Source organism: Raphanus sativus, chromosome 9 (assembly GCF_000801105.2).
Source record: "Raphanus sativus cultivar WK10039 chromosome 9, ASM80110v3, whole genome shotgun sequence".
Taxonomy (NCBI): Eukaryota; Viridiplantae; Streptophyta; class Magnoliopsida; order Brassicales; family Brassicaceae; genus Raphanus; species Raphanus sativus.
The window spans coordinates 13727749-13796902 of NC_079519.1; the positions used below are offsets into that span (position 1 = coordinate 13727749).

Below are 69154 nucleotides of genomic sequence, written 5' to 3' on the forward strand. Positions count from 1 at the left end.
TAATATGTTATTTTCCACCTCCATTTCTTTCAGAGCTAATTTTTTGGCTTCAATTTGTATACGTATTTGAGCCACCCTATAACCCTGTTCACTGGTCGCTGCACTTTCTTTTAAGAAACAAACGAGTAGCTCATATGAGTTATTACCTTCATCAAGTTTTCTTTTGAGTTTTGCTTTAGGCTTACGAATAGGAGTTAGTGATGAGTTTTGCTGTGCTTGTTTTTCCATTTTTTTGGTTGAGTAATATATAGGTAAGAAACTGTGATTTTTTCTTTCGGCTAAACCTATTAATTTATACATTTATGACTGGGTAAGAATCCAGATGATCGGCCTTAATGTGGTTCAACCTATTATCAACCGCTAGATTTAGAAAAAATCGATGGACCAGATCTCTTGACTTTCTTCGGCTCTCTGATTGGGTGTTACATTTATCACGCGGATCACGATCTTGGCTATTGGTCAGAATAAACGGACCATATATTTCGGTTTTCTTCCTCTACATGTCTTCTATTCTTCCACATTGTGTACGCCTTCCTTCATTCCAAACCCTAAACTATACCCCAAAAATGGCAAAATTTAAATTTTATAAGAACCCATTTTATAAAACTTACTCAGATATTCTAATAAAACTTGGATCTCGTATTTTATATGTATAGTTATCATTGAGGTAGCAATACTCTGTTTTGTCTGTATTAAACTGACCATAATTTGATTAATTTTCATATATTTACATATGATATAAACTACAGCAATACTCTGTAGATATTCGGGTGATGTTAACTAAAATTGAATTTTGTAAAATACAGCAAAACTCGGTATGCGAATATAATCTTGTTTTTAAGCTCTAGAATTTGTTTACTTGTACATAAATTTTCCCTTGCACTTAAAGATGATGAATCGTGACTATTTCAAGACCCAATTGAAGTTGCAATTATTGTCAACCGCTAGATTAGAAAAAAATCAATAGACCAGCTCTCTAGGCTTTCTTCGGCTCTCTCATTGGCTGATACATTTGTCACGCGGATCACGATCTTGGCTAATCGGCAGAATAAACGGACCAGATATTTCGGTTTTCTTCGGCTACATCCCTCTTCTCCAAACCGTGTACGCGTCCGTTCATTCCAAACCCTAAACTATACCCCATACCCTAAATTCATTTTTCTAAAATAAGAATTAGCTTATTTCTTAAAAATTTACTCAAAAACATCAAACATTTAAATTTTATAGGGAAAATCTTTCAAATAGCACTTTTAAAAAGTTTTTGTCATAAAAATTGCACTAAAAAAATAAAAGGGTAATGACCAAAATGACACTTTTTGAACACATGCCTAAAACCCCACCCCTTAATTCAAAAAAATTTGAACACATGCCTAAAACCCCACCCCTTAATTCTAAACCCTAAGTCTCGGATTAATTAACCCAAAGGTTATAAATGCATATTTACCCTTCAATAAAATTTCTTTTGGTCATTTTCTTCCTTGTAATGCTATTTTTGTGACAAAAACTTGGTTTGGTTCTATCTTGGAGATGTTTGATTTTCTCCTATAGAATTAGTTTGCTTCTACGAAAAACTTCCATTGCACCTGCATGATGACTAGTGACGAGGTCGAGACAAGTTGCAATTAATATCAACCGCTAGATTTAGAAAAAATCGATGGACCAGATCTCTTGACTTTTTCGGCTCTCTGATTGGGTGTTACATTTATCACGCGGATCACGATCTTGGCTATTGGTCAGAATAAACGGACAAGATATTTCGGTTTTCTTCCTCTACATACCTTCTATTCTTCCACATTGTGTATGCCTTCCTTCAATCCAAACCCTAAACTATATCCCAAAAATGGCAAAATTTAAATTTTATAAGAACCCATTTCATAAAACTTACTCAACTATTCTAATAAAACTTGGTTCTCGTATTTTATATGTATAGTTATCATGGAGGTAGCAATACTCTGTTTTGTCTGTATTAAACTGACCATTATTTAATTAATTTCCTTATATTTACATATGATATAAACTACAGCAATACTCTGTAGATATTCGGGTGATGTTAACTAAAATTGAATTTTGTAAACTACAGCAAAACTCGGTATGCGAATATAATCTTGTTTTTAAGCTCTAGAATTTGTTTATTTGTACATAAATCTTCCCTTGCACTTATGGATGATGAATCGTGACTATTTCAAGACCCCATTGAAGTTGCAATTAATGTCAACCGCTAGATTAGAAAAAATCAATGGACCAGCTCTCTAGGCTTTCTTCGGCTCTCTGATTGGCTGATACATTTGTCACGCGGATCACAATCTTGGCTAATCGGCAAAATAAACGGACCAGATATTTCGGTTTTCTTCGGCTACATCCCTCTTCTCCAAACCGTGTACGCGTCCGTTCATTCCAAACCCTAAACGATACCCCATACCCTAAACCCATTTTCTAAAATAAAAATTAACTTATTTCTTAAAATTTTACTCAAAAACATCAAACATTTAAATTTTATAGGGCAAATCTTTTAAATAGCACTTTTAAACAGTTTTTGTCATAAATATTGCACTAAAAAAATAAAAGGGTAATGACCAAAATGGCACCTTTTGAACACATGCCTAAAACCCCACCCCTTAATTCAAAAAAAATTTGAACACATGCCTAAAACCCCACCCCTTAATTCTAAACCCTAAGTCTCAGATTAATTAACCCAAGGGTTATAAATGCATATTTACCCTTCAATAAAATTTCTTTTGGTCATTTTCTTCCTTGTAATGCTATTTTTGTGACAAAAAACTTGGTTTGGTTCTATCTTGGAGATGTTTGATTTTCTCCTATAGAATTAGTTTGCTTCTACGAAAAACTTCCATTGCACCTGGATGATGACTCGTGACGAGGTCGAGACAAGTTGCAAAATCGATGGACCAGATCTCTTGACTTTCTTCGGCTCTCTGATTGGGTGTTACATTTATCACGCGGATCACGATCTTGGCAATTGGTCAGGATAAACGGTCCAGATATTTCGGTTTTCTTCCTCTACATGCCTTCTATTCTTCCTCATTGTGTAAGCCTTCCTTCAATCCAAACCCTAAACTATACCCCAAAAATGGCAAAATTTAATTTTATAATAGTTACTCAACTATTCTAATAAAATTTGGATCTCGTATTTTATATGTATAGTTATCAATACTCTGTTTTGATAAGAATTAGCTTATTCTTCCTCTTGACTTTCTTCGGCTCTCTGATTGGGTGTTACATTTATCACGCGGATCACGATCTTGGCTATTGTTTACGTGTACTAGTTCCTTCATTCCAAACCCTAAACTATACCCCAAAAATGGCAAAATTTAAATTTTATAATACTTACTCAACTATTCTAATAAAACTTGGATCTCGTATTTTATATGTATAGTTATCAATACTCTGTTTTGTCTTCATTAACTAAAACTGAATTTTGTAAACTACATGTTGTAGTTTACAATACTTACTCAACTACTCTAATAAAACTTGGATCTCGTATTTTATATGCTAACCTAACACCTTTGTCAGAGAGTTAATGCAGCAATCTATACTATTAATATCTGATACATCTTATATTTTGTGCTTATATATAAGTCGAGTATAGTTGCAAACTTTTGGGCTTACTGGGCTTATACATTTTATATATTGCGCTTATACAACAACATCCTTAAACAATAGATAAATCTATTATAATTATTCATATCTATGTATATAGCCACTTAATTTTCATACAATTATCATCATAATACTTTCTGAAATAATTATACATGTTTATACTCCCTCCGTTTCTTAATATAAGTCGTTTTAGAGAAGTTCATTTGTTCCAAATTATAAGTCGTTTTCGGTTTTCTATGTAAAATTTATTTACACTTAATGCAGTCATAATACTTTCTGAAATAATTATACATGTAAAAATCTTTTACGTACACGTTTCTACAAGCTTCTACAAGCTTCTTTTCTATATAAACTCTCCATATTCACTTCTCATAAACAATCCTAACAACATCTCGCCTTTCTGTATTCTCTCTCTAAGATCAAGATCAAGGTGTGTCTCTCTGTTTACTTTGTTACAATTAGTATTATTTTAGATTTTTTAGTTGTGATACATATAATAAGATGGATCAAGTTGTGTTTTTGATGCATTATTATTCACTTCTCATAAACAACCCTAACAACATCTCGCCTTTCTGTATTCTCTCTCTAAGATCAAGATCAAGATCATTTTTGTATAGTTTTATATGTTTGACGAACATGTACTAATTTCTTATACCATTTTATTGACCATTTTATATATTAATTGTTTTCAATGTGTTTTGCTTACTTCTATCTGCTTTGAACTCGCTCAAGGTACTCTCCATGGCAAACAAACAAGAACTCAAACTCAAAAGTCCAATGGAAGCATACATGGATGGCAAGATGGAGACTAAGCTCCGTTACAAGGCTATTCTTGCACTGGTGAAGGAGCAAAAGGAGGCTATCCAGGAGAAGCATAAAGAGGAGCTCAATGTCGTGGAGATTCAATCAAAGCTCTCTATTCTTGACCAACTCGAACCCATCTTTGGCTTTATTATGGATGAGAGGGAGAAACTTGTATCCGATCTTCAGCTTGCTCAAGCCAGGATGAATGATGTGAGTGTTCCTACTATTGATTGGTACAAGTTGGATGAACCTCAAATGTATGATTAATCTCGGTGATAATGAAGCTCGGTGAAGGTCTTTTGGTGGTTGTTTCTCAGATCTCTAATGTTGTTATCTTTTATTTTGTAATGTTTAATTTAAGAACTTATTTTACGGTTGTTAACAACCGTTTATTGTATAATTATGGTGGATGATGAACTTATAATTATGTTTTTAATTAATTTTCCTAATATCGTTTCATCTATCCTTTTACATCTATCATTTTATATGTTTATTCTTACAGTTGATCGCATATTTTAGGTTTGTTAGATTTTGGTTATTAATTTATTTTTAGGTTTCTGAAAGTTAGAATTTTATTGAAATTGTCGCATATTTAATATTTTTAGTGTGCACAAATTTGTTAGATTTTGTGATGCCTTATATACTATTTTGTTACTAAGATATTATTGGTTTAGCAATTTATATATCAAATTTTTTTATATATAAATCGCGTTTGAAAATTCAATCTATGTAACTAATGATGTTTTTTTACCACATACTACTCTTCTTCTGACATGATTGTGATATATTAGTTCACAAATTAATTTTTCTAAAATCGATTGAATCAATGTAGCTACTAATGCTCTTTTCAATTGACAATACTTAGTCTCTGACGTGATTTAACAAGCAAGACATGTTCCAAAACGAATTTTAAGCATCTATTACATCATCAAAGCGAATGGTAGGTTATATGGAAGGGAACAGCAACACTTGCCGATGTTTAAGGTGATTATTCCCTTGCCGATTGCTGGATGTGTCTAGATTAGACAAAATCATGATGATCATAAAAGGAATAATTGTAATTATTCTAGAAATTATTTCGTTTGTTGCATAATTTAAAAAATGTAATAGAAGACATAAGGCTTAATCTGGGAAATGCCAAGGGTTTGCTTGCCAAGGGTTTGAGATGATTTCTTGCTTTCTTTTGCTGTTAACATTTGCCACACTAACAATCAGGTGACTAAGGCCCATTAGAGAAACAAAAGTCTATTCAAACAATCATGCGGCAATATAGAGATTTCAGCCCATCTGATGAGTAGATAAATGAAATCTATCTTATCTTTTTCTTGGTCAACCTATCTATCTTATATATTTACCTCTAATAACACAGGAGGACTCAATTCTTCCTCAAAACATCTTTGTTTAAGGGGTTTTTTATATTTATGTCTCTAATAACCCAATAATTTTTTTATCATTTTGAACCAAGAATAATTATTATATGTTCCTGCTCACACAATAACCAAGAATAGACAACATTAGAGACCAAGATTTCCAAAATAACACATGATGATCATAAAAGGATTTGCACACGACATATAAAATGTTTATAAGATCAACAAAGGAGCAAATGCTGATCAATCAGAAGAACAAATTCCTTGTCATTAAACGAAAACCTTCTTATCATTGCCATTATCTTGCCGTGAAGCTGTGCCATTAACCTGCCATTGCGTATCATTGCCATTAGCTTGCCAAGGGTTTGCTTGCCAACGGTTTGCCATTAGCTTGCCAATTATGAAGGGTAGCGCTGGTATTTTGAAAAAAGGGGACCTCGTTATACAATTTTCTTTCCATGGGATACTGACTTCACATTGTTCCCTAAAAATGTGGCACATTAGACAATTCTTTCTTGAAAATTTTGCTTCTAAGGATAATTTTAACATATCAGAAAGAAAGAAAGAAGTCATAGTAAGAGAGAAAATGATTTTGATTGGTTCATCCAAATGTGTAATATAAACTTTGTCCATGTTTTTAAATCTATACTATATAAAAGTTGAGGCTTTAAACCATATAGAACGTCCACATAGGATTTTAGATGACCAATTAAAATATGACTCATCATCATTTTAATTTATTACTTTTAAAAATGTTAATATTTCAAAACAAAAAAATATTTTTAAAAATTAAATTAATATTATATATATAACTTCAACTAACAAAATAAATATTAACATTTGACAGCTTATTTAAATAAATGGTAACTGTTATAGTAAAATGGAAAATCAAAATCAAAATAGTTAAAGTAACAAAAAATTACTTCTTCTTAGATATAATAAATCTAAAATACATTTTATACCAAAATAAAATAGATATTAATGTTAAAATAGTCAAAGTAAAAAAAATACATTATTTTGTTATTTTTTAAAATGTTAATATCTCCAATAAATAAATAAAAAGAAATTAATACTATATATATATAACTTGAAATGAAAAAATAAATATTAATATTTGACAACTTGCTTAAAATGGTATTTATTATATTAAAATGGAAAATGAAAATCAGAATTGTAATATTAACAAAAAAATTACTTCTTATTATAATATGTTGAGGATATAAGCTATTAAACATATGATTTTAAACCACCAATTATAATATGCTAAATCATTATTTTATTTTACTATTTTTAATATGTAAAAGTTTCCAAATATATAATTTTCTAAAATAAAATAGAGATCTATAAAAATACAGTTACTAATAAAACAAAATTCAATATAGATCAATTAATATATATATGACTTTTCAGAAACTGAAAATATGTTCTTAAAATAAAAGAAAATTAAACCTATAGTCATTTAAATCACTTATAATTTTTAATTACATATAAATAACATAAACCAACGATTTTTTAAATATAAAAAAAATTATTATTTTGGAAAATTAACATTTTAAAATAAAATACAATTTTTTAATCGAAGTTATAAGAATTGAAAACGCATATAATTTATAACCCAAATCAAAATATGAAAAATATCATTTTAGTTATCTATTTTCAAAAATAAACATTTCCAAAAAAAATCTATATTGGGTTGATCGATACCATGAGTTAGTTAAATCCCTATTCAAAAACGTTTATTTTTCATTTTCAACATGTTCAATAAAATTAACATTTTGAGGAAATTGAATGACTAAAAATACATTGTAGTGAAGACTTTTAGCAATGTAAAACTAAATGATAAAAATGGAAAACTAGGCTAAAAAGTAATATTAGAGGTTTCAACTAAATTTCCAATTAATTAACTTCAATGGCATGTTGTCAAGTTATATATATGAAGATTATCTATTTTAATAGATTACTCTTATTATAATTCAAACAAGAGAGAAAAGAAACAAAGAAATAATGTGTGTCTAGAACAAAAATTGAAACGGAGATAGTACAATAAATCCAAATATTGATTACTATATTTGAGCTTTACAACGAATAAGCCGAAAAGCTGAAGAGAAAGCTGTCACAAGAAGCCTATAAGTAGTTAAACCTCGACTTAGTGTGCCAATTAAAGGTAATGGATGTGAGAACAGATGAGTGGTGAATCTTGACACTTCTTGAGAAATTATAAGATCGGTTGATCTTCGACTGGATCCATTGCACCTAGGGGCGGATTTAGCAAATTTCACAACGTGGATACACTTAATAAAATAAAAAAGTTATAACCAAAGGTGTATGAGGGCATTGAAGATTATAAACTATTTAAGATACTTGATTTTCAATGCAACTAATGGAAAAAAAAAATTCTGCATGTGGCACTTGCTCCATCTAGAACTTGCCTAGGTCTACCCCTGTTGAACCGGCTGTGAGGTTAAAAAGACAATTGACTTTGATTTCAGTAATAGTTTTTTTGAAAGATGATGACTACATCGGATGTGATAGAACATTTATTTTAGAAAACCACATGTAAGAATAATCCCTTTGTGTGAAACACATATTGTTAAAAACTATTATTTAAGAATTTTAAACTGATTCTTTTCAATCAAAATAAATTAACAATTTTATTTACTCATTAAAATTTTGAAATTGTAGTCAACACTATTATCTTATATAGATAATGTCATTAACAATAAAATAAACCACATGATGACTTCTTATAAATATATATATATATATATATATATCAGCGATAAAATTCAAGGTTCCATATAATACATAAAATTAAATTCTCATACAAAATTGGTTTAAAAATATATTAGATAATATATATAAAGATGAAAAAAATGAAGAATCTAAAGTATTACGTCTAATAAATTAGTTGTATTTATAATTAGTTTAAAAACAAGAAAACCAAATTACACACACAACTTTTTTAGGATAGAGGCTATCTGTTATTAAAAAATATTCACATATACAGAATATCAAAATATGTTAAATTAGCATCAGACTTTATTAATTTTGGTCCTTTTTAATGGATCCAATTCATGTTTTTTTACTTATAATAATAAGTACAAAGTTTTATGAAAAATAAATGATGGTGAAAGTAATCCACAAGTGTAAGACACATGCCGTTTAATGATGTGATTTTAAATTGCATTTTGTCAATTGAATGAATTTACATTTTTATTTACTCATCAACAATTAATTTTTTTAAACTAATATATTATGTTTCAACATAAATGTTCTTAGAAAATTATAATCTAAATCTTCATTAAACTAACCAAATAATTTTTAATAAAACATACCTAAATATTTTGGTAATCTACAAAATATAACTCATTAACAATAAAACACGTACATGGTGGCTATTTATACTTCTTTAATGTAATTTAGAAATAAAATTGAAAACAATCTATGCTTATGAAACTTTATTACAGTAATCAACGTAACATTTAATTTTTTAAATGATTTCACATGAGTTTTATCAAAAATATATTTGAAGAAAAATGTTAATAAAATATATTAAAACATAAAAAATTCTAAACCAAATACATTAGTTAAAATTTTATTAATATTTTCTAACAGTATTGATATTAGACTAAAATATTTGTGATAACTGATAAGAAAGATATGAAAAATATTCATTATACATTAATCAATTGGTATTATATAAGAATATTAATGAATAAACTGAAAACAATAAAATTCTGACAAACTTCAAACAATAAGAAAAAATATGTGAACTAATAAACCATTATACTTCCGGAAATAATTTATACTATGACCAGATGAAGTAGAAAATATATCTAATATTATAAATTCTTATTTTAATAAAAATACTTAATGTTAGTTAAAATTCTATATTTATTTCCTTTTCTTATATCTAACAAAAAAAAATTATTTCAATTTCATCAAAATAAATATGATTACAATAAAATTTTAAATATTATACTATCAAGTATGTATTTAACCAAAATAAAATTATATTATTTCAAATACATATATGCACACGATAAATATATAATAATTGAAAAATGATTATGAGGTATACAAACTATAAGCGACTCCATGGATGCACATCTAGAAAAAAGTAATGTATCTAAAACAAAATAAAATATATGATTCATATGACATCATCATTGAGGTGTTATGTTGTTTACACCATAAATATCCTTCCAATAGTACAAAATGTGTCAGATTTGAAATCTAGAAAGATTTGGTGAGAAGTTTGTCAACTAAACTCTTAGAAATAGATTATAACAAACATACAAGAGATCAAAAGCAAAATAAATACAAAGATCAGTAATTCGAAAGCAATTTTCTACAACCGAGAACATGTGATAATATGTTAAAACCTCATTAGAAATGGTCAAGTTTCAAATCCAACAAAACTTTTTAGCTATAAGACAGATTTTGATGATGTTAGCAACATAACACATAATAGTTTAGAGATGTTTTCATGTAGTCATATAGTTCATGTCGATGGTTTGGCAATGTAGTGATGTATTATTTGTGGAGCTGAGAATCCTTTTTCGTATAATACTCATACTTTCATTTTTAAATTATTTTGTAAATACAAAGCAAAGTTATACATTGTGCATATGAAGCAAATTTTTATGACATTTAAAATGAAAAATTAAGAAAAATATAATAAAAATATTTGTAACATTGTAGTAGTAATTAAGACACATCGAAACAATCTATAATTTTTTTTCAAATTGTGATTAATAAAAAATATAGATATGATTATCAATAGAGTTATACATTTACATATACAAAAAAAAATATAAATATTAGCTATACACAAAATATAATTGTGTAAAAAATTAAATAGACAAATAATAAATCATACTTTGACTACTATTTCATATTAAAATGTTTATATTTTATTTTTTAACATATTAAGATAAAAATTTTGAAATTATGAAAATAAACTCGCGCGCAGCGCGAGTTCAAAATCTAGTAAATATATAAAAAGGGAATAGATAAGAACTAATAAGAATATGACATTTTTTTGAAGAAGTGTTTAAGAATTGACCATGTTAGAAGAGCCTAATTTTTTTCTAACATTTTAGTCCAAAGATATCATCTATTTTATATTATCTAAGGCTAAAAATACATTGATGCTAATAGTGTTAAATCAACTAATCAAGTCATCTTTCTTTTTTGGCAACAAACAGTTATTCTATTACTCAAACTTGAGGTGATTTAGGTAGCGAGACCATAATAGAATAGCCGATAAAACAAAGAGATCTATGAAAGGAACGACCACTCCTAGCTAATGCATCAGCAATTCTATTTGCATATTTCGGATGTAGTATATCTTGAAATCCGGAAAGTATATCCGAAGAGTTTGGATAACCTCTAACTCAGTCGAAAATGTTTGTTAAAGTTTGTGTGTCTGTCACCATTGCAATTAGGTCTTTATAGTCTATTCTGAAATTCTGACAAGTCGAATGTTGTAGTAAGCTACTCATTGCCCATCTTATCACTTTTAGTTTCGAGTGTAATGCTGTCTCACGCCTCGTCAGATTCCGGGTCCCCGTAAGCTGGATCTTTTCCCATGATATCCTTCTAAAACGTCCGTGTTACATCAGCTCTCAATCACCTAAGGCAAATTGCCACGTAAAAGTTCGGTGAGCCCATTAGACTTTAATGTAGATGAGCTTGCACAGACATAAATGGGCGAATTGCTTATATGGGTCCGAGTTATATGGCCTAGATTTAACAGGTCTATCAGGCCTATGTACCTATATTAACATCCTTGCTTTATCTCTCTTTTGGTTTTTAGTGACGCTGTTGCATATAAAGAGCAGTTGGCGTTGCAACGTCGACACATCTATCATTCAAATGCCAAAAATAATAATTAAGTATTCATTCAATTCATTGTCAAAAATTCTAATGAACATTAATTAAGAGTAAGACAGGTAGAAGGTTGTTTTCTTGCTTACGTCAGTCGGTGCACAAGTAACGGAGATAAAAAACGAAAACCGGAGACTGAGCAGAGCACACCTGTCTCTCTCTTCACTCCTTCTTCCTCAAGCTTCTTCTTCTTTGCTCTCTCTCTCTCTCTCTCTCTCTTAAGTCTTTCTTCTTCCTCATCAAGAAACTCTTTTGCAGCAACTACGTAAGATCTCTCTCCCCTCTCTTCAAACAGTTTTCGCTTAGTTCTCTATGATGTGAGTTTAGCTCAAAACCACTTCTTTTTCCTGTATTCTTGTTTTTCGGTTTCGGCTTAAGCTCAAACGTCGTGGCTTTTGCTGCTTCTGGGATTTGGGTTCCAGGTTATGTGAAAGTTTTGTTTTTTTGTTTTAATTTTGTTGCAGAGCTTAAAAAGATGTCAGCTCCGGCACCAAAAGCAGCAGCGTCTGATCCACTACCACATCCTCCAAAAGAACAGCTTCCAGATATCTCTTATTGCATCACAAGCCCTCCTCCATGGCGTGAGTTTTTGTTTATCTTTGCATCTCCTAGATTGTTCCTTCTTCAGACCTTCTCCGTATATCCGTAGGAGACTTTGTGATTGATTAGATTCTTCTGTTCTCTTTTCTGAAAGTGGCTCTGCTTTTTTTTTTTTACTTTTTTGTGCAAAGTGAGGGATTAGATTCTTTACTTTTTCTTCTTTAAGAATTGTTCTTATTCCCTTTAGAATCTTCTATCTCTTTTGAGGATCATTCTTTTGTTAACATATGAGAATAAACTTAATGAACCATTTTTAAGGGATCTAATTTTAATAATATGTTTCTGATTTGGTAATTGTTTTTTTTTTTTGAGTAGTTTTCTTTTTTTTTTGCTAAATTTTTTGAGTAGTTCTTGTTTGGTATTAGTGAGTTTGTTCCTTTATCTTTTTAGCTGAGGCTATTCTGCTTGGGTTTCAACACTACCTTGTAATGCTTGGAACAACCGTTCTGATTCCATCGGCTCTAGTCCCACAAATGGGAGGTAGAAATGTAAGTCTCTTTTCTTGAAAACAAGAGTTGTGCAGAGATGATCCTCTTTTCATTGCTCTGTGTTATGATTCTTGCAGGAAGAGAAGGCGAAGCTGATTCAGACAATACTCTTTGTTGCTGGAATAAACACGCTGCTCCAAACAGTGTTTGGAACTAGATTGCCTGCTGTTATCGGAGCATCTTATACATTTGTGCCAGTAACAATCTCAATCATGCTTTCCGGGAGATTCAACGACATTGCTGATCCAGTTGATGTTCGTAGCTCACACTTGTTCCCTATTCTATTGTGTGTTTTATTTATTTTAATCAGCTTGATTATTAGTTTACTCTAATATACCTTTTTATGCATTATCAGCGCTTTACGAGGATCATTCGAGCAACACAAGGTGCTCTAATTGTCGCTTCAACTCTTCAGATTATACTTGGCTTCAGTGGCCTTTGGCGTAATGTTGTAAGGTCAGTTTTTTTTTAGCTTATATTTGACTCAAAACCTTGTTTCACTGTGTCTGTCAAGTATAATGTTATCGAGGTTCTTTTAAGTGTCCAGGTTCTTAAGTCCTCTTTCTGCTGCTCCTCTGGTTGGACTAGTTGGTTTTGGCCTTTACGAGTTAGGCTTTCCCGGTGTAAGTCATCTTTTTTTTCTGTAAACAGAACCACAATATAATTAATATTAATAAATTATCTGAAAATCTATACTATTGTGTTATTTCCGGGCAGGTTGCTAAGTGTATCGAGATTGGACTGCCGGGGCTTATCATTCTTATACTTGTATCACATGTAATCATAGTTACCGAATCATAACTTGCATCAATTTCATCTGCTTTCACATTGCTCCAAATGTGTTCTTTATTGTCTCGGTCATACTTTTTTTTTTTGCAGTACATGCCACATGTTGTAAAGGGAGGAAAACACGTGTTCGCTCGCTATGCAGTCATATTTTCTGTGGCGATAGTTTGGCTCTATGCGTTCTTTCTCACAATTGGTGGTGCCTATAATGGTGACAAAACAGATACTCAAAGAAGCTGCCGGACTGATCGTGCTGGGCTCATAGGTGCTGCTCCATGGTAATACAGAACATTTTAGTTCTTTAATGACTGACGCTCAAGTGTGGCTTACCAATTCACCGTGTAGGATAAGAGTTCCGTGGCCGTTCCAATGGGGATCACCATTATTTGATGCCGGTGAAGCCTTTGCCATGATGATGGCTTCTTTTGTCGCTCTTGTTGAGGTTTAGTTTCACTCCCATCACACAATTCTCTTTTTTTTTTTCTTGCTCTTTGTTTTAATCTCGACTTGTTCTCTTTTGTTTAATTTGTTTATCAACGGTTATAACAGTCAACAGGCGCCTTTATAGCCGTGTCAAGATATGCAAGTGCCACAATGCCGCCACCTTCTGTTATCAGCCGAGGTGTTGGTTGGCAGGTAAAATTCTCACTACTTCATAAGCTTTCTCAGGGCAAGCAAAGCAAGCTTTCACTTATCTAACGCTGTTGTGTCTCAACTATTGGTTTAGGGAGTTGCAATTTTGATCTCAGGGTTGTTTGGAACTGGCATAGGCTCTACAGTTTCTGTGTAAGACCTCATTACCTTTACCCTAACCTAAGACATGCATGAGTTGATTTTAAATGGTTTCTGTGTGTTTGTTTCCAAAATGTGTTGCAGCGAGAATGCGGGTCTTCTAGCACTTACAAAAGTCGGTAGCAGGAGAGTTGTCCAAATATCTGCAGGCTTTATGATATTCTTCTCAATTCTTGGTAAGCTTTTCTCTTTTGCTAAAAATCTGTCAACAATTCAAGTAGTAAGGCATTTCTCTGATTTTCATATATATATAAATTCTATCTAATACAGGGAAGTTCGGGGCAGTGTTTGCATCAATACCTGCTCCTATAGTTGCCGCCTTGTTCTGTCTCTTCTTCGCGTATGTAGGTAATATTGTTTGTAAGCAGCTGAGGTTAGCGATATAGTAGGGTGCTATATCTCATGTTTAAACACAAAAACGGTTGGTCAGGTGCTGGAGGACTGAGTTTGCTGCAGTACTGCAACCTGAATAGCTTCAGGACGTTGTTCATTTTGGGCTTCTCAATCTTCCTAGGCTTATCTATTCCACAGTATTTCAACGAGCACACAGCTATTAAAGGCTATGGTCCAGTTCATACAGGAGCAAGATGGTTCAATGACATGGTCAATGTTCCATTCTCATCCAAAGCCTTTGTAGGAGGATGTGTGGCTTACTTGTTGGACACAACGCTGCACAAGAAAGATGGTTCGATCAGGAAAGACCGAGGTAAACATTGGTGGGACAGATTCTGGACTTTCAAGGGTGACCCGAGAACCGAAGAGTTCTATGCTCTTCCTTTTAATCTCCACAAATACTTCCCTCCTGCCTGAAAAAATCCTCACAAACCTTTCAGTTGGATTTATGTGCAAATTCGGTGAGAAAACAATATACTATATAACCCACAGTGTTAGCAAACATTACTGTGATCCTTGTTTCGATGTTTAAATGTTTTGTATTAGGAGTGATCCTCGTTTTGTCAAATCTAGAACTTTTGAGTTTGGATGCAAATTGTTGCTATTAATAACAATCCGCATATCTTGCCCAAAATTGTCTTTCAAAGGTAATTTCTTCGGTGATACTAGTATTTTATGATATCACTTACGAAATAAAATATTATGTGTTGTTTTAATTTATCAGTTTTTATATTTTTTCGTTAAAAAGTTTTATTAGTGCGGGTTATATTAGAGTTATTTTTACTAAAACAGTTTATGTTTTTTTATTACACGGAAAGCCAGTTTAGACGGGTGAGGTAGTTTACGTGTAGAAAAATTCAATTTGTCCATGGATAATTTTTAACCGCCACAATTCTTTTTTTTCTAGTTTGGTTTCGTAACTGGTTTTTTGGTTTTTAAAATTTGAAAGTTGGTGGATCCGATTAATAAATTAACTCGATTTAATTAATAGGTGGTTGTGTGACCTCTTTCTTTATTATTTCCTAATTCCACCATTATTTTCAGTCGCGCGAAATCCAAAACTTTTAGAAAAAAACTTCTGGGGCGATTTTAGGCGGAGCGATTGTTTGTTGTTTCCGGCGACTAAATCAGAAGACGGCCGAGGAGGTTATTTCTTGGCGAGGATTCGTAGCAGTCGTGTTAAGGAAAGACAACAAGGTTAATATGTTTTGGGGGGATTTTGCTTTTTCAGGCGGGGCGACGGAGTATTATGGGTTTGTTCAATTTAGGGTTTGTTTTGGTTGCAGATGCAGCAGATTCTGACGGATTCATTGATGCTTTCATGAACTTTGGATTTTGTGTTATGGATACCCCTGTGCATGGCGGTTGTATAATTCGAAATGTTCACAAGGTCACAAATGCACACATAAAAATCGCCACACTTATGTGTATGGACACATGTATACGCTTTGAAGTACATAGACACTTATATGTACGTGGACGTCGTCATTTATTGTGCACGTGTACAATATTTGATTGTACTTTGATGCTGACGAAGAACTGTGATGCATATTTGGATATGGCGATTTATTGTGCACATGTACACATCATGAATGTATATTGTAGACTTTATTCGTATGGGGTGGAAATGAAGCAACTGATATAGTTTAGTGTAATAGACAAATTTGTACACTTATAAAAGTACATTGTGTTGTACACTAGCAACTAGAACATTGTACACTATGTGATGTATCAAAATAGGCTTATGGTCTGTTTTGTGTGTAATAGATACGTGTACATGTGTACATCTCTACACAAACACTTTGTACATTTATAAGTGTACAAAACTAAATATCGATATTTAGTGTATACATGTACATCACACTTATAAAGGTATATTGTGTTTGTGTAGAGGGGCTGTACACATGTGTAGACTATGTACTTTTATAAGTGTACAATCGACATATCGCTATTTAGTGTACACATGTACAAATACATGTACATCACACTTATAAAAGTACATTGTGTTAGTGTAGAGGAGCTGTACATATGTACACTAACTATGAAAAGATTGTACATTATGTGATGTAGGTAAGACTGTCATGGTTAATGAAAAACTTTATTTATTAATCCTCCTATAACACCTTCTACAATTTTTACTACCAAATTCGTGCAAGAAAGTTTACAAAAATAAAAAAATCGTGCAAAAAAGAATATCGACTTTCATGAACCTAAGTTTTCTGAATTGTCAAAACCTATTAATGTGCATGAAGCAGATCAAAGAAGCACCTAAAGTAGTTTGCATCGGTAAAAAAAATGTGCATACAGCTTGGCAAATTGAGCTTATGTTAGAATGTAATGTTTTGAAAGTAAATATATGCATGATTTAATAATATTAATAATTCAGAGGGAAAAACAGAACATGCATGCAATATATAGGTGTACGTTGATACTAAAATCACACATTTAGCCATCTAATGTGGAAGAAAACAATAATATGGAACATGGGATAAGCATAACATTAAACACCATGAATACACGAGTGAATTAATGTACATAAGTTTTCCCATAACCCACGACAGTCTTACAAAACTAAATATCGCTATTTAGTGTACAAATGTACAAATACATGTACATCACACTTATAAAAGTACATTGTGTTTGTGTAGAAGGACTGTACACATGTGTAGACCATGTACTTTTATAAGTGTACAATCAACATATCGCTATTTAGTGTAAACATGTACATTACACTTATAAAAGTACATTGTGTTAGTGTAGAACAGCTGTACACATGTACACTAACTATGAGAAGATTGTACATTATATGATGTAGAAAATCGGGCACATGGTCTTGTTTGTGTGTAGTAGTTAACGGTGGATACCTGACACAACAACAGATGTACACGTGTACGTTACGTATGTGTCAATGTAGATTGTACATCGCCTTTAGTTTATACTAGTCCATAACATATACATAAGCCTTTAGTGTACACATGTACACAATATGTGTGTACATAGTATGCTACGCGGTAGATGTACATGTATGCCCATTGGGCCAGCGCCATGTATTGTACACATGAACGCAGCATTTATGTACTAGTACATCACCCTGTCGTGTATACATGTACACTACATGTGTAGACAATATACACTGTGAGGTATATGGACACAAATGTATATCAGGACATAGCCATTTTATATACACATGTACACAGCATGTATGTACATTGTCTACGTTGTGGTTATGGGGTGGGAATGAACGCATTGAGCTAGTTTTGTGAAGTAGACAAATGTGTACACTTATAAAATTACATGTACACTAACTATGAGAACACTGTGTGGTGTGAAAAATCTGGCTCATGGTCTGGTTTTGTGTGTAATAGATACATGTGTATAGTTTGGACAACAACAAATGTACGTATGTACGCTATGTAGACAAACATGTTCATTGTACATTTTGGCTGCTGAGCCATTGTCGGGCCCAGTGTCCTCATCTTCTTCTAGCAGCCACAAATCTGGGATGTTATCGGGAACGTCTTTGAACATTTTTTCAAGCATCTCATCTCCGCCAGAAAGAGTCTCGTCTTGAAGTGAAACTCGGTTGATTTTTTTTGCAGCAAAACGTCTCAGGAATAGCCCCAACTAACAAATACAACCCCTCGCCATCCCAACCCCAAACAATCTAAGACGAGGAGTTCACCTAATAACGATATATAATAAATAAACAACACTCGAGACTTCCCCCGTGGAAACCCGAGTGAATCAACAAGAACACAACATAAATAAGATAAGCAGCGGAATATAATCCACCATTAGCATAATAATAAATATATGTCTCACTATGGCTATACTTAATAATGCCTCACTATGGCTATATATGTCTTTCTGATCTTCTGATTTTTTTTTGTTAGAAGGAATAAGATAACAAAAAGTTGAAACAGGAATGTGGGATAATGGAACCAATAAAATCTGGGCCGTCGGTTGGTGGTGTAGATGACGTAATCGGATGGTTGGGAATTAGTATATATAAGTCTTGTCAACAAATGCATAAATGATCTACACCGTTCAAAAGAAATAAAGATAAGGGGTGGAGAGAAATTCCCGCTTATACATTATATTTAGTTAGTCAAAAGGTTAGCGTTTAAAGTTAAAAAGTGACCAGCTAGTTAAAAATAAAAGGAAGCAGTTACAAAAAACTGCCTTAATAGCAGTAAGTGCTCTATATTGTAATTAAAAACTTGAAACTGTCTTGTGGTGCAAATGTTTCGTTATATTATCCTTATGATTACAAAACTGTATTGCATCTAACATGTGTTGGAGTTAAAAATCGGTCATATCAAAATAAAAGGTTCAAATCTTCCGAAATAAATACGGGTAGAAAATGTCAAAGAGAACTACACCGTATGAGCCGAGCATATTTGAATAAAGGATGAGTTGAAAATTTCAAAGAAAACTACACCGTATGAGCCGAGCTTATTTGACTAAACGATATGAGAACAAAATTTCCTATAATTCCAACTCGGACAAAAAATTAAAGTATGAGCCGAGCTTATTTGACTAAACGATATGAGAACAAACTTTCGTATAATTCCAACTAGGAAAAAAAATAAAAGTCCGAAAATGAAAAGATCGGAAAAATTTTACGGTGATAAATTTTACGAAACAATCTTCCATAAAACAAAATTCTGAAATTTTTCACGGAAATACTTTGTAAAAACTTATATCTTCAAAACAGCTTTCAAAAATGTTTATGGAAAACTTTGCAAAAAACAAATAAGTTTTCTCCGAGAACTCTTCTTTGTAATTCTTTTCATACAAAGGGTTTTAATGGTAAAATTCAATATATAGTTTTTGTTTTGTGATAAAGAGGTTGTTGTAATTTAACTAACATTTTGGAATATTTTTTTTATTTGATTAAATCTGGAATACATTTTTGTATTTGAAATCAAATTTTGAGTCATGTTTGGTAATTTTCCTTGTTTCATTAAATTCATTCTTATTTGTTTCTTGATTCTTCGATGAATATATATGTTGGTCGCTATAAATTTTTGTAAATAGCAAAATACATAAAATTACGTAATTTTTGAACAGAAATATTAATAGCTCCATTCTTAAATAAAACGACAAAACTACCATGTAATAAACATATAATAACTATAACTACTAAATTTATATAAATTTTGTTTAAATAGTTTATATGTACTTATATACTTGTTGATCAATAACTATGATTTTTACTTTATGAGGTTTCTTAATCCTAAAATTAATTATCAAAATATACAGATCTTTGAAACTTAGACAACACTAATATGGTAGTTTCATAACAAACAAATTGTACATGGTTTCATGCTATAGAATAATATGGGAGAACTTTAATTTGGTTAAGAGGAAGCAAAAATTCCACCACATATGCGGGAACTTGTTGGTTTATACTTTGTTGATTAAATTTATATTCACATGTTTAATCAAGTTTATCTCAAGACTTATAAAATAAATTTAGAGTAATAATGTTTTGCAAAATCAAAATATAAAAAAGTCATGTCATAAAGGAAAAACCAATAGAAAGAAGATTTTAGCTTCTATGTACAAAATAGTAAAACATTGTATAATCTAATTTCCTTATAAATTGGAGATTTCATTTTGTTAAAATCATTATAGGATAAAATAATTTTTGGAAAACTAAAAACCAAAAGTTACTTTAAAAACTGCAAACAATCATCTTCCAAATGGAAATTTGCCAAATATGACTCAAACTTGGCAAATTATTTTAAAATTAAAATTATATTCAAACTTGAATCAAATGCAAAACTAACCTAAAAACCTTGTGAAATTACAATCAGCTTTTTATGACCAAACACAAAAAAAATTGAACTCATTTTTACGAGTATAATCCCAGTAAGTCGTCTGAATCTTCTGAGATACTGTAAGTCGTCTGGTGTAGTTGATTTTAAAAATAATTTATAAACTTTTTTAAAAATATTTTTACAAGTGAAAAATTAAGATCATCTAACTATAAACAATTTTAAGGGATGCAAATTTATATATAATAAAATTGAATTATTTTCAACATAGATGAGTGAAAGTAGTTAATCATGATATTCTTTAGTTTTATGTTTGATAACATATGTTGTAGTATTGTATGTATTCTTAGGGTTAGATTTTGGAAAATTTGAATGTTTTTTTTCAAAATTAAATTTTTACCTATATGTGTTTATTTATGTATATAATAAACATTTTTAAGTTTAATTTGATTTTATGAAGTGTTTCGCTAGTTAATATAGTTTAGGGGTTATGTTTAGGGTCTAGACGACTTACATGTAAGTCGTCTATACTGGACTGAACCTCTAATTTTTACCTATGTAGTTTTAAACCTAACTGGATCATTTATCGGACATATAAATACATTTTTTTCAATTTTTCACAACTTTACGAAACCCTAGCGTTGTTTCTCTCCAAGGGCAATAACGAGGAGATTCTCAGATTTCTTCCGCTGTTCTCGTATTCCGTCGTTCTCACCGCTGGTAATCTCTCATCTTACGACGAATCTTGTTTCTCTTTTATTCCGTAAAGTATTGTACTAGTTTAAACTGACCAACCGCTTCCTTTTTCAGATCGGAAACCACGTCTCATTGAACTCCGCCGCCGGTAAGATATTTATCTTGTCTTAAGGCGTTTAGTTGCCGTAAAACCCTAAAATTGTAGTCTTGATTCTTCTTTTTCCGTCGATATTTGCAGATCTGTAACTGCTGGTGTCGTTGGAGACCATATCTTCTCCGACTGTAAGTCATCCATCCATCTTTTAAAGATCTGCATGCTTGACAAGATTTTGAGATCTTTAAGAGGTCGGTTTTAGTAATGTTCTACTGGAAGACATCCTAGAAGAGTGCACGGGAAAGTCTTGCAGTAGAACATTACTAAAACCGACCTCTTACAGATCTCAAAATCTTGTTAAGCCTACAGTTTGACAATTGTTGTAGTGTAATACTGAAAAGAGTACTTAGAAGACTTCCTGGAAGTATTCCAGAGTGTAAGACTTCATCGAAGACTTACTAGAAGTCTTCCAGAGTGTAAAACTTCGTAGAAGACTTTCTGGAAGTCGTCTGTGTAGTCTTACACTCTGGAAGACTTCCTGGATGTCTTTTACGAAGTCTTGCACTCTGGAAGACTTCTAGTAAGTCTTTTGAGTACTCTTTTCAGTATTACACTACAACAATTGTCACAACTATTCTTTTCACTAAAATTTACATGCAACTCTTCGTGTATTTCTATTTAGAATAGTGCGCTTGTTTTATGTTTTGATATGCTTGTTTTTTTATTGTTTTGCAGACCGAAAAATGGATTTACCAGAACTCCCGCTGAGGATACATACATTAGGGTAAGAGCCCCCTGCATCCAAGAGCATTTTGTAGCATACTTATGACACGAAGTTGTATGCTGCTCTAAGGCAAGCTCTACATGCTGATGAATAAGAGGAGCTTAAGGAGTCAAAGTTGGGAGTGTTCATCAAGTTCAAGGAGCTAAATTTTGGTCAGGCTTCAAGGCTGGTTCATTATATTATCGGTTTCCAGCTTAACATCAAGAAAAAAGTATGAGCTCTAGAGTCTCGTTAGTCCACGACCGGTGATCTTTTAACTGATAGAGGTTGAACACCTCACTGGTCTGATATGTGATTACATCGAGGACCTGGAAAATTCAAGTTGTGAGGGTACGAAGGAGATGGCTGCTTTCTGGGAGATGATGGGTGTTGATGTCGATGTTGGGCCAAGTACTGAACATATAATAACATCATTTAGGAGAAGCGAAGGGTGGTGTCGGGAAGATCGCATGCGGCTCGGATACGTTGCCATCTTCACTGGATTCATTGAAGGGAAAAGTAATCAACCGCTACACGGGCTAGTCTTGCAAGGCTAGTTATGGATATAATTTTTTTGAGAATTATCCCTGGGGGAGAGTGGCGTTTAAGGTGCTGATGGAGTCTCTGAAGGAAAAATATTTGAAATCAAATTCATACACTGTTGATGGATTTATTCAAGTTATCCAGGTGTGGGTGTACTATGCTCTGTCAGAATTGAGTGCTAGTATGGGGAATCCCGTTCCAAACAGACCGTCTCAAACTGTTGCTGGCTTACAAGGGTTACAAAGGACACATATGTTTTAAAGAGGCTATCTGCAGACATGTATTTAAACTTCACTCCGTAAGACTTCACAGAAAACTTATAGTTAAGTCGTGTAGAAAGTCTTCTAGAAAAGACTTCGTAGAAGACTTAAAGTTAAGTCGTCAAGAAAGTCTTCAAGGAAAGTCTTATGTGAAGTATTTCCTAGAAGACTTTCTAGACGACTTAACTATAAGTCTTCTGCGAAGTATTTCTGGAAGACTTCAGTCTCCGTTAATCCGTAAAATATCTAAGTTGATATCTTTTATTTGCTGCAGACTAGAGTGATCAACTTTGTTCGGAAGGACTTTGGTGAAATGTTTCCACGATAGGACTGTGATGCAGAGGACATGGCCGTAGAGAACATAATTAAAGTCATGTTTAATGTGAAACCTAATTGGAAGTGAACCATGGATTGTTGGGAAGTCAATGGTGGTAACCCGGTTGTGGAGAATGAACTGAGGGCAGCGAAGTCAGAGAGTGTTATGAAGGGAGAAGAAGGAAGACCTCAGAAGAAAGCTCGTAAATAGGCTTATGTTGAGTTACCTGCTGAGGCTAGTAAAGAGCCTCCTAAAGAGGTTCGTTCAGAGGTTTCTACGACCTTTGGTGGGATGACCAAAGAGAAGATTAAAAAAGGCTTAAAAGACATAGTTGATGCCATGAGGAATGAGTTTGGGATGTGCCTTAGGGAGATCAAGTTGTTGGGAGATAGGATGGAAGCTGTGGAGTTGAAGGTGTGAATCACCAAAAAGGGACTGCATCTAATTATCTTCAAATGACAATTTCAAATCCACAAAAACGTGCAAAAGAACCCGGGATAAGTACCAAAACCTCTCCCAAAATCACAGAGAAGAGATGCACTGGGCAAAGTGTTATGATTCCTGAAAATTTGATGTGCTTTGTTTCTTGTGTGTGCTTGGATAAACCATTGTATGTCAGAACATGTGTGCATTGTTTCTAGTGTGCTTCAATCTTGGTTTATTTATGGATTTTTTTCATGTTTGAATTGGATCTTTTGTTAATATTTATGGATCTTGGCTTGTACATCAAAATTGCAGAGTGAAAGTATGAATGGGGCGAAGGCGAAAGCAGGACAGAATGACGCCAAGCCTAGTGGGTCCGCAAAACCGAGTGCCTAAAAAATCTGAGTATTGTGATAGCAAATATGCCCGAGGTGAAAGATCCATAACCGAGTTGTGAACCTAACGTTCTTGTATTGGACAAACAAAAACCCACTGTTTCAAATTTAGAACAGGGGGAACTAGAAGGTAGACAAAGAAGGCTGATGCTATGGAATATGTCCGTGGAAAGAGTGAGTGTTGCTCCCTCACAACAATATCCTTTTAAGAGAAACATCGCTGTCAAACTGATCACCCAAAACAAAAAGTTTGGCCAAGGCTATGATCTTTTTGCTCCCGCTGACAAGAAGATGACGAAGTTGCTCAATGAGTGGCTGAAACTTGACCCGTAAGTGAGAGAATGTCACCTAATAGCTTGTTTAAGTCTTCAAAAAATGATTGTTTATCTACATTTTCTGTTTGTAGTTTTTATAAAACAGCTCTGGAGAACAAACCACGAAGATGTCCAAGTCGGTTTTATCAGGTCCTCCAAACCCCCTTAGAATGGCTGGTCAACTGTGTAAGTCTTCTGCTATCTACATACTTATGTCTTCTGTAACGTCTTCTACAGAAGACTTACCAGACGACTTATAGGTCAGTTGTCTCGTAAGTCTTCTGACTTGTATTATTTTATATGCAGCATATGGATGCTTGGATTAATGTACTGAGGCAACAGTACCAAGAAAATCGATCTCACTTCAGGAGCAAGAGAATGTACTTTCTTGATCATGTATTTTCTCGGCAGTGGACGACCAACTATACAGATTTTAAGAGCCCCGAGGGCGATCTTAACGGTTTAGGAAGAAGACTCCCTAGTGTGGTGTGGAATTATCATGCATGCATTGTACCAACATTTTGCACATCTATGAAGATTTGGGGGTTGGATGTGGATGATATATGCGCCAGTGAACTTCAGAAACAAGCATTGAATTTCTATTTTGATATTGATCCCTGAGAAGCACATTGTCGTTTGGGACAGCATTGCTTCACATATTAGCCCTGAACAACTCGATGAAGTAATGGAGTCTTCTGCCACAATGGTTCTTTATGTGCTTGTTGAGTGCACTGGCACTGGAGAACAACGTGTCCGACACACACTTGAGCCATACACATATGAGAAACAAACTGTGGAGTACCTCAGTGCCGATCTGGTGATTGTGGCGTGTTCACTCTGAAGTACATTAAATGTCATGCTCTTGGGATGTCATTTCCTCCTACATCTTTTAAGAACGCGAAGGCTATGAGAGAGCATATGGTGTTGGCTATATTTAAAGAGATTCCTTCCTGCCATGAAATGGAGAACACATACAATGATGGCAACCTGGCAACATATGACCCAATGTAGTGTATGATGTATGATGTGTTATTTGAATTTAAACTTGATGCTTTTCTGTGTTTTTGTATGATAGATTAGGCTACGTTAACAGGGTCAGGATATGCTGAGTTTTTTTGTAACATATCCTCATACCAAACTAGCATTTCGCAGTAAATTAGTTTGATAGTGCAGTAACCTTATCAGATAATCTAATGTTGTATTTGTTGTCTTTTTAAATTGCAATTTCACAATCAAAATCTAATGTTGTACTTGTTGTCTTTTTAAATTGCAATTTCACAATCAAAATATAGCACATATAAGATCATAACACAAACCCATAACACATTAATTCTTAATACGGAGAAGTTCATAACAACAACACATATAAGTTCATAACACATATAGTTAAGTCGTCTGGACGACTAACCAGAAGGTCTTAACACAGATAATTAAGTCGTTTGGACGACTAACCAGAAGGTCTTCGGGAAGACTAACCAAAAGGTAGTCCACGTCAGTTCTTACATTCTCGACACGTATGACCAGTTCCACGTCAGTTTCTTTGAGTCCCATCCACCACAATGACCATTCTCTGATACTGAAAACCTCTGATAGAATCTCCAAAAGAGAGAAATATATACTTAAATCTATTCAAAGAATTAAGTTCTATACCAGTGACAGAACCGAGATTTGCTTTGGTGATTTGCTCCAAATATGAAAACAGTCGCTCATACCCATCTTCCGTTGATCCTCTCACCAATTCTTACGCATGTAACAATGCTCTGTATGAAGTGGTGCAATCAAGTGTCAATAATTCCAACACGATCTATGAAAAGCCTACCAATATACTACATATTAAAGTGTTTCCGCTGAGCGATTATGTCTGCCACCGAACATGAATGAGTTTCTACATACTTGGTAACCCAAAACGGGTTGTCCCATGTTTCACACTCGCTCTGATCTTCCATCTACAACCATTTACACGACATGTTGCCACAAGGAAAGTTCTTGTTGGCTTGTATATTCTGAAGGAGAACCTAAACCTCACCACAGTCAACCGCAACTCTGAAACCAGTCGTCTCAACTCTGAAACCAGTCGTCTGAAACCAGTTTACTCTTGATGACTTACATAGAAGTCGTCTCAAACCTTTTTTTTAACAAACAAAAATGGACGAATTCCATGTAAGTCGCCTATAAAAACACATTTAAAAGTCAATTGGGAAAACTAACCTCTGCATTTACCAGAAGGCTTCTATGTAAGTCGTCTACAGCCAGACGACTTACTTGGAAGTCGTCTGGACAAACATATCTGGAAAAAATCTCGATTTCATACCTTAACTTAGTGAGATAACTTCCTTAGCACACAGAAGTCTTCTCCAAGCACACAGAAGCTCAAACAAAAGTGACCCACCAAGAATCGTAAGCTTCAACGCCTCATTAAACCATAAGAAATTAGAATCAAAATCTTGGGATTTTTTGATGAATCTGGAGAGAAAGTGAAAGAGATGTTGTTTTTAGTTGATAAGAATAGAGAAAGGAGTGAGATAACGATTTAAGTGTATTAAGAGCTTCAAATTGGTTGTTCATGGTGGTTGGTGTATTGATGGCAATAACAATCTTGTAAATATCTAAAGATGATGAGGTTGAGAGAGTAAAAATGCTATTTTCGAAAAAATTAATGACATTTTCGTAAATAATGTGAACTTGTGGAGTGAATAGAGCAAAAGAAAAATCCGAAAAACATAGGTTATTTTTAGGATTGACTTCATGTGTTGAGTCAATTTTGCAAAAACCTTCTTCCAAATGTGTGAATGTTACCTTAAAAGTCAAAAACATTGTATAATATTATGAAACTTACAAAAAAATGACCCACGATGTAATAATCTCATTTAAAAAAATATTGCATGTGTTATATTCTAAATATATACTGAACCTCGTCCTGCGCAATCGCGCGGATGTTTGTTTTCATTTATACTTCCATACATTTTTTGTGTTTACAAATATAATATAAACATTAAGTATATTTACAAAAGTCTATATGATTTATTTAAATACTATAGTGTTATTTTTTATTTTTTTGTCATCAAATTGATTGTTTCAAACCATCAATTGTATTTGTAATACTTTTTATATTTTATTTTGTTAGTTTTTTCGTTTAATTATTAGACGTTATAATATATGTAAAATTTCATAAACATGAAATAATTTCATTTCCAATGAATTTTTTTGTAAACTGAATGATAATGTATTATGTGTATAAATTTTCCAGTTGCATAGTTAATGTTCGTAATTTGATAAAGTGTGAAATGAAATGGGTCATAAATTATGGTAGCCGTAATTGGTTACATAAAGTGGCTAATTTTGTTTGTAATATATAAATTAATATATTGTTTTGGCATAGACTATGCTTTAGAAAATAATTAAATCTTTGTGACACAAATTATAATATACCATGTAAATAAGATTAGTTTCATAATGATTTTCTTCTTTTAGTAGTATTTATATTTTTTTTAAAGATATAGTAAGATTTTATTAGATTACAATCTTAGAAAAATCTGTAGAATATTTTTTTATTTGTTTAGATTCTTGTAATAATATAGTATTAAATGATATGTATATTTTCAATAATAACTATGATAGTCTATTTTTTAAAAATAATTACACATGAAAAAAGTTTATGACTTATGTTTCAATATATAAGATATATTTTATTGAAGATTAGAACTTTATAACCCCTAACGTAGTATCGTGGACAAATTGTCCAGTTTGTAACCATAAACGTGTAGATATAAACAAGTAGATCATTTTAACAAATAGATATTTTTTTTCTCTCAATTTTGATCTATCAACTTATTTTCTTACTATGGCCAGATTTTTCGACGGAACTATCTGAACTATCATTTTTCAAAAGACTTCAGGATCATTCATGTTTCAAGGGTTTAAAACAGTACAGCCAACTCACTAATTAGGACTATGCGAAAGTTTCGGAGTTTATTCTCAGACACCCTTATGGGAAAAAAACTATTCTCCACATCCTTTCTCTATTCTCAACCTCCCTTTGTCTATGCAACACCTAAACTAACATTTCATTTATTTATTACTAGTGGTATACCGGCGCTACGCGCCGGGTTCATATGTTGTATTCTTACATGAATTTATTATTTATTATATGATCTTAGTAAATAAAATATTCTAAAAATATGAAATGAAAATATGTATAAAAATGATATTTTATGATCTTTTTGATAGTAGTTAGTGGAGTTGGGAATTTAATTCAAATCTCGGGAGCTCCGCCCCGTTTGATCTGCCGCGGAGCGGGTGCGGGTCGATCGGTTTAAAATTTTCGAACTGCGAGTGCGGGTGTGGGTTAAGATTAGTTTAAGCGGGGTGGGTGCGGGTCAGCCAAATATGAGTCATGGATACCCGCCGACCCGCAAATTCAAAAAAAAGTTTTTATTTTTTTTATTTTCGTAAAAATATATAAACATATAAAATATTTTTATAATTTTAGTTAAAATGTATTATTTTAATATTATTTTTAATAATTAATATATAATGAAAATAATTAATATATAATTAAAATAATTAGTTTTTAATATAGTTATTATTACCCGCGGGTAAGACGGTTTACCCACGGGTTTTGGCGGGGTGGATGCAGGTTTAAGATTTTTGGTCACACGGATCATGTGGATCGAATTTATGAAAGTGATACAGATTGTTGACTATGGAGAATCATAGAGGCTCTATTCTTCATAGTCAACATCAAATATAAAGAAAACCTATAAACCGTGATTTTGAAACCCAACCTAGAAACTGAATCTGACGATTGACCGGGTCACTGAATTGACCGGATCAATGAGTTATTTGACCAACCGTTGATGAACCGCATCTTAATAAATGAATTAATTTTATTATATAATAATATATTAGCTATGAAAATTTTATATAATAGTTAATATTTTGAAATGCTTTCTAAACATAAAATAATAGTTTGGATATTTATCTATTTTATGCTTAAAACATTTAGAAAATACTTAACCTTGGTTTCTATATTTTTATCTTCATTTGACATACAAAATATTAAGAAATAGTTTAGACTATTTAAAAAATTTGTAACATAAGAGTTATGACATCTAAAAATCAAGACATACAATTCACAAATATTTATGTCGAATGTGAATAATAAATTAAACTTCCAATGCAAAATAAACCAAAATTAAAACATCATATCAGTAAATTGTCAATAACAAAAATAAATTAACACCAAATCACATCAACTAATTTTGATTTTCTCTAAATTTTAATACTTACCAACAGCTCGCCATGTTCTTGTTCTTCAACAATTCAAAACATGTTTTGTAATCCACATGATCATATGATTTAATTCTTTTTGATATGTAAATTAAAAATGTAATGACTTGTTATAAACTAAGTTAAATAAAAAATAACTTACTCACTTTTCTTGCAAACGTAAATTGTAATGTAGAGGAATAATAAGCTTGATCGTCCTTGAGTTTGTTTTACGGATGTGCGGGTCGAGCACGATCACGCTTACCCACCTTCCTTGTAAACGTAAATTGTAGTGTAGAAGAATAGGAAGACGGTAATAAAACTGAAAAAAATCTAACTTTATAATTGGAAATTTATAATATAAAACATAATTTAAAACATAACTAAAAACTAAAAAAATAAAAATTATCTATTGATTCAACCAGTGGTGTAATCGGTATTGGATTTCGGGTTTTAGTGAGTTTTTTGAGGTTTTAAATTGGGGTTTTAAATTTGGGTTTTTTTTCACAAAGCTCAAACAAGATTTATATTGGGTCGCGAAGTTTACCGGTTCAACAGTGGTTCCGGTTCGGATTCAAAATACTGTTATAAACGCTTGAGCTTTTATGAGGAAAAGTTTAAAACCCCAATGTCTTTCATAATTAACATTAAAACCTATTAAATATAATTTAAGAAATATTTAATTATTAAAAAAGTGGTCCAAATGACATTGGTTTCCTCCTAGGGAGGAAAAAAACTCAACTTTGTTATATTAGATAATTGAAAATTTAGAATATAAAATAGAATTTAAAATATAACTAAAACTAAAAAAATAAAAATCATCTATTGGTTCAACCAGTGGTGTAACTGGTATCGGGTTTTGGGTTTCAGTGAGTTTTTGGAGGTTTTAATTGGGGTTTTAAATTTTGGCTTTTTCACAAAACTCAAATCCGATTCATATTGGGCCGGAGAGTTTACCGATTCAACAGTGGCTCTGGTTCGGGTTCAAAACACTGTTATAAATGCTTGGGTTTTTATGAGGAAAAGTTTAAAACCCCAATGTCTTTCATAATTAACATTAAAACCTATTAAATATAATTTAAGAAAATATTTAATTATTAAAAAAGTGGTCCAAATGACATTGGTTTCCTCCTAGGGAGGAAAAAAACTCAACTTTGTTATATTAGATAATTGGAAATTTAGAATATAAAATAGAATTTAAAATATAACTAAAACTAAAAAAATAAAAATTATCTATTGGTTCAACCAGTGGTGTAACCGGTATCGGGTTTTGGGTTTCAGTGAGTTTTTGGAGGTTTTAATTGGGGTTTTAAATTTTGGCTTTTTCACAAAACTCAAATCCGATTCATATTGGGCCGGAGAGTTTACCGATTCAACAGTGGCTCTGGTTCGGGTTCAAAACACTGTTATAAATGCTTGGGTTTTTTTGAGGAAAATTTTTAAAAACCAATGTCTTTCATAACTAACATTAAAACCTATTAAATATAAATTAAGGAAAAAATTATTAACAGTGTGCCACATGGCATTAAAACCCCCCAAGGAGAAAAAAATCCAACTTTATTATATAAGATATCTCATCCACCTCATTAATACATTTACTTCTTCAGTTAAATAAATCACCCACCCCCATGGCCCACAAGACAACCTTAACCAATCATGGTCCACATGTATTCACTCTCTCCAACTGCTTCCTCTCCTCCGACAGATCCTCTTCTTCTCCATTCTCAATTGCGATTTTTGTAAGCTCTAAAACAGGTATTTTAAGTCCGTTTTTGATGAATTTTTTTTAAGAAACATCATGTAAATGTAGAGTATATCATGATTAGTGTTCAAAATAAATGATTTCGTAAAAAAATGGAGATTTTATAAACGGTTTTGAATACTGTGTTATTTGATTTTAGGTATATTTTATGTACTTTTCTGATGAAATGTTTTTTAAAAATATCACTTAAATGTAGTGTATATGATGGGTAATGTTAAAAATGTAAGATTTCGTGAAAATGTGAAGATATTATGGATGACTATGAACACTGTGTTTATGAATTTCAGGTATATTTTATGTGTTTTTTGATGAAACTATTACTGGAATATTATTTAAAATAAGTGTATAACTCGGCTTGTGCAGGAAAGTAATTGTTGATGAAAATTAAGAGAGATATAAAAGGAAGATTTTGAAAACTATGTTTATGGGTTTTGGATGGAGATATATATTTACGTACATTTTTGATAATTTTTCTTTGTGTAATTTCATTAAGATAGAGTATATATCATGGGTACTGAAAAAATCCGAACAGATTCGTCTTTAAAATTTTATTAGTTAGTGGAAGGACAATTTCTGGGTACTACTAAGATAACTAGTTTTACTAAGACACAATGGTTTTACTGGTATTACAGATATTACTATGTTTACGAGTTATACTAGTATTACTAGGTTTACTATGTTTGTGGATATGAAAGAATAAATATTAGAAAGAGAAGACCTTAGGGGATAAGAATGAATTATTTTCCTTAACAATAATAATTATTCCTTAATAATGATAATTATAATGATAATTCCATTTTGTTTCAGGAAAATGCAAAATCCGCATTGCACATTCATTTGTTTTGATTATGGGGGATATCATATGAAGGATGGGAGTGAAACAAAATGGATCTCCGGAGAAGGTGAAGGAGAAGATGAAATTCACACGATTGTGTTGAAGAAATCATTGGAGGAGGTGACACACTCTTTTTTGGTTGAGCGTCTTCTCAGAAAGCTAAAGGTAGATGAATCTAAGATGGAAGCGAGGATTAGTTACTTTCCAATGGTGCTGAATTTGAACAAGCCATCGTATATCTGGAATGATGAAGACGTGTTTGGCTATCTACTGCAAGTAAATCTTGAAAAGTGTAGAAGTGTTCTAAATGTGGAGTTAATATACAAAACAGATGAAGCAGTGCAACTTTCAAAAGATGACGATCAAAATGATGCCGGTCTTACCGATAGAGAAGCTACTGATAGAGAGGCTACTGATAGAGAGGCTACTGATAGAGACGCTACTGATAGAGAGACTACTGACAGAGAGGCTCATGATACAGAGGCTGGTGAAGAAGATGGTACTGATGGTGTGGTCACATTCTACAATGACGTTGAGATGCATGAGAATTTAACAGGAAGTGATGAGCATGTGTTTGGAGATACAGAAGTAAGACCATCAGTTGAAGTCAGACCTGTTGTCTATCAGACTCGGGATGATGGTATGGATTTGGTTCTAGGTCAAGAATTTAGATCTAAGGAGGAAGCACAAATTCATATTCAGACGGCTTCTCATCAGAATTGTTTTGAGTATGAGATAATTAAGACGGATAGAGAGAGATATGTGATAAAGTGCCGAGGTCGGAAAGACGGCTGCAAGTGGTTTGTGCGAGTTGCAAAGCTACAGAACTCAGATCGTTGGACGGTTAGAAGTTACATCAAGCAGCATACGTGTTCTGTTGTTACTACAAGAACACTGCCTAATAGAAGGAGAGGCTCCCCAGGCATCGTTGCAGCTATGTTGGCTCAAGATTATCCTGGTAGTTTTGACACACCTGTTCCCACTACTCTGATCGATTTGGTTCATCGCAGGGTTGGTGTGACTGTATCATACCCAACAGCATGGAGAGGAAGAAGACAAGCTGCTAATGAAGTGCGAGGAAGTCCAAAAGAGAGCTTTTTTTATTACATAGTTACATGTACATGCTCGAGAAACAGAATCCTGACACAGTAACTCGTGTGATAGTGGACGAGGCCAACAAATTTAAGTATCTGTTTTTTGCCTTGGGAGCTAGCATAGAGGGGTTTAGTGCGATGAGGAAAGTCCTCATTGTGGATGCAACACACCTCAAGAATGTTTATGGTGGAGTTCTACTTGTTGCGACTGCTCAGGATCCGGATCATCACACCTACCCAATTGCTTTCGGTGTTGCAGATGGTGAGAAAAATGATAGCTGGATGTGGTTTATGGAACAATTGAAATCAGTGATATCTGATATCCCGGGATTGGTGTTTCTTTCAGATAGAAACAAAAGCTTGATCAATGCAGTAGCTGCAGTGTTCCCTCAGGCCGCTCATGGGTATTGTATATGGCATTTGTCTCAAAATGTCAAAGGCCACGTCCGCAACAACAGAGATACTTGTGCATTTAAGTTTATGGAGTGCGCACATGCATATACAGAGGCTGAGTTTTTAAATCTTTATCATGCTTTTCGTAGAAAGTATCCAAGTGCAGCTGAGTATCTTGACAAAAATGTTGAAGAGAGGAAATGGGCTAAGTGTTACTTTGAAGGAGATAGGTACAACATTGACACCACCAATTCAGTGGAATCTTTTAATGGTGTAATTAAGGATGCAAGAAAGTTCACCTTGCTACCAATGTTTGATGTCATCATTGCGAAAATGGCTGAATGGTTTAACAAACATAGGAAGGAGGCAGCTGAAATACCAACCCACAGTAAAGCTTGTGCCAATTGTGGAAGCGGAAATGTCCAAAAGATGTGTTGATGCAGGGTTTGTTAAGGTTGAAGAGTTAAACAGCTTCCATCTTGAGTACAGTGTGAAAGGTAGTGACGGAAAGGTTTATATCGTTGATATGGCTATGATGACTTGCAGCTGTGAACAATTTGATAAAGACAAATATCCATGTGTTCATGCTGCAGCGGCTGCCACATTCATGACTGATAAAGCGGGAAGGGAACTTCATCTTTCTGAATATTGTAGTAAGTACTATTTGGTTGAGCTATGGGCTTTGGCTTATCACAGGACAATATATCCTTTTCCTCATATGAGTGATTGGGTTATACCAGAAGAGGTTAGAGCACTGAAAGTACTTCCTCCGGATTATGATGTCAAGAAAGGAAGACCGCAACAAACAAGGTTTCCGTCAGCTGGAGAATCTCGTGGAAGAGGAAAAAGAGGCAGAGGGAGCGCCAGAGGTAGAGGCAGAGCCAGAGGAGGAGATATGGCTGAGAATTTTGATTGTGGAAGTGGTTCGGGAGCGCAAGAAGTAGAGGCAGAGCCAGGTGTTGAATCAGCTGGAGAATCCCGTGGAAGAGGAAGAAGAGGCAGAGGCAGAGGCAGAGGCAGAGGAGGAGGTTTGGCAGCGTATTTTTAATGTGGAAGTGGTTCGGGTTCAGGTGTTGAATCTTGAAATTTGTTGTTTTATTGGGACTACTAGAATTACTAGTTTTACTATGTGTAATTCGGACTACTAGGATTACTGGTTTTACTATGTGTAATTCAGACTACTATGTGTAATTTGAAAGACCTATATATCATCTATTATCTGGTATATTTACCATATAGAACCTGATATATTACCTATTAATAATCTATCTATATAATAAATAAGTATAATTCGACGTTTTTAGGATTATTTTCAGTAGTTCAAAAAGAACTTATCATTTTTCCACAACACTTCCTTAAACTTTCATAGTTGTTTTGTGCATCGTAGCCTATTGTAATCATAATCCATAAAAGTACTTATTTATCATAATCGTTTTATGTAATTGTGTTCTTTACTGATATACATGGTAGAAAACATTAGGTTTTACTAATATTTCATTTAATCATGGTTTTACTAAATAAACGTAAAAATTGTCAAAGTATTACTATGTGTATAGTAGTATTACTACTTCCTTGAAGACTACTATGTGTAATTTGTATTACTACTTCCTTGAAGATTACTATGTGTAAGGTAGTAATAAACATATACATGATGGCTGCACGTTTTACATGTGAAATTTTTCTCGTATTTTAATATTTTATATATTTTACCGTTTTACATGTGTTAGCCGTTTTACATGTGTTAGCCGTTTTTGGTATTTCATTTTATAATGGCTTTTGGACATAGTAAACCTAGTATATCTAGTTATCTTACTAACTCATTTTTGGCCATAGTATTCCTTGTAAATCCAGTTTTCCAAACCTGTCTTTTGCAAACACCAAGTTTTTAAACATCCAAAATACATTGTTCTACCAAATTTGAAACATCCAAAATACATAAATAAAACATGAGTTAAACAAAGATGCAGAGCCTACTAAGCTTTTGTTTTATGCTTTTTCGTCGGCCCTTCAATGTCTTCAGTCTTCCCTTCGGTGAAGGGACTCTGCAACCACTTAGATTTTATCTTCTCCCTTGGCGCACATGCTACCAAAGTAGCTGATTCCTTACTTGGTCTGCTACTCTTCTCAGCTGCACCATCAGTCGGAGACCCATCAGTCTCAGCCTTCCTTGGTCTGCCCCTCTTCTTAGCTGCACCATCAGTCGGAGCCCCATCAGTCTCAGCTGCAGCAGCCTTCTCAGCCTTCTTCGCCTTCCTAGCTGCAGCAGCAATCTGAGCCCTCTTCTTAGCCATAACTTTAGCTCTGGTTTTTTCTAACGTCGCAGATCTGGGAACGCCATACTTCACTGCCATGATCTTCACTTTAGGCCTGCGCTTAGAGTGTATCTCGGTGGGACTTTTTTCACCATTTTTTTTCTTCTCTACTTCCTCCACCATTTTTTCAGCAGTTTCTTTTTCAGGCTCAACTTGCTCGGTGGGATTTGCAGTTTTCTCCACCATTTTTTCAGCATCCGCAGCTTCTTTTTCAGGCTCAGTTTGCTCTGCCTCTTTTTCGGTGGGATTTCCAGCTTCCTCCACCATTATTTCAGCATCCGCAGTTTTTTTTCAGGCTCAGTTTGCTCTGCCTCTTTTTCGGTGGGATTTTCAGCTTCCTCCACCATTGTTTCAGCATCCGCAGCTTTTTTTTCAGGCTCAGTTTGCTCTGCCTCTTCCTCGGTGGGATTTTTAGCTTCCTCCACTATTTTTTCAGCATCCACAGCTTCCTCCACTTGCTCAGTCGCAGTCTCAACAAACTGAGAGTGTATCCACTCCAGCAATGGTATAGATTTATATTTCTTTGCAGCTGCTGCCTTAGTCCTACCACGTGGAGTTTTAAGACTTTCCTCGGACCCTTTCTCAGCCTCTTTCTTTTTTTCCACATGTGGAGTGTTAGGACTTTCTTCAGACACTTCCTCAGAATCTCTAGCTTCTTCCACATCTTCATCAGATTCAGAAGGAAGTCTCCTCCACGCTTCATCCGCCTCTACTCTCCTCCTCTCAGCCTCTTGCTCAATATCATCATCCTCAGCCTCTTCCTCAAAATCTCCAGCAACTTTCTCACTGTTCTCCTTATCTCCATCATCCTCAGCTTTTTCCTCAGCTCCTTTCTCTCTTGTTTTCTCTGGTCTATCATAATTCATTGACCCTCCATAGTACTCACCATCTTCATTTCCCTTAGACTCAAGAGAAGTTAACCGCTTATCAATCTTCCTTACTTTTCTCTTCAGGTATCGCTGGGTCTTTTCCATTCCACTCAGCCTAGTGTCCATGGCCTCAAGTTTTGTATCCACTTGAACCTTGAATCCAACAAACCCTATTGCCAAAGAATTCAGAATTCCTTCTTCGAAGCCTTTCAAAGTGGACTCCAAATCAGCATTAGAGGATGATGCTTCAGCCACTTTCCCCTTGCCCTTCTTTCTCTCCTTTGAAAACTTTCGTGCTGCTATGTCCAACTCATACATTTCCTTCCACCATATTGTTTTTCCTTTCACATTTAACTAGTAGTTCCAAGTGTCACTTAGGCCGCCTTCTCTCTCGTATTCTTCTTCCACATCAATAATACGAGCCAACATGATTTCCTTGTCCACTGTTGGCAGCAACATACTGTCAATAACCTGAAAAAAAAATTCAGATTACAACTCATAATAATACAAGCATATATCTGTCTTAGCGACAAAAAAAAATAGAAATAAAAAAATACCTTTGTTTCACCAAGAGCAGCATAAATATCTTCCAACGGATAACCCTTCATGCTAGTCTTTTTAAACCGATTCTTGCACATCCTAGGACACTCTTCATGAAAGTCAGGTACTGGTTCTCGAAATTCCTTCGCCAGACTTGGAATACACTCAAACGCCAATATCTATACAAAAAACATCCAATCTGTCCACAATCCTCAAAATGAACTGGTCCAAAGGTCCACTATCCTTCGCCTTTCCTCTGATAAGCCGACCAAGGAAGAACAAAACAGCCATCTTCAACCTATCACTACACGGCTTCATACCCACCAGCTTCTCCTTCACATCTTTTATAGTGATCCTCGCTCTATCCTTGAAGTAGGCATCAACAAACTTGTAGCTTCCCAGCTTTAAATATCTCGTCGGATATTCATGGCAATCTAAGCCAGAAATGAGAGCGTGCTCTCTCATGGAGTAACGGATGGGCACACCATTTACCCCAAACCATGCTATATCCTCTTCTTCAATACGAATGGTCCGCAAGAGTAGCATCCACATTCCCATCAGTTTCAGGTTCGGCTTTTGTGGCATGTGAAAGAAGTGATGAAATTGAGGGTGTTCGGTGAACCACTTTACCTCGGGCTTGAGCTTCTTGATGATGTTCACAGTCTCGGTCACAAAACACTTGGTCTGTATCTTGCAAATTTTTGTGAACTGAGAGTTGTCGAAGTACATCTCAAGAGGTTGCGTTGGTTGCCTTTCCTGAAATCACATAGATTTTTATTAGTCAACAAACATTAACAACATTTCTTACATGATTAAAAACCCATACCTGAGATGATGCAGACATTCCCTCACTTTCTGACCCATCTGAGACTGAGACCGAATGCACTGCCGGTTCTGGAACTGGGATTGGGTTTGAAACCTCTTCTACAATCGGGTTTCAAGCTCTCACAGATTGAGCAGTCTTGCTTTTGGTCGAACCCTTGCCATTAGCCTTCTTCGCCTTCTTTACCATCCTCTACAAACATATTCAAGTGCAATAACTCAGTTACATTTTCATCATATTCACAAAACTCACATAAAATTGGTAGAAAAGTAATTAAATTTAATCACAGAGTTCACAATGCAAACCAGATCAAACAACATAACAATCCCTCGATTCATACATAAATTTTCTCTATAATTTACAACAAAATCGCCACCCATTTCAGTCACAATTCTCCCAATTCTCATTCAACCATTCAACCAGATCAAACAACAAAATCGCCACCAACATTTTCCTCAATTCATTATCCCTGATCCGTTTTTCCCAGACCCTAATCAAATTTCATCTACAACATACAGTTTTCCCCCAATTGTTTTGACCTAATTTTATTTCAAACATTACGGAGGAAAATCAAGACACTTACAGAGATGTAAGAAAGTTGAGAGAAAGGTGAAGAATGTCGAGGGAGGCTTGATTGAGGTTTGATTTTGAAGGAAACCGATGACAAATCGACGAGAAGCGGATGGAGCTTGGACGGGGAAGAATCGCCTTTTTGTTGTCGAGAACGAGAGGAGTTGGAGAAGAAAGAAGAGAGTGGAGTGTAATGAAAAACGGCGTCGTTTTCGCATTAGGTTATTATTCTGGGTTTTACCCGGTTATGTTTGGGTCTGGGTCGGATAGTTCATTTGGATTGCGGTTGGGTCACGTAATAACTCTATTTTCGTAAGGGTATTTGAGTAGTTAACTCATGTTTTTATTTAAATATACTTAAATAATAATTAATATTTTAATAGGAGGAGACTAAAGAATTTTTAAATAGTCACAAGGGCGTCTGAGAATAAAGTCCGAAAGTTTCACATGCGTTTAGTTTTTACTGGTTGCTTTTTATGATATGAATTCCTAAATCACTTCTAATTTATTCTTCAGGTCTTTATCATTATGAATCTTCAGTCACTTTTAAAAAACAACTAGATTATAACTCGTCATTTTAAAGGGTGAGTATATTTTTTGTTTAAAATTTTTCTGAAATTTTAACTTTTATATTTAGGTTTTTTTATAAACATGTTTATGTTTAATTTTAATAGAATATATATAATAGTCATTTAGATAAACGAAATACATAATTTGACCGTACATTTATCAATTGAACATGATCCAATTTTAATAAAATAGATAAATACACATTAGTTAAAAAAATCTTATTTAGAAATAAAATTCAAAATCACGCCATGATTAATTTAATTGTTAAAATCTTTAATACAGATGATCATAAAATAATAATATCTAAACAAATTAAGGAGTAGACAAAGACAATAACTTGACGTGAAAATTGAAGTCTTTGAATCTTGAGATTTGTGACGCTTGTGAATTGCAGAGATGTTAAAAGAAAAAAAACGAGATGACTATACTTTACTAACCTCTTACAAAATCGACTTTTATTTTGAAACTAGGTACTAACCCGCGCCTTGCGCGGAATGAGATGGTTAGATCAGCAATTTTTCGAAAATATTAGAAAGTATATATATATATAGTTTGGAATTTGGGTTTTGTGTGTTTATCTTACTCTCGAACTCATTTTGTTTATCTCTCTATGGCTCTCTCTCTATGGCTTTCTCTCTCTCTCTCTCTCTCTCTCTCTCTCTCTCTCTCTCTCTCTCTCTCTCTCTCTCTCTCTCTCTCTCTCTCTCTCTCTCTCTCTCTCTCTCTCTCTCTCTCTCTCTCTCTCTCTCTCTCTCTCTCTCTCTCAGATTTTATCAGTATTGATGAGTGTTTTAAAAAATAAGATTAAGATTTTAACATATTTTTATTTTAACATAAGAATGTATTAATGCCCGCACAAGGGCATTAATACGATTCTTATGTTTTATGTATAAATATTATTAATATCTAATCAAATGTTTTATGTATTATTAAAACTAAATTTGTTCTTCAGATGTTTTATGTATTATTAATATAAATATGTATTATTCAAATACAATTCATATGTTTTATGTATTACTAAAACTAAATTTGTTCTCCATTCAGTTTTTGTGGTTCAAAACTATAAGCATTTTAGACATTACTTAATTCAATATACTTTGAGGTTTAAATTATTATCATATACTTTGAAATATGAAATAATAAATCATGCATGTGCGGGCATCGATATGATTTATATATTGCATGTATAGCTATTATTATTAGTGCATAAGTGGATCGTAATTATATTTCACTCTCGTTGTATCTTTGTATCTTACTCATTTAGGAATATCCACATATAAGTCTCTCTCTCTCTCATCATAAACATTTTAGTTTTTTGAAAAGGATAAAAAGGTAATTACGATCATATCATGCGTGCGGGCATTCATATGATTCATATATTACCCGTCTAGCTATTAGTATAAATATAAGTAGATTGTAATTCTTTCTCAATCTCTATGTATCATTATGTCTAATTCATATACTACATGTTATGTTATTATTACGAGTGCATAAGTGGATCGTAGTTATCTCTCTCTCTCTCTCTCTCTCTCTCTCTCTCTCTCTCTCTCTCTCTCTCTCTCTCTCTCTCTCTCTCTCTCTCTCTCTCTCTCTCTCTCTCTCTCTCTCTTGATATCCCCTTAATCGTAAACCTTTTTTTTGAAAAAATATAAAAATGTAAACATTCTTTTAATTCATCGATTATCTTTTAACTACCATAATTTTTATTTATATGGAAATATTTCCTAGTTTAATATTTTATCATGAATTTTTCTTGGGTGAATTACCAACTAATCATAGTTTGCCAATTAATGTACAATTTTTTTTAAATATAATAAATAAAATAATAATAATTTGTGTTAAGATTTTAAAATACAAGAAAAATATTATTAGCTGCAAAAAGATGAATTTTTAACAATTTTAAAACCGTCACAAAAAATTAAATCATAAACACTAAACACTATACCCTAAATCCATGGACAAAGTTTAAACCCATGGGTAAAAATCCAAACACTAAACCCTAAATTCTTGGATATACCCTAAACTCTCTCTCTCTCTCTCTCTCTCTCTCTCTCTCTATAATTTTTATTTGTGTTTTTAATAAAGTAATTATAGTGTTTTAGTTTATATAGTGCAATATTATTGCTAATAAGAAAGGCAATACGAAAGTAAATGCAAAATTAGATTATGTTAAATAGATATCTTATAAGTTCGAAGTTTAGATATTTAACATTTTTTTTACTGATTTGAGACTTGGTAAGCAAGAAAAATATTTAGTAGGTAAATATGGTAAGCAAGAAAAAAATTTATATTTTTTTTAACTGATTCTGCAAAAAACTTAACATGCACAACGTCCTCGTATGTATTAAACAAAACATATGTGTTTTACAGAATCTGATCGATATTATTATCATGCAATGTTATCTAAGCCAATGAAGTAGTTAAACAAATGTGTTTTCTTGCACTGTACGTCTATTTAGCTTCTTTCTATAACCTTACTTGACAAAAAAGAGAAGAGAACCCTTTTATTAGTTGAAGCTGTTGTTTTGGTTATTAAACTTCCGCGAAGGAGACACACATAGTTCTTTTTTTTTTGCTTCAAAGAATTCATACAACATATAACTTACATACATGAAACATCAGTGTGCACAAATAACCAAACTATAGCATACAGAAAAATACATGACAGTCTATCAAACTTGACTATAATGTTACTGGTTCGTTCAATCCAATTTTGGCTATGCAGAGAAGCAAATGACTCCGAATATTACTTAAATAAAAACTATGGTTATACCATAGCAGCAAATGTTTGATCACAATGCAAGACTTCCTTTGAATAGCAGCAAATCACCATAGAAGCAATTGTTTCACCCACTTGCCTTGTCAAAATACACGACTTACTAACGTAATGCTTGCGAGAAACATGGAAATAAACATCAGCTCCACGAGCAGCTCGGTTCTACAAAAACATGAAAATTGTAGATAACTATGGTCGACCTATAAAACAACAAAAAATCAGTATAGAGACTATGAAAAACATAAAGTTTATTCTTCGTAAACGTATCAAATCTTTTCCTTCTCTCTCTCAATCTTCCATAGTTACTCGGGACTGAAGTTTGCTCGTCCCTTAGCTCGCCCTTAGCTCTTCGTGTTTGCTCGTCCCTTAGCTCTCCCTGTTTGCAAACGGAAAACTCATCTGATTTGGCCTTCGCAACTGAAGTTCAAACTCATCCGCTTTGGCCTTCGTCCCTTAGCTCTCCTTAACTTTTGTCCTCCTCGTCTACGCTAAGGGCTGGCTCATCGATCTCGGGGTCAAGAACCCGCAACAGAAGACAACAAGACTCGAAGGGAGAGAACGATGACGTGATGTTTCAAAGTGTTTCTGCTTCGTGGTGGTGAGTTTCGTACGCTCTTTATCAACATGCTGAGATGGGGATTCAAACCATAAGTTGGAAATGTAGTTGTTTCTACACGTTTAACGTCAACGCAGTTCGCGCATGAATGAAAAAAAAAAACTGGATTCGTTTCTTGTAATGGAAGCAAATAAGGAAACAAAGCAAAAAATTAAATGCTCCGTTTTTCTTAAACTCGCTCACAGAGTGACACGTGGATCCGAGCCTTCTCATGCATTCTCACAAAAATCGTTTAAGGAAAGCCTTAAAAATGCTTCTCCTTTAATATATAGGGGATAAGAAAAGTTAATTACTGTATCAACAAATTTTTTAGTTTATATAAAAATAAGGATCTGGTTAGTTCATTGGGTCGCTGCTTTCCGGTTCTTAAGGGTTCAATATAAATTTTTAACTGATTCAATTTTAGTTTGATTTTGTCATTAACTCAACCCAAATTTGATATTGGGTTCCTGGTTAAATCCAGTCCGACCACTGCTCCAACTCGGGTTTAAAAGCACTTGTTTGATCTAATTAAACTCGATCAAATCCGACAAAACCACAATAATCAATAACACAAAATATTTTGGGTTCGCTACCGGGGTACTGTTTGGTTAAAGTGAGAGTAGGCCTGGGCATAAATAATGAAACCCGAACCCGAACCCGAACCCGACCCGATCAAACCGTATCGGATCGGTTAATTATCATAGAGAAAATCCGATCGGGTTTGAAATTATGATACATTGGACTATGGGTTCGGTTCGGTATAAACCGAAAATCCGATCGGGTTTGAAATTATGATACATTGGATATGGGTTCGGATTAAACCGAAATAACCCGATACATACATTGAAGTATGTGTGATAGTAGACACGCGTGTTCCTAACAGTTACTGCTTACGATTTTCCAAAAGCTCTACCCTAGTTTCGAAATCAAAACGGCTTAAGAAGAAGCGGCGAAAGAGGAATCGTTTCATCTTCTTCCTAGTCTAGATCTCTGCTCAGAGTAGACTTCTCTAATCTCCTATTTAAGCGACATCGATGTTTAGTCTCGACCTCACACTTTCTCCACCATCTGCGATTTCGAAGAATCAATCACAGGTTGGTGGCAAGCTTTTGTTTTCTTTTTCTTTCTCTGTTATAAGTTACAAGTCTAAAGTCTGTACTGATTACTGTTAGTGATTAGGATGAGTTCATATTGATGAATTACGGATATGATTGAGATTGATTGAAACTTGTTACTCTTCGTTACTATTTTGAGATTGATTGTAACTTGTTACTTTTGATTTTGATTTCAGATGGATTCATCTTCAACACCAAACGTTCCTGACAACAACAATGACTTCGAAGGCAACGAAGAACAAGAGTTCCCGACTCCGGACAGTAGAGGCAAGAGTAAACAAGTTGTGTCTCCGGACAGCAGAGGCAAACGTAAGGAATCACCTGAAGCTAGTGGAGCAACGTTCCAGGCAGAGAACGTTGCTCCTCTGTTCACGGATTGGAAAGCCATCGAGAGGTTAGGTCGGTTCTTAGTCATCTTCTACAACTCGACTCTTGTTGTTTCTGCCTCAACCGCTCTCAATGCTTACAAGTGCTACGGGGAAATTGTAACCATAGCAGCCAACCTGATGGATTTGATGAAGAGCAGAGATCATCAGCTAAAGGTAAAGGCAGAGGAGATGTATCAGAAATTCGACAAATACTGGGATGGGTTGAAGAACATCAATAAGATGTTGATTGTGGCAACTGTTTTTGATCCCATGAAGAAGATGGATCTCGCAAGCATGTGTTTTGAAGAGCTTTATGGACCGGACAGCTTGGAAGGTAAAGAGATGTATGATTCTGTGATCAGTGTGCTGCGCAGTATGTTCAAGGAGTACAGTGAAAGGTTTGGGAAGACTCAAGAAGAGCAATCTGATCAGTCTAAGAAGTCCAAGGCTCAAGGCTCTCGGTCTGCTGAACAGGAAGCATCGGTTCGTATGGATTTGGTTGAAGATGGTATTGGGTACAAGAGGATTGATCGAAGGTATAAGCAGAAGTTGAATGCAGGAGTGAGAGACAGGTGTGATGAACTTGAAATTTATTTGAAGGAAGCGGTTGAGAATCCAGAGTTGATGGTTGGTGTAGAGTATGATGTTCTATCATATTGGAAGAGAAACAGCATGAAGTTCCCGATTCTTTCATTGATGGCAAAAGACGTCTTGGAATGCAAGTCTCCTCTGTTGCATCCGAGAGTGCTTTCAGCACAGGTGGAAGGATCATTGAGCCATCTCGGAGCTGCCTTACTCACTTCATGGTCGAGGTGCTGATGTGTACCGAGCAATGGCTCAAGCAAGACATTCGATGTGATTCCAAGGTGCTTACTAATGCACAAATCCTTGAGGATATTGCAGAGCAAGAAGAAATTGAGAGAGGTATGTTTCGTAAATATGTTTCTGTACATATTGTGTTTATGTACATATTGTGTTTCTTACTTGTTTTTTTCTTTGCATCAGAATTAACTGGCTCTGTTTCTCAGCCATAAGTGTAAGGTAAAACATATTCTCTTTGCTGTTTCTCTTATTGAAATGCTCTTGTTATACGAATAGAATTAACTGGCTCTTGTTGTCATTTTGTTTGGTAGGAATAGAAGATTGTCAAATGCTCACTTGGTCGTTTGGTCGTGGTGATGCTCTCGGAAGAAGCTTTACTCTTTGTTTTGTTCAACTATGGTGTCTTTTATTTTGTTATGAAACGATGGATGGATGTTGTTTTTTCAGTTTTGTTTTTTGGTGTGTTTGAACGATCAATGATAGATGGATGTTGTTTTTTCATTTGGGATTTAATTATGAATTTGATGTTTTCGGATTTATTAAAGTATGGAGTCTTGTTTTCTGCTTGAATGAAATTTTCATTTGAGTCTAAGGATAATGTATGGAGTTATATTTTTGTTAAAGTATGGAGACTTCAGACTTGTTCTTGTTTTATAAATGTGTATTTTAGTTTGGTATAACCCGAACCGAACCGATAAAATCCGAAACCGGAATGATATTTGATTACTTTATGGGTTTTATAATGCAATAAAATATTATACCAAATCCGAAGTGATATTACCCGAAACCGACCCGTTTTAATTTTTTTTTAGAATGGGACCTTTAAGCCTAAACCCGAAAACCCGAAAATCCGAAAAACCCGACCCGAACCCGAACCGATACCCGAACGCCCAGGCCTAAGTGAGAGGAAATGTTGAAAGAAAAGTGGTTCGTCTCCTCCGTTCATCGGGTGTAATAATTCAGATCTCCCACTTTTCTGCAGCATAAGAAAAGAAAAGGGTCATCGCTTTTTGATTCTTACAATGAACCGTACAATCACAGAGGAGGAGGAATTGCTCTCTTCTCCTTACCTCATCCTCTTCAAATCTCTCTCACTCATTCCCTTCTTTCACTACCTCTTCTTCCTCTTCCTCGCAACCTTACTCTTCCTCTACCTGTTCCTCGAGATTCATTTTCCAAGATCAGATCCTGTTTCTCTCACCTTCAATCCCAACTCCGACTTGTGCAAGTTTATCGTCTCCAACTGTCACCTCCTTCACGGACGGTAAATCTTCTTCTTCCTCTTTATCCAATCTTTAATAATTTGGAATTAAATACATTTCTGAATTTCGCAGCTACTTTCCTACCTTCTGGCTTTCAAGCCCTCATCTTCAGACAGCCTTTCTTAGCCTTTTCGGACACTCACCTCCTTTCTCCTATAAACGGTGAGCGCTTTTTTTTTTGCTTGTTAATGTCTTCCTTATTACATGACCATCTCTTTTTCTGTGGTGTCAGAAATCTCTTCCAAGCAACAGATGGTGGCACTATTGCTTTGGACTGGTTAATGCATTCTGATGGTTTGTGCTGTTTTCAGATTTTTTTTTTATTCCCTCTTAGCTTCTTTCTTTCTGCCAACCACGCGTCTGTGGTCGGTTGGTCAAAGCGTTCCGTGGATCCTAAGGGACCCGAGTTCGAATCCGCACCACACCAGATTTCCACAGCGCCTGGCCACCGCCTGGCCACCGGGCCTTTCACATTCTCCATCACATTCTCTCTCTGGAAAATGGTTTACCATTTTTTTTTTCTTTTTGCCTTAAGCAATTTTTTTTGTTATGCACAGTTGTGGAAGGCATATCTCAGGTGGTCAACGGCTCAACTCCAGGAAATGATAGGACTCCAATTGCTATTGTGGTTCCAGGCCTCACTAGTGATTCTACTGCTGCTGTAACTCTTTTTTACCTTTCCTCTCTTCATTCTTCCTTAATGGCTTGCTTTTGCTTACTTGAAACCTTCTCTTTTTTCACAGTACATTAAACATCTTGCCTTTAGGCTGGCAAAGGAAGGATGGAATGTTGTTGTCAGCAACCACCGTGGTCTTGGAGGCATTTCTTTAACTGTGAGTTCTAGCTTTGGCTTCATTTTTTTTCTGTATCTAGGTAATATTTGGGGTTATGGGTATTGGTTAACTCGATTCACTAGTTCCTCGCAAGATTCATGATCCTACTCTATCTCTATGTGACCAACAATCTTGCAATCAAGTTCCACTATTAAACATGCTGGAGGAAACATGTCATATGCTTTACATGATTAAAACGGGTTTTAATATCCTTTTGTTTTGTTTTCCATAAGATTATCACTTGTGAGGTTGCTTCATTTAATTATACTTGTGGAAACAAGATGATTGACTGACTGAGTCTTCGAATCATTAATTAGTCTGACTGCGTCTACAATGCTGGATGGACAGAAGATCTTCGGAAAGTAATTGATCACATACATTCTCAGTTCCCAGAGGCTCCTCTCTTTGCTGTTGGAACAAGCATCGGTGCCAACGTCCTGGTATATTGCCTCTCTATATCCTTAGTCTTGCAACGAATGGTTGTTTGTTCTTATTGGCTTAACGTTTGGGTATCCGCACTTTTATAATTGCAACCTCATTCAGGTAAAATATCTTGGGGAAGATGGCACGGATACGCCTCTTGTTGGAGCGACTGCTGTGTGCTCTCCTTGGGATCTTTTGGTCAGTAAACTGACATTGTGTGATATTGTTTCTGTTTAACATCATTATCCTTGGGTCACTGGTTGGGTTTCTTGCTCTACCATGCCTTACTGTTTAAAATAATATTTTCTGCAGATATGTGATCGATTCATCAACCGCAAACTCGTGCAAAAACTCTATGACAGAGTGCTTACTGTTGGTCTACAAGGCTATGCACAGCTGTATGTCTAAATATTATTATTTCTTATACCTACTTTCATCTCTCTTTAGTCTTATCTATATTGTTCTTTGCACATGGTTGTACCTGCAGGCACCAATCCGTCATTTCTCGTATTGCCGATTGGGAAGGCATTAAGATGGTAGATTATTGATATTCTATTTATATGACCTAATCAAGTAAATTGACTTGAAAAGATTCGTTCCTTTTTGTTTGTCTTGCTGTTTTAGTCACGTTCAGTTCGAGAGTTTGACAACTACGCCACCAGACTTGTAGCCAAATTCGAGGTACAGTTTCCTTTCATTATATATGTTTAGTATCCTCTCCTTCCACTAAGCCAGTAGAACAACATCCAATCTTTGATGCAGACAACTGATTCATACTATAGACATTCGAGCAGTGCGCAGTTTGTGGGAAATGTCGCTGTTCCACTCCTTTGTATCAGTGCTTTGGATGATCCAGTTTGTACAAAGGAAGCTATTCCTTGGGATGAATGTAGGTAAGAGCCTCTTTGCTTTTACGCTATTAATCGGCATCATTCCTCTGGTTCTCTCTCACTTAGGGTCATCGATAAGTCTTTTTATGGACTCATTCAGATGTTTAACTAATGAGACGTCACCTCAGTAGCATTCAGAAAATAGTTAAGAGGGAACAATTAGGATAAGGGACCTAAAGTTAACTGGATGTGAAGGTGTCATAGTATTTAAGGAATTGGGTTTTAGCTCTAGAAGCCATTCGGTTGCTTGTGTAATGAAACTTATGTTCCAAGATCTCAACTTTGGCAGGGGAAACAAAAACATAGTTCTGGCAACCACAACTCATGGTGGTCATCTTGCTTATTATGAAGGAATTACAGCAACAAGCATGTGGTAATCATCTCACACTCTATCCACAAAGACTTCTTTTCCTTAGGAGGGAAGATGAAATGTGTAAAACTGTTATGTATAGGTGGGTTAGGGCTGTGCAAGAATATTTTGAAGTGCTTCTCTCCAGCCCCTATGCAGACCGAAAACAAAAGGTACATGGGAATATACTTTTTTAGTCCATTAGCATGACATGATCCACTCTCAGCCTCTTTCAAGATATTCATCATATTATATTTCAGACGCAGATCATCCCGGATCCATTGGAATCTTCTTCGATTGATCAGGGACCATATATTGTGGAAACAGGAGAAGATGGGATGGTTGCTGCTGCTGCAGCAGCAAGTGAAGTGGAGACAACAAGAGCTAATGCAGAAGAAGAGAATAAAGCTCCAATTGAAAATACAAGATATCATCTACACAGAGACAACAATCGTCAGGGTTATAACAGTTTAATCGGTCCTTTGATGAATAGAGTGGATCAGCTTTCAAGATACAGCAGGAAATCCGTATGGCTATTAGCTTACATTGCTATAGTCACGACATGGCCACTTCTAGGACCTGCGCTTTTGTTATCAATCAAGAAGAGATTCAGAAGGCTCATAAAAAATTAGAATCATAAGAAAATCCATGACTGTATTTCATTGTAATCTACTTGATACATAAGGCTGCAATAAGCCATTTGTCATTAATACTATACAGAACTCTTACAGGACTTTCTACCTCAGAAGTAAAAACTTCATTATCATTCCAAAATGGTTAGATCAAAAGGGAGAAGCAAAATAAGCTCTTTCTTTTACCTCTTCATTACTTATCACTTGTGCACTCACCTTTGCTTCCGCTTCCTCCATCATTTTCTTCCTTTCTGCTTTCTTCTTCTACCATGCCTCGTCTTGGTTCTTCCTCTGCTGCCTACCACTCTCAATTTTGCTTCGTACCTTCACCAAATCAAACAAAACTTAACTCAGCTTTTCAATGCTTTTAAGTCTAGCCTAGGCTATAAATTAATTACTAAAATATTATTTTAATTCTTTTATTAAATATGTATATAATGATTAAATTTTAAAACAATAACAAATAACAAGTTAGTTAAATACTTAAATATAAAGTTACAATTCTTTTTTTTTGTCATCTATTTAAAATAGACTCTATGAAAACTCTGTAAACCGCTCTCGTATTTCTGCATCCATATGAACAACGAAAGACGTTTGCTTCCTAATACTTTTTGCTAGACTGTCCGCCTTGATATTTAGCGTTCTTGGTATATGAATGATTTTCGAGTGGGTGAAACTCTCTTGAAGAATTTTGATGTCGTCCTAATAGTTTGCAAATGCTGGTCATTCTTCTCGTGCAAAAACCATCTTCACCAATTGAATACAATCCGTCGCAAAACTAATATGATATTGACATAAGTTCCTCATACTTTCCATTGCCCATATTATAGCTTACATTTTCAAGTGTAACGGTGAAATGTTTGCTCTCATATTCCTTACTCCCATTAATCGCTCGAAACCTTGTACTGTACTGTACCAGTCCTTGTTCGGAAACTCGCTAGATGTTATGCGTGTGGCACATACGGGTCTAACGACATTGAAAAATCAGAAGAATATCGGGATTATACGGAGATGAATTTTTTATACTTTAATATGTATAATACCACATTTTATATGTATAATACAAAAAAATCTGTATAATACATGTTTATAAAAGACACATTATTAATACTAAAAGTCATAGATCTATAAATAATTAAATACATACCAATTAGATAACAAAATGTAATTGTACTTCTTTTAATCCATATCCATTTCAAAATATAATCCAATTACAAGAGACACAAAAATTATATTGTTTTGATTTTAAGAACAACCAAAAGAAATTCAGAATTGCACTTTCAATCCTCTGTTCTTCAATAATCAAACAAATATATTGGCTCGATCTTGTAGTGGAGTTCATGTGTTAGAAGTTACAGTCTCATACTTTCCTAAAAGTACAAAAAAATGAGACATTTAAAATATGAGTTAGAAAAGCTAAAGATAGAGAAGAAATCAAGTTTTACTCTATTACTGAAGAAGCTGAGAATCATGAAAGATATGATCTTCTTGGAAGACATCAGGTTCAAACTCCATGTCCATAATATCTTCATCTTCTGATTCAAAATCATCATCATACAAATCTCTTACTCTTGGGGCTGGGGTAAGCACAAAACTAACATCACTTTCCATTACTTCTGCATATTCCACAAGCCAATCTCCAACAGTGTCTTCATTACCGTCATCATCGTAGATGACATCAACATTGTTTTCTCTTATCTTTTTGTGTTGTTAAACAATCTTGCATTGAATTGGACATAAACTAGACTGTTTAGCCTATTCACATCTAGCCTATTTCTTTTCTTTGTGTGTATCTACAACAACAAAAGTGACATTTTATTTGAATATACTATCAGTCTAGAAACATATTGTAAAGAAGTAACTAATACACTAACCGCTTCAAAGCTGCTCTAGTTTCTTTAATAACCAGAGGAACTAGATGTCAGAGCAGTGATCCTTGTTGCTAACTTCTGCAGATGTGGTGTACTACATCCAAATATAGACCACCAACTTCCTGAGGTTAAAGAAGTTGAAGGAGAGATAATCAAAGTCATATTATGTAAAATATTATTTTGAAATGAAGATAGTAAAACGTAAAACAAACATGGGTCAAAGTTTTCCTTCTTCTTCTCACAGCCTGTTATTGCCAAGTTTCTATCAAAAAGAGCCATTTATGTTCTTGTATAAATTAACTTCATGATTGACAACTGAATCTTATTTTTCAAAATCACCATGATAGAATGTCCCTACACACATGATGAATCCATCCATAACCTCCAAGTTACACTGAATATTGGGGTCTTTGTAGAAGTAGAATAAATGGAGGAATTAAGCAGCCATATGCAAAGGAGAATCCAACTTACCTTTCATCTTCTCGTCAATGATCTTAAAGATAGGCTGATAGTTCTTCTCCAAATAGTCAGTAGCTTCTTTGATAGAATTCTTAGCCACTAAGAACTCACCATAAATGGTCAGCTGATATTGTGTAGGAGGTACCCACCCAGATACAAACTGCCCTAAGGCTTCACAAAATAACCTAAACGACTCATTGTCAAAGGCATTAAATGGGATATTCGACTAATAGATCCATCAGGCATAATATTGGTGGATAACATGTGTCTTCTCCTTTGAAATAACATCATGGAGATTAAGTTGTTGTGTCTTTGCAGCAATTGACACTTCAGGATGAATGAGCCTCACAAACTGATCAATAGGACCTTGGAAGTGGGGATTTTAAGAGTTCCAAACTCTTTTGTTAGTTCTTCAATGACAGTGTCCTTGCTTATATCAACCTCTGCCCTTTAAAGCTTCCTCATGTTTCCTCTTCATACTTTTCTTGTTCTTAGTTTCAGCTAAAGCATTTTTACACTTTTCTTGATCTCCTTTGGTTGACTTTGGACAAGCTGCAACATTTCCTTTCAAATGACCAATATGCTCATTCATTCTGAATATACCACCAGAGAACTCTTTTCCACACAATAAACATCTAACTTTGTCAGGAAATTGTACTTATATAGAAGATCATGATCCTACCCGTTTGATTAGTCATTTGTTAACCAAAGATCTAGCGGAAACAATACTGTCATATGTAGGACGGAGAGTATGAACGGATCGGTTCTAAGGGTGAGGTATTTCTGAAATACTATCCTTTAAAAACTCGAGAAAATAAACAATTCAGTTTCTTGATCAAACGCCAAAATATTTTCCCTAACATTGCTGTGTTAAAATCCGAGATATCCTTAAAATCCAAACCTCCTTCGTCTTTATCGATATCGAGTTTGTCCAAGGATTGTTAATGCATACCTCTTGTATTTCCCTCTGGACTCCACCAAGAATTTGCCACAGCACTTGTCAGTTTGGAGGTCACTATCTTTGGGATCTGATAGTAGGACATGACGTGATTTAGTAGAACTGTAACTACCGATTTAATTATCACCTCTTTCTCTCCATTATAAAAAAAAAAAAAAAGTCCAACCATTTACTCTGTTGTTTAGGTGTTCCTGGACAAAACCAAAAACTTGAGTCTTTGATCCACCCAAACTTTCAGGCAGTCTCAGATATGATCTCATCCCCCCTATATTCTGAATACCTAGAAAGTCCCAAAGCTCCTGTTGGGGTGGTTATTCAATCTTAAAACCAAATTGAATTAAGGATTTTTGGAAATTTATCAACTGTCTAGACACTACCTCATATTCTTTTAGAATTCTAAGAATAGTATGCATTCTTCCTTATTTGTCTTACAAAAAATAAACTATCATCTGCAAAAGCATATATGTGTGAAATTGATGGACAAACTCGTGCAACCTTCATTCCTGTAAGTTATTTTTGTCTCTCTGACTTTTTTTATGTTCGCAATTAGCGCTTCCGTGCATATAATAAATAAGTATGGAGACAGAGGATTCTCTTGACATAAACCTCGTTGGGGAATTATACTCCCTCATGAGTGTCTGTTTATAAGTACTCTATATTGCATAGAGGAAATACATTCCATCATCAGCTGAATCCATGAGGATTGAAACTCATCTTGTGCACTAAAGCCTGAATAAAACCCCAATATATGATAAGATAAAAACAAACATTAAGAACACATAACTAATATCATTTTTTTCTAAAACACAAACTTACACATAGTATAAAAAAGTTTTTGACATAAAATACACTTTTACAAAAGAGCTAATTTGGTCAAAAACAAAGAAAGATTGGGAAATTAGGGAAGTGCCAATAACAGTAAAACATAAGTGCACGTGTATTAGATTGTTGATGATTAAAGACGATAATAGCCTTGTTAATTTGATTGAACATCTGACACAATAGATCTTAGATAATTTGTTTGAGATTTTATTAGATTTGATAATCTTTTAAAGATTTTTTATTTATTTAAACATACAAAAAAATAAATCATTTCAAAAATAATTATCTTCATATCTCTCTTTTATGTGGTATTCTTCTTCTTTTATCTCAGTCTTTTACTTTAAATTTTTTTTCGTCTTCCTAAAGAATACATAAATCCAAGAAGATGTGTTTCATCATCATAACTTCGTATTTTTCACTTAATAGTAAAGTTATTATGTATGTTTTAGCCAGATAGTTTTCACATTGGCTGTCATCTGTAAATATTAACCGGACAATTGATTTGATCCTATATTGCGGGTACGTCTAATGCTTAAACAATGTCAAACAGAAAGAGCGGACACATCTAAACCCTAAACACAAAATGTTAAACCCTAAACCCAATAGGAACTCCGGAACCCAGAGGATAAAGAGTAAACACTAAAATCTTAACCAAACATATTATTTTATTAAAAATAAAAAATAATATACCCTAAACCATATACTCTTATTAACAACTGTACCCTAACAGCTGGACATCAGTTTAAACAAGTTATACAAAAAAATATTTATTAAACAATCAGGTATTTTCATAACCGGCTAATCTCGCCATTTACACTTAGCGGTAAAGTTATTATGTATACTTTAGCCGGATAATTTTCGTATTAGCTGTCACCTGTAAATATTAACTGGGCAATTGGTTTGACCCTATATTGCGGGTACGTCTAATGCTTCAACAATGTCAAGCAAAAAGATTGTACACATCTAAACCCTAAACCTAAACCCTAAACATAAAAAACCCAAAATCTAATAGGGACCCCGGAACCCAAAGGATAAAGAGTAAACACTAAAATCTTAATCTTTACCCCCGTAAACATATTAATTGATTAAAATGCTAATGCAAATATTATCCAGGTAATTGGTTGACTTTATATTGCGGGTACGTCTAATGCTTCAATAATGTCAAGCATAAATAGTGTACATATCTAAACCCTAAACGTAAACCCTAAACATAAAATGCTAAACCCTAAACCCAACAGGGATTCCGGAACCCAAAAGGTAAAAATTAAATACTAAAATCTTAATCCTTACCCCGTAAATATATTACTTGATTAAAATATAAATTATTATATCTTAAACCATATACTCTTATTCACAACCATATCCTAAGAGTTGAACGTCAGTGTAAACAAGTGATACAGAAAATTTTTTATTAAACAGTCAAGTATTTTCATAACCGGCTAACCTCACATTTTTCACTTAGCGGTAAAGTTATTAAGTATGTTAGGTTGTTTAATTTTTTTGTTACACGTGTAACTTGTTTGATAGCTTGTTAACCGTAATTAAAACCAAACTTTTGAATATAACAATTTCAGTATGCTACTTGTCGTAGCATTTTTCCTCTTTTCAATGAACTTCATTACTTTATTTGTGTATGTCACAAGATCACAACAATGGCATGAAAAAAAATTATGAATATGTTTAGTTATATGTGTTTGTATATACATGTCAAATTGTTGGACATCTAATATAATATTTACATATTTAATAAATGAGTTATATGAGATTAAAATTGGATTGGTTGATAAAATCAAATTGTTATACCGCTAATATAATATTTACATGGTTAATAAACAAGATCTTTACGTCAAAACAAAGAAAAACATGTACTTTTAATAAGATTGTGAATTAACATGTAAGTATCATATATATATATATATATACACAGAGATATCGCTGGAGAGTTTCAATGGAAACTCAGCATCGTCGAAGAGATTCAGCGGACATGCAATGGCGGAGAGTTTCACCGGAGATGCATAGGTGGAGAGCTTGACCGGAGATACAGAGACCGAGAGATCCAAGCTTCTTTCATCACCTTGAACAATTCTTTGAGTCTCTCTTCAAGCTCTTCCATGGCTGCCTCAACTTTTTTGGATATAACTAATGAACATTAACTCCATTTACTTACTCCCACTAATTTGTTTATGCTTTTCTTGATATTTCTTTATTATTGAAATAACCACATAGTAGACGTAAGTGACTGGATTCAGTGTCATAACAATCTCCATACATTTAGCCATATGAACAACGAAATACGTTTGCTTCCTAATACTTTTTGCTAGACTATCCGCCTTGATATTTAGCGTTCTTGGTATATGAATGATTTTCGAGTGGGTGAAACTCTCTTGAAGAATTTTGATGTCGTCCTAATAGTTTGCAAATGCTGCTAACTCTTCTCGTGCAAAAACCATCTTCACCAATTGAATACAATCCGTCGCAAAACTAACATGATATTGACATAAGTTCCTCATACTTTCCATTGCCCATATTATAGCTTACATTTTCAAGTGTAATGGTGAAATGTTTGCTCTCATATTCCTTACTCCCATTAATCGCTCGAAACCTTGTACTGTACTGTACCAGTCCTTGTTCGGAAACTCGCTAGGTGTTATGCGTGGAGCACATACGGGCCTAACGACATTGAAAAATCAGAAGAATATCAGGGATTACACGGAGATGAATTTTTTATACTTTAATATGTATAATACCACATTTTATATGTATAATACAAAAAAATCTGTATAATACATGTTTATAAAAGACACATTATTAATACTAAAAGTCATAGATCTATAAATAATTAAATACATATCAATTAGATAACAAAATGTAATTGTACTTCTTTTATTCCACATCCATTACAAAATATAATCCAATTACAAGAGATACAAAAATTATATTGTTTTGATTTTAAGAATAACCAAAAGAAATTCAGATTTGCACTTTCAATCCTCTGTTCTTCAATAATCAAACAAATATATTGGCTCGATCTTGTAGTGGAGTTCATGTCTTAGAAGTTACAGCCTCATACTTTCCTAAAAGTACAAAAAATGAGACATTTAAAATATGAGTTAGAAAAGCTAAAGACAGAGAAGAAATCAAGTTTTATTCTATTACTGAAGAAGCTGGGAATCATGAAAGACATGATCTTCTTGGAAGACATCAGGTTCAAACTCCATGTCCATAATATCTTCATCTTCTGATCCAAAATCATCATCATACAAATCTCTTACTCTTGGGGCTGGGGTAAGCACAAAACTAACACCACTTTCCATTACTTCTGCATATTCCACAAGCCAATCTCCAACAGTGTCTTCATTACCGTCATCATCGTAGATGACATCAACATTGTTTTCTCTTATCTTTTTGTGCTTGTTAAACAATCTTGCATTGAATTGGACATAAACTAGACTGTTTAGCCTATTCACATCTAGCCTATTTCTTTTCTTTGTGTGTATCTACAACAACAAAAGTGACATTTTATTTGAATATACTATCAGTCTAGAAACATATTGTAAAGAAGTAACTAATACACTAACCGCTTCAAAGCTGCTCTAGTTTCTTTAATAACCAGAAGAACTAGATGTCAGAGCAAGGATCCTTGTTGCTAACTTCTGCAGATGTGGTGTACTACATCCAAATATAGACCACCAATTTCCTGAGGTTAAAGAAGTTGAAGGAGAGATAATCAAAGTCATACTATGTAAAATATTATTTTTAAATGAAGATAGTAAAACGTAAAACAAACATGGGTCAAAGTTTTCCTTCTTCTTCTCACAGCCTGTTATTGCCAAGTTTCTATCAAAAGAGCCATTTCTGTTCTTGTATAGATTAACTTCATGATTGACAACTGAATCTTATTTTTCAAAATCACCATGATAGAATGTCCCTACACACATGATGAATCCGTCCATAACCTCCAAGTTACACTGAATATTGGGGTCTTTGTAGAAGTAAAATAAATTGAGGAATTAAGCAGCCATATGCAAAGGTGAATCCAACTTACCTTTCATCTTCTCGTCAATGATCTTAAAGATAGGCTGATAGTTCTTCTCCAAATGGTCAGTAGCTTCTTTGATAGAATTCTTAGCCACTAAGAACTCACCATAAATGGTCAGCTGATATTGTGTAGGAGGTACCCACCCAGATACAAACTGCCCTAAGGCTTCACAAAATAACCTAAACGACTCATTGTCAAAGGAATTAAATGGGATATTCGACTAATAGATCCATCGGGCATAATATTGGTGGATAACATGTGTCTTCTCCTTTGAAATAACATCATGGAGATTATGTTGTCGTGTCTATGCAGCAATTGACACTTCAGGATGAATGGGCCTCACAAACTGATCAATAGGACCTTGGAAGTGGGGATTTTAAGAGTTCCAAGCTCTTTTGTTAGTTCTTCAATGACAGTGTCCTTGCTTATATCAACCTCTGCCCTCAAAGCTTCCTCATGTTTCCTCTTCATACTTTTCTTGTTCTTAGTTTCAGCTAAAGCCTTTTTACACTTTTCTTGATCTCCTTTGGTTGACTTTGGACAAGCTGCAACATTTCCTTTCAAATGACCAATATGCTCATTCATTCTGAATATACCACCAGAGAACTCTTTTCCACACAATAAACATCTAACTTTGTCAGGAAATTGTACATATATAGAAGACTATGATCCTACCCGTTTAATTAGTCATTTGTTAACCAAAGATCTAGCAGAAACAATATTGTCATCTGTAGGACGGAGAGTATGAACGGATCGGTTCTAAGGGTGAGGTATTTCTGAAATACTACCCTTTAAAAACTCGAGAAAATAAACAATTCAGTTTCTTGATCAAACGCCAAAATATTTTCCCTAACATTGCTGTGTTAAAATTCGAGATATCCTTAAACCCAAACCTCCTTCGTCTTTATCGCTATCGAGTTTGTCCAAGGATTGTTAATGCATACCTCTTGTATTTTCCTCTGGACTCCACCAAAAATTTGCCACAACACTTGTCAGTTTGGAGGTCACTATCTTTGGGATCTGATAGTAGGACACAACGTGATTTAGTAGAGCTGTAACTACCGATTTAATTATCACCTCTTTCTCTCCATTATAAAAAAAAATTACAAGTCCAACCATTTACTCTGTTGTTTAGGTGTTCCTGGACAAAACCTAAAACTTGAGTCTTTGATCCACCCAAACTTTCAGGCAGTCTCAGATATGATCTCATCCCCCCTATATTCTGAATACCTAGAAAGTCCCAAAGCTCATGTTGGGGTGGTTCCTCAATCTTAAAACCAAATTGAATTAAGGACTTTTGGAAATTTATCAATTGTCTAGACACTACCTCATATTCTTTTAGAATTCTAAGAATAGTATGCATTCTTCCTTATTTGTCTTACAAAAAATAAACTATCATCTGCAAAAGCATATATGTGTGAAATTGATGGACAAACTCGTGCAACCTTCATTCCTGTAAGTTATTTTTATCTCTCCGACTTTTTTTATGTTCGCAATTAGCGCTTCCGTGCACATAATAAATAAGTATGGAGACAGAGGATTCTCTTGACATAAACCTCGTTGGGGAATTATACTCTCTCGTGAGTGTCTGTTTATAAGTACTCTATATTGCATAGAGGAAATACATTCCATCATCAGCTGAATCCATGAGGATTGAAACTCATCTTGTGCACTAAAGCCTGAATAAAACCCCAATATAGGATAAGATAAAAACAAACATTAAGAACACATAACTAATATCATTTTTTTTTTAAAACACAAACTTACATATATTATAAAAAAAGTTTTTGACATAAAATACACTTTTATAAAAGAGCTAATTTGGTCAAAAACAAAGAAAGATTGGGAAATTAGGGAAGTGCCAATAACAGTAAAACATAAGTGCACGTGTATTAGATTGTTGATGATTAAAGACGATAATAGCCTTGTTAATTTGACTGAACATCTGACACAATAGATCTTAGATGATTTGTTTGAGATTTTATTAGATTTGATAATATTTTAAAGATTTTTTATTTATTTAAACATACAAAAAAATAAATCATTTCAAAAATAATTATCTTCATATCTCTCTCTTCTGTGGTATTCTTCTTCTTTATCTCAGTCTTTTACCTTAAATTTTTTTTCATCTTCCTAATGAATACATAAATCCAAGAAGATGTGTTTCATCATCATAACTTCGTATTTTTCACTTAATAGTAAAGTTATTACGTATGCTTTAGCCAGATAGTTTTCACATTGGCTGTCACCTGTAAATATTAACCGGACAATTGATTTGATCCAATATTGCGTGTACGTCTAATGCTTAGACAATGTCAAACAGAAAGAGCGGACACATCTAAACCCTAAACACAAAATGCTAAACCCTAAACCCAACAGGAACTCCGGAACCCAGAGGATAAAGAGTAAACACTAAAATCTTAACCAAACATATTATTTGATTAAAAATAAAAAAATATACCCTAAACCATATACTCTTATTAACAACCGTACCCTAACAGCTGGACATCAGTTGAAACAAGTTATACAAAAAAAATATTTATTAAACAGTCAGGTATTTTCGTAAACGGCTAATCTCGCCTTTTACACTTAGCGGTAAAGTTATTACGTATACTTTAGCTGGATAATTTTCGTATTAGCTGTCACCTGTAAATATTAACTAGGCAATTGGTTTGACCATATATTACGGGTACGTCTAATGCTTCAACAATGTCAAGTAAAAAGATTGTACACATCTAAACCCTAAACCTAAACCCTAAACATAAAAAACCCAAAATCTAATAAGGACACCGGAACCCAAAGGATAAAGAGTAAACACTAAAATCTTAACTCTTACCCCCGTAAACATATTAATTGATTAAAATGCCAATGCAAATATTATCCGGGTAATTGGTTGATTTTATATTGCGGGTACGTCTAATGCTTCAACAATGTCAAGCATAAATAGTGTACATATCTAAACCCTAAACGTAAACCCTAAACATAAAATGCTAAACCCTAAACCCAACAGGGATTCCGGAACCCAAAAGGTAAAATTTAAATACTAAAATCTTAATCCTTACCCCGTAAATATATTACTTGATTAAAATATAAATTATTATATCTTAAACCATATACTCTTATTCACAACCATATCCCAAGAGTTGAACGTCAGTGTAAACAAGTGATACAGAAAATTTATTTATTAAACAGTCAAGTATTTTCATAACCGGCTAACCTCACATTTTTCACTTAGCGGTAAAATTATTAAGTATGTTAGGTTGTTTAATTTTTTTGTTAGACGTATAACTTGTTTGATAGCTTGTTAACGGTAATTAAAACCAAACTTTTGAATATAACAATTTTAGTATGCTACTTGTCGTAGCATTTTTCCTCTTTTCAATGACTTCATTACTTTATTTGTGTATGTCACAATATCACAACAATGGCATGAAAAAAAATTATGAATATGTTTAGTTATATGTGTTTGTATATACATGTCAAATTGTTGGACATCTAATATAATATTTACATATTTAATAAATGAGTTATATGAGATTAAAATTGGATTGGTTGATAAAATCAAATTGTTATACCGCTAATATAATATTTACATGGTTAATAAACAAGATCTTTACGTCAAAACAAAGAACAACATGTACTTTTAATAAGATTGTGAATTAACATGTAAGTATCATATATATATACACAGAGATATCGCTGGAGAGTTTCAATGGAAACTCAGCATCGTCGAAGAGATTCAGCGGACATGCAATGGCGGAGAGTTTTACCGGAGATGCATAGGTGGAGAGCTTGACCGGAGATACAGAGACCGAGAGATCCAAGCTTCTTTCATCACCTTGAACAATTCTTTGAGTCTCTCTTCAAGCTCTTCCATGGCTGCCTCAACTTTTTTGGATATAACTAATGAACATTAACTCCATTTATTTATTCCCACTAATTTGTTTATGCTTTTCTTGATATTTCCTTATTATTGAAATAACCACATAATAGACGTAAGTAACTGGATTCAGTGTCATAACAATCTCCAAACCTTTGAGTTGATGTAAAAAATTTTAATAAATATTTGAAATAGGATAAGACAGAAATAGAAAAGCCATATAGTATACAGAGTGAAAGATTATTTTCTTGGATTAAAATCAAATCGACATCTAGAGATCTGATAAGATATTGTAGAGTTTAGACTCAGGTTTTAGGTTTACAGCAAATCTTTTTTGAAGATTATGTCAGACAACCTAACAAGTTGGAGAGGATTAGATATAGGGATATAACGGTCATCAATTTCACACGAATAGTGAAGCATAGTTGATTTTGGTATTTTGCTAAATACACTATTTTTCTTTAGTAAGAACACTAATTTCTCTTAATAAAACTCTAGAAAAATAGTTTAAACTATCTCATTATTAATACCACTTTTTATGTTTACTAGTTTATAACTTTCTATGCAATATGGAATTAGCGCCACAGCCGGAGATACAATCCATGTTTAGCATGAGGTAAGGAAAACTGGTTAAACATATTTCCGTTTCACCTTCATCCCGGAAAAAGAAGTTGAAGTGGAAAATGAAGATTTCAAACTTCCATATCAGTAACTTAGAATTCAAGTTAAAATGAAACAAGAAGAAACGAGAAACAAAGAAGTTTTGACACTCATGAGACACAATATAAAGATAGCTTAGAAATGAAGTTGACCAATAAATGTTTAAAGCTTTATTTTGGAGACAAATATCAAAAGTTAACACGGTATCTATACACTATACAAGGAGGCTAGTAATACAAAGGAAAGAAAGAGAAACAGATACAAGAAAGGAAGGTCGTGTTTATATAAGTTGAACAGCTGCAATTGCAGGAATTTTCTCTCTGAGTTTCTGAGTTACTGCTACTCGTACCGTCATGACTCCAGCAGCAGGTCCTGTGATTCTTATCTTCACGATCGGCTCTTCGATCTCCACCAGCTCAAGCGACCCATCAGCTGTTCCAATTAAGTAAGGCCTGATTTCTTCCAGCACCTAAATAAAATGTTTTAACATCGCACATCAAGACATAAATATCTACTAAGTTTAGAGGTTTGTATAAACCTCTAAACTTTCCATGTCTTCATCATTTAGTTCAGAGAGCTTAAGCAACAAAAAAAAACAAACCTTTTCAATGTTTTCGTCATTGAGTTCAAGGCCAGTCTCTTCATCTGGAACAGATTCGACAGCCACAATCTCAGGTATCTTTTCCATAAGGCGACGCTCAATACCCATTTTCATAGTCATAACAGAACTTGGGCATGACCCGCAAGCTCCCTGCAATTTGACTCGCACAATATTTCCATCGATCTCATGCAATGCCACATTACCACCATCAGACATGAGGTAAGGTCTGATTTCGTCCAGAACGCCCTCTACATTTTCCTCAGTCAGGGGTACTTCCAAGAGTGGGTCTGGGGTTGCCACTGCCTTTACAACTGTTACAATTTTCAGAAAATCACATATTAAATTTAGAATCGAAATTAATATATATATATCCTAAAGCAATCGAAAGAAAATGATAGAGAGTTAAATTATATCTTCTAACCACCTATATATATCAAGCTCTAAGGGATACAATAACGATGAGGAATAGAATCAACATTAGACAAGTATTCTGACCTTGAGATGGAGATAATCCTCGGAATCGTCGACAGGGCCTAGCTAGGAGACCAAAAGCGCGATGAGAGCTCAAAATCTGCCATGAATTTTTGAATCAGAGATAGGGTAGAGAAGAAGAGGAAGGAGCAAATCGAAAGATCAAAAATCACCTGAGCAGAAGAAAGAAGACGAGAGGACGAGGAAGAGGAAGGCTCAAGGCCTAGGGTTCGTGGCGCCGACATGATGGCTGCTGGATTTATTGCAAACAATTGCATCTCTCCTCCACTTACCGTTTTCTGGTCGGAGAAAAAAAAAACTCTTTTTAAAAGGGAGAAAGAAAACCAAATCACGACTTTGTTTCTGAAAATTGACGAAGTGTGATTCCTTTTTATCGTTGAACACTTGCTTGGCCCAGCCAATGTATCATCTCCGTGGGCCTAAGATTCTGAAATCTCCATGGCCTATGATATAACCACTGAAAGACTTTTTTATCTTTTCCTTTATTTCCAAATATGTTTTATGGTATTGTTGTCAGCGATTGACTAACACAATTTTGAACAATACTATAGTTGATATATGAATTTTTTTTAAAAGGATACGGAAGTGTGTGAATTATTTGCATTTATAATGAATATACGTAAGGATTAGCTTAAGTATGAATTATCCATTCTCCTTTTCAGTGAGTGTAAAAGACTAAAAGGTCATTGCTGGTTGGTTTGGAGGCTGCAAGCCTGCAACCTTCAATTCTTCCTGATGATCGACTGCGTCTTCGCTTGGTGGCTCTTTCTCTTGTCGTTGAAAGTTGTCTGTCAGATTTGTGCTTCAATTCATTGAGTGGGTCAGTTTTAGGTTGGGATGTTACATGATGTAGGCGCCTCTGTTTCTAAGTCTGAGGGTCGGCATGTCTCTCGGTACGTAGCTTGCAGTGACTGTCTTCTTTTGTTTCTTTTTTTTTTTGGCTAATTTTTTTTTTTTTTGCTGCAAATTTTCTTTTGTTTCGATTTATCCGTTTAATTAGATTGAACTTCTTTCCCTATTTTTTTTCCATGGGCAAAGCCCAAGGACAAAACTCATACAAAAGAGATAAAACAAAAAACCCATCACAAATAGCCAATAGATCCCAGCTCACAAACGGGCCCAAGATAAAGACTTGAAACCCTAGAATTTGCGGCGCTGAGCCACCGCCTGCCGAAAGAAACTGACGCTGTAACAGTTCGCCGTCTCTCCGGACACCGTCGAGATCACTCCAAGACCATTCCAGGAAGGTGCATCTTCAACGTACCCCACCTCATCACCACCACTTGTTTCCACATAAAGCATCAACCGAACGCCGTCGAGATCTCATCCGGGATAAAAGCTACCACACACAGAACTTCATTACAGTGGTCGAGATCTCATCCGACCACCACCAACACCAAACCCACCAAACTCCGAAATACTATCCGGAAACTACGCCTAAAAGCAGTGTTGTTAAAACCGGACCGACAAGCGAACCGGATTTTTTTTGGGTCATGGGTCAATGTGGTTCGACCGGGTTTGATCCGGTTCGATCCGGGTTTGATTAGACTAAACTAAATTTAATAATATTTTGAATATGTATATTCTTACAAAAATAAAGATCATATCAAATAAAATATTTCAATAACCATAATGTTTAGAAACTTTTAAAAAGTAACAAACTAAAAATGTAATAAAAGTAATAGATCAATGTAATAGTCCAAATCTCAAATGAATAGAAAAAACATATTTAAATTTTATTCTCCGGGTTTTTGTCACTCCAAATCTTCATCACCTTTACAAAAATTATAGACACATTAGTTAAAATTTTATACTATGAAATAAAATTAAAAATTATACCATGATTAAGTTCTTCAAAGCTAAGTTTTCAATTCTTAAAATCTTCGAAACAAAAACAATACCTTCAGAAGTAGATACCTTGTGAGTTGCAGTCTTGCATAGATGTCAAAGACTCAAGAGAAAAATATGAGACGGTTTTACCTTATTAATCTGAATCCTATTTTTATTTTAAAAAGGAAATTTTAATTGTTTTATTAATAAATTTTTGGTTTATACAAGAACCAGGGTTTATCCGGTTCGTTGGATCGCCGGTTCACGGGTTTTTAACGGTTCGATAAGGGTTTTTAACCGGTTCAATTATAGTTGGGTTTTGGCATTAACCCAACCCGCATTTGTTTCCGGTTCGTGGTTGAACCTGGTCCGACCGCCGGTTCGGTCCGGGTTTAATAACACTGCCTAAAAGCCTTTACCGTCTGAACCAGAACTAAAGCCGACAACACCTTAAGGGACAGGTCGTTATCGGAAACCAAAGCCGGCCGCCTTCATCACGGAAGAAGATGACGGCGCCAACAACCAAGCCGAACGACTGCCAAGATGAACACGTCGCCGGAAACAAAAGCCGATTGAAGAAACCCAGCATCAGAAACAAATCAGATCAGATCAGAAAAACATACTCGGACAAAGAAGATCCGACCGACATCGCGGCTAAGGAAGCCCGCCGACGTCGGCCAGAAAACACAATCACACTTTCTCTCTTTTCTCTTTCTATTTTCTCTCTCTTTTTAGGTTTGTGCATTCAAACTTCTTTCCCTATTTATTTAGGTTTTTCTTCGTTTACAGTTTTAACTCAAACGTTATTATAATTTTTTATTATTTAGTATTTGTTTTTGTTACAAAGTGCTTGTGGAAATTTTCCTAAAATAAATAAAAATCGTATGAAACTTAATATTTTGTAAAAAGAACAATAGTTGCAATAAATAAAAAAGAGTCAAATATCCACAAGAAAGATTTTTTAGGATGACCCTAAAAATAGTTGTATCACAAATTTAGTCTTACAAAAATTAAAATTGACTAAAATATTTTATTAAAGAGGTAAATAGATATTTATACCCACATGGTTATTTAATTTACACTTATTGTTTAGATTGGAGAGAAGAAATTTTGGGGGAGATGATGGGGTTAAATCTAAAAATAAAACTAAAACAGTACTAATTCTTATAAATAATATATATATATATATAGTTTTAAAAAGTATTTTCGGATTTCAAAAAATCGAAAAATAAAAATAAAAAGGTTCAAATTCAAATCGTATTTTTTCAATTTATTATTTATTTAAATAATTATATATATTTAAATATTTGTAAAACAAGAATAGAAACGTCTTTTATTAATGAAATCTCTTTTGATAATTTTGTGGGTTATTGGTGAATTATTTTAGAGTCTTTGAAAGAATTGACCTGTGAACAAAAAAAAAATTGAAAAAATTGCCCTTATTCCAAATACGTCTGGTTACCGATTCATGCAATTCAAACATTTTCTTAACACATATCCTTTTTCACAAAAAAAAAACATTTTCTTAACAAACTCAACTGTAGTGGATAATGCAAACATAGTCACGAATCTATCACACTATCGCACAACATAATAAAGCATGTGAACAAAAATAAAACATAAATAAAACATGTTTTGTCTTCTTCTACTTTCTACTGTTAAGCTCTTCCACGAGCCTGTTCAAATCACTATAAGAAGATCCTCCGTCCCCCACAGCCACTCTGGCCATCTCGCCTAGTTTCTTAGCTCGTATTCGCCTTTCCTCTGCCTCTTCGCCAGACATCACTTCCCTCACTGCCTTGTCTACTTCTTCTCTACTAATCAACCTTCCTTTTTTCACCAATTCTGTAGCTCCTACATTCACTCCTATTCCCAACACTTCTGTCAATAGCTTCTCGTTGTAGAACTGTTCTGCTCCCTTGGGCCATGTCACCATTGGAAGCCCCGCAGCAATGCCTTCTATAGCCGAGTTCCATCCGCAATGCGTCACAAATCCTCCAACTGCTCTGTGATCAAGTATAAGCACCTGTGGAGCCCATCCACGTATTATCAGCCCTTTCCCTTTCATCCTTTCCTCATAGCCTTCAGGCAACCACTCTTCCTTTTCACCTGTCCCAACCATATCAACACCAAGTCAATTTCATTATTTTAGGCATTTCGAAATTTGCCAATATAATTAAATATAAAGTAATATATCTATTTACTGATTTTGTTATAAGAACATATAGGAAGAATTCATTGCCTTGGTTTTCATTCTTCTTTCCAACCACCCAGACGAAACTTTGTTCTGAGCTTTCAAGACCGGCAGCGATCTCAAACATCTGTTCGTTGGTGAAGTTATTTCCACTGCCAAACGACACGTAAATTACAGAACCAGGTGTCTTAGACTCGAGCCATTTGAGGCATTCCTGCTCATGAATGCTCTCCTTTTGTCCTCTTCCTGCTTTCTCTGCAAACTCTCTATTGCATAGCGAAACCGGACCAATATGCCAAGCTCTTTTGGCCACATTCGTAGAGTAAAAATCAGCATAAGCCGATTCCAACTCGTAAAAGCTATTCACCAAAACACCGAAGCTAGTTGACTCTGATTCTCTAATCTCTTTCATAATCTTTCCCATTGGAGTTTCATCGTCGGCCACATTGGCTTGCTCTGCTGTCATAACAATGTCACCTGGCAGACCGGGGATTACGAAAGGTGTAGAACTCGTAGCGACTTGCGTGTGTGGCTTATGAGTACTCATGTTATAAAAACAACACAAGGAAAAGAACGATGTTCCGTGGAACACAAGTCTTGGGACACCAAACTTCTCTGCGGATTCGGTAGACCAAGGGAAGAACATATCGGCTACAAGACAACTCGGTTTTGTTGTTTCAATGAAACTCTCCAGTTGCTGTTTCATATACTTGGTAGACATAAATAGCTTTAATAACAAGTCACCTGCCCCAGGTTTTTTGTACGAGCTGATAAAGTCAACGTTGTCGCACCCTTCAGGTAATCCCAGATCCACACAAGGGAAATCGAAGATCTTGATTCCGATTTCTAGATCAGTGTTCTGATTCTTGAATGCTTCAATGCTTTTCTCCAAAATCTTGGAGTTGCTTGGTGTGGTGAGAATGGTTGATTTGGCTCCTCTGCTCGAGAAAAGCTTGACCATGTCTAGAACTGGAATCATGTGACCATGAGCCATAAAGGGGAAGAAGAGAACATGAATCCTCTCAGAGACTTGTTTGTTCATATTTGATTGCAAAAACAAATTTTTGGTTCTCAATACTTTGCAGATCTAGGAAATTTCTAATAACTCCTCCCACCACTACTTGCTTTTCTTATTTGTTTTTTTTTCAATGATCAAAGAAATCATTTGCCATGGCATCACGTATTAAAATCATTTGCATTTCTTATTTGTTTTGCATTCTTCTTTTTTTTTACTGAAGGCATTAAAGTTTTGCATTCTTTCTTTACCATAGTTTTTTCTTATTCTTTTTTCCTAACATTTGGTTTACCGTTTTGTCACACGATATTTATTTAAATTTAAAAAACTATGATGAAAGAAATCCTACGTGTCAAGTTTTTGCATTCTTTCTTTTTTGCTAACATTTGACTTCTTCCATCAAAGTTTTGCATTCTCTCTTTACCATAGTTTTTTCTTCTTCTTTTTTTGCTAACATTTGGTTTAGCATAGTTTTGTCACACGATATTTATCTTCCATCAGGACCAAGAGTGGAATCAAGACGGTTTTCTCTGATGGGAAGCGTAGCGGTTCTTCTAAGGAACTATTAGAAATCTGAGATCTCTTTCTATGGTACATAAAGTAGAACAATGCTGAAAGAGCTAACACCACACCGATCACTAAACCAAGTGAGATCCCAACGATGGAAATTGACTGCAGACCAACAAATACAGAGATATGAAAGAATCAGTAAATCATCACTACTGAGAGAAGTACCTCATTAACTTCAGAAGGGATTTTTTCTGATGTCAGTTTTCGAGTAATCAGTAACTTGATCTTTAGCAGACGAAGAACAAGACAATATGTAATCATCAGATACATACAAAGTTTAATATCATAAAACTACCATAGAGAAAGAAGACAACCGGTTCACGGATGAG

General features: G+C 34.2%; 8 protein-coding genes across 9 annotated transcripts; 3 read left to right on the forward strand and 5 right to left on the reverse strand.

The window, feature by feature from the left end:
- Positions 1-11663: 11663 nt before the first annotated feature.
- LOC108824426 (nucleobase-ascorbate transporter 5) lies at positions 11664-15377 on the forward strand. The gene is made up of 14 exons (XM_056994603.1): positions 11664-11949; positions 12149-12265; positions 12675-12772; positions 12850-13026; positions 13128-13228; positions 13320-13395; positions 13490-13549; positions 13652-13836; positions 13904-14000; positions 14108-14194; positions 14286-14344; positions 14435-14526; positions 14621-14698; positions 14781-15377. The coding sequence occupies exons 2-14, from the start codon at positions 12160-12162 to the stop codon at positions 15158-15160; spliced, it is 1596 nt and encodes a 531-aa protein (XP_056850583.1). The 5' UTR covers positions 11664-11949; positions 12149-12159; the 3' UTR covers positions 15161-15377.
- A 7911-nt stretch (positions 15378-23288) lies between these two features.
- LOC108824793 (uncharacterized) lies at positions 23289-25171 on the forward strand. Its single transcript, XM_056994776.1, has 7 exons — positions 23289-23400; positions 23443-23612; positions 23937-24009; positions 24129-24345; positions 24437-24551; positions 24637-24710; positions 24976-25171. Exons 1-7 carry the CDS (start codon positions 23289-23291, stop codon positions 25169-25171), a joined length of 957 nt encoding a protein of 318 aa, XP_056850756.1.
- A 10484-nt stretch (positions 25172-35655) lies between these two features.
- LOC108829959 (nucleolar protein 58-like) lies at positions 35656-36261 on the reverse strand. The gene has a single exon (XM_018603563.1). It carries the CDS (start codon positions 36259-36261, stop codon positions 35656-35658), a length of 606 nt encoding a protein of 201 aa, XP_018459065.1.
- On the reverse strand, positions 36261-37181 carry LOC108829960 (uncharacterized). Its single transcript, XM_018603564.1, has one exon. It carries the CDS (start codon positions 37179-37181, stop codon positions 36261-36263), a length of 921 nt encoding a protein of 306 aa, XP_018459066.1.
- A 387-nt stretch (positions 37182-37568) lies between these two features.
- Positions 37569-38415, reverse strand: LOC108829961 (uncharacterized protein At3g43530-like). The gene is made up of 3 exons (XM_056994777.1): positions 38382-38415; positions 38230-38327; positions 37569-38159 (listed from the first exon to the last, which is right to left on the reverse strand). The coding sequence occupies exons 1-3, from the start codon at positions 38413-38415 to the stop codon at positions 37569-37571; spliced, it is 723 nt and encodes a 240-aa protein (XP_056850757.1).
- Positions 38416-45960: 7545 nt separating this feature from the next.
- On the forward strand, positions 45961-49568 carry LOC108829951 (uncharacterized). 2 transcript variants are annotated; one of them, XM_018603554.2, is made up of 14 exons: positions 45966-46309; positions 46380-46469; positions 46540-46601; positions 46865-46968; positions 47051-47140; positions 47458-47580; positions 47684-47761; positions 47876-47961; positions 48051-48099; positions 48188-48244; positions 48326-48456; positions 48743-48826; positions 48906-48975; positions 49063-49568. In XM_018603554.2, exons 1-14 carry the CDS (start codon positions 46068-46070, stop codon positions 49432-49434), a joined length of 1638 nt encoding a protein of 545 aa, XP_018459056.1. In that variant the 5' UTR covers positions 45966-46067; the 3' UTR covers positions 49435-49568. The 2 variants fall into 2 exon arrangements, 1 of the variants encoding a protein (XP_018459056.1); XR_001946101.2 differs by lacking the exon at positions 49063-49568 and having other exon boundaries at positions 45961-46309; positions 48326-48452.
- A 12702-nt stretch (positions 49569-62270) lies between these two features.
- LOC108838031 (nifU-like protein 2, chloroplastic) lies at positions 62271-63599 on the reverse strand. The gene is made up of 4 exons (XM_018611021.2): positions 63369-63599; positions 63220-63295; positions 62725-63035; positions 62271-62592 (listed from the first exon to the last, which is right to left on the reverse strand). The coding sequence occupies exons 1-4, from the start codon at positions 63471-63473 to the stop codon at positions 62404-62406; spliced, it is 681 nt and encodes a 226-aa protein (XP_018466523.2). The 5' UTR covers positions 63474-63599; the 3' UTR covers positions 62271-62403.
- Positions 63600-66496: 2897 nt separating this feature from the next.
- Positions 66497-68409, reverse strand: LOC108832154 (UDP-glycosyltransferase 73B5-like). The gene is made up of 2 exons (XM_018605650.2): positions 67289-68409; positions 66497-67155 (listed from the first exon to the last, which is right to left on the reverse strand). Exons 1-2 carry the CDS (start codon positions 68280-68282, stop codon positions 66692-66694), a joined length of 1458 nt encoding a protein of 485 aa, XP_018461152.1. The 5' UTR covers positions 68283-68409; the 3' UTR covers positions 66497-66691.
- Between the last annotated feature and the right edge of the window lie 745 nt (positions 68410-69154).

Coding starts and splice junctions, on each gene's coding strand:
- LOC108838031 (XM_018611021.2), bottom strand. CDS start 63,473: ATGCAATTGTTTGCAATAAATCCAGCAGCCATCATGTCGGCGCCACGA. Junction 63,296..63,368: donor GTCTTCTTTCTTCTGCTCAG/GTGATTTTTGAT, acceptor AATTCATGGCAG/ATTTTGAGCTCTCATCGCGC. Junction 62,593..62,724: donor ATGACGAAAACATTGAAAAG/GTTTGTTTTTTT, acceptor CATTTTATTTAG/GTGCTGGAAGAAATCAGGCC.
- LOC108832154 (XM_018605650.2), bottom strand. CDS start 68,282: ATGAACAAACAAGTCTCTGAGAGGATTCATGTTCTCTTCTTCCCCTTT. Junction 67,156..67,288: donor AAAGAAGAATGAAAACCAAG/GCAATGAATTCT, acceptor TGGTTGGGACAG/GTGAAAAGGAAGAGTGGTTG.
- LOC108829960 (XM_018603564.1), bottom strand. CDS start 37,181: ATGTATGAGTTGGACATAGCAGCACGAAAGTTTTCAAAGGAGAGAAAG.
- LOC108829959 (XM_018603563.1), bottom strand. CDS start 36,261: ATGGTGGAGGAAGCTGGAAATCCCACCGAAAAAGAGGCAGAGCAAACT.
- LOC108829961 (XM_056994777.1), bottom strand. CDS start 38,415: ATGGTAAAGAAGGCGAAGAAGGCTAATGGCAAGG. Junction 38,328..38,381: donor GAAGAAGGCTAATGGCAAGG/GTTCGACCAAAA, acceptor ACCCGATTGTAG/AAGAGGTTTCAAACCCAATC. Junction 38,160..38,229: donor GAATGTCTGCATCATCTCAG/GTATGGGTTTTT, acceptor ATGTGATTTCAG/GAAAGGCAACCAACGCAACC.
- LOC108824793 (XM_056994776.1), top strand. CDS start 23,289: ATGGATTGTTGGGAAGTCAATGGTGGTAACCCGGTTGTGGAGAATGAA. Junction 23,401..23,442: donor AAGACCTCAGAAGAAAGCTC/GTAAATAGGCTT, acceptor AGGCTAGTAAAG/AGCCTCCTAAAGAGGTTCGT. Junction 23,613..23,936: donor TGGAAGCTGTGGAGTTGAAG/GTGTGAATCACC, acceptor TCAAAATTGCAG/AGTGAAAGTATGAATGGGGC.
- LOC108824426 (XM_056994603.1), top strand. CDS start 12,160: ATGTCAGCTCCGGCACCAAAAGCAGCAGCGTCTGATCCACTACCACAT. Junction 12,266..12,674: donor CACAAGCCCTCCTCCATGGC/GTGAGTTTTTGT, acceptor TTATCTTTTTAG/CTGAGGCTATTCTGCTTGGG. Junction 12,773..12,849: donor CACAAATGGGAGGTAGAAAT/GTAAGTCTCTTT, acceptor TGATTCTTGCAG/GAAGAGAAGGCGAAGCTGAT.
- LOC108829951 (XM_018603554.2), top strand. CDS start 46,068: ATGAACCGTACAATCACAGAGGAGGAGGAATTGCTCTCTTCTCCTTAC. Junction 46,602..46,864: donor CTGGTTAATGCATTCTGATG/GTTTGTGCTGTT, acceptor TGTTATGCACAG/TTGTGGAAGGCATATCTCAG. Junction 48,976..49,062: donor ATGCAGACCGAAAACAAAAG/GTACATGGGAAT, acceptor ATTATATTTCAG/ACGCAGATCATCCCGGATCC.